Raw genomic sequence first — 71,707 nt, 5'->3', positions numbered from 1 at the left:
GGTTCTGTAACACAAATAAGAAATTAAAAAACAAAGGCTTCAATGTATTTGCCAAACAATAACATTTTCAGTTTTTGTCATGCACTTGTTATATTTACATATTTCCTGTATTACTCGAAATGACCTATTTAAAACCACTGTGGTGAGCGAAATGGTCTCGGATGGAAACAGACTAATCATATTATTGTTAATGCACCATTACAGTCAAAGATATGGACAAAGCAACAGTCTTATGATTTGTGTTTCGGGTTCAAGGAAATAAGCCTACATAGGAAAAGTTATTAAATTATGTATTAATATCAAATTTATTTCTAAAAAAGTTGTTTAAAAGTGGTTGTTTGTTTATAGGAGCTACCGAGAGCATCACGTGGTCATACCACATCTATTACGTAATGTGTCCCTACCTAAATACATAGTACTTAAAAACACGTTAAAACCAAATTTAACTTAGAAAACAGTAATAGGAAGCAAATAACATATGAAGCAAAAAGCCATAAGGAAAACTTCATAAAATTTTTTGTCAATAAGGCAAACGTAATGACTTGTGGCTTAAGCTAATTGCATGCTTACCTTATCTGTCGTTTTGCGTCGCTCATTATTGTCTGTTGCAGAACCACGGGAACTCGTAACTTTTCCAAGTTTACAAACGTAGTGTATTTCAGACTGTCAAGTAAAATTGTAATTCCGTAGTTCCTACAGTTGTTGAAGCATGTGCACGCATCACACCGCCACCGCAAGTACTTGACTCATTGGGCTATAGGCTACTATCACCTTCACCCTTAATCAGTGTCCCGGATCAATAGTCACCGGATATCCTCGGACGCATTTCAGAAAACTAAAATAATGCGCGATTTAGAAATGTTAATACTTGCCTGTTCAATTTTAATCATTTGGATAATTGATATTAGTTACACATAAATAGTGTTTACAGATGACCTTTGACTTTCGATGTTCAATTAAGCAACGCAAAAATGTATTACAGGCACATAAAAAACGAACCCATTGATGCATCAATTGTACTTAAACCAAAAAATACCCATGAAAGGTTTTTAAAATGGACATTTCAGTAGATAAACGGTTGAAACTTGTAAAAGTACTTAGTGTCACATTGAAAAAATATTTTTGAGGCTTAAAAAAATAATTAAATACATTGCATTTAAAGATATTTGAAATAAAATAATAAAAGGGTGGAGTGCCCACTCCTGGTCGGGGATGAGTTCCTGCCCCAAGTGGAGGAGTTCAAGTATCTCGGGGTCTTGTTCGCGAGTGATGGGAGAAGGGAGCCGGAGATCGACAGACGGATTGGGGCTGCGGCTGCAGTAATGCGGACGCTGCACCGGTCCGTCGTGGTGAAGAGGGAGCTGAGTGTAAAAGCGAAGCTCTCAATTTACCGGTCGATCTACGTCCCTACCCTCACCTATGGCCACGAGCTGTGGGTAGTGACCGAAAGAACGAGATCGCGGATACAAGCGGCAGAAATGAGCTTCCTCCGAAGGGTGGCTGGCCTCTCCCTTAGAGATAGGGTGAGAAGTTCGGCCATCCGGGAGGGGCTCAGAGTAGAGCCGCTGCTGCTCCACATCGAAAGGAGCCAGCTGAGGTGGTTCGGGCATCTGACAAGGCTGCCTCCTGGGCGCCTCCTGGGTGAGGTGTTCCAGGCATGTCCCACCGGGAGGAGGCCCCGGGGCAGACCCAGGACACGCTGGAGAGATTATATCTCTCGGCTGGCCTGGGAACGCCTTGGTATTCCCCCGGACAAGCTGGAGGAGGTGGCTGGGGAGAGGGAGGTCTGGGCCTCTTTGCTTAGGCTGCTGCCCCCGCGACCCGGCCTCGGATATTTTAAATGAATTAGACAAAATAATTAATGTCTTTTTTTGGTAAAGTTCCATTATGGTATAATAACCTTCATACTTCACTGATGGGTGAATAATCATGAGCAACTGTTTTGTGATTTTGTTAATTGGTGTTATGGAAAAATTATACAGGTTTGTTGAAGTATTATTGGAAGATGATAACACATTGGTTGAGTATAGGAAAGTGTGTGTAGGACTTTTGAAAAACATTGACAACTGGTCCTCACTATTATTGTGAAAATAAATTTTAAAAGAAAGTCTCCTAGAAAGCTAAATATTGAAAAATGTGAGTAAAACTAAAATAATTTGATACTCAGCAATGCTGTACATTTTAGTATTACAGTGTAAAATCAACCAACATTAAAAACAGAAAACAATGAGAAAAAAGAGATAAGATATGATAACCTTTATTATTCCAACACATGGGAAAATTGTTTTGTCACAGCAGTAAGTGGACAGTGCAAAACTTATATCCCAAAATTGGAATACAATAAGAATAAAATACTGTACAGAAATATACAAAGTAGAATAGAATAAAATACTACATATATTAGAAAAAATAGAATAAAATATACAATAGGATAAAAAATAGAATGCAAATGAGAAGACCAAGTCAAATTTTTAATCACTTCAGAATTTTAACGATTCTGATAATTGCCACTGTGATAATCAATTCTTAAGTAATTAAGTAAAGTGTATCATTTTTGTCATAATGTACCAACTACATTGAAACATCCATCTATTCACTTGCGTTTGTCCTCTAAAGGCTTGCGTGAGGTCGCTGTCATAGGGCGAGAGGCGAGGTACACTGTGGACAGGTCGCAAGTCTGGCGCAGGGCAAACACACAGGGACAGAAAACCATTAGCACTCACACCTATAACTTAGATTAATCAATTCCACACATATCTTTGGACAGTGGGAGGAAGCCAGAGTACCCAGAGAGAACACATGCAAACATGTGGAGAATATGCAAACTCCAGACAGAAAGAAAACAGCATGATGGTGGAATTGAACTGACAACATTCTTGCTATGGGGCAACAGTGCTAAACACCATGCCACTGTGCAACTCAGATTAAAGGATCTGACATTAAAATGAGTAATTAAAGACTATCAAAATTAGCTTTTGGAAAGCTATTCTGCACCTCAATGTAATTTTATTTATGCCCAAAATATACATATTCTACAGAAAAATCAGAACCAGAGAAGCTTTATTAATTTGACGGTGAAATTTAATACAAGTTTCCTTTAATATCAGAGGAATTCTACAGTAAATCTAGCTGAAACTTGGCACACAGGTACAGTAGGTGTCCCAGAGAAAGAATCTGTTGAAAGTTGTACATCAACTACGCAGGATGATTTTTAATGAATTTTTGAAATTTCCGTAATTGCAGTGTATTGGCTGTATTGAATTGCATATAAATGTCCTTTAATTTATGAGGAATTCTACAGTAAATCTGGCTGAAACTTGGCACACAGGTACAGTAGGTGTCCTAGAGGAGGGATGTGTTGAAAGTTGTACATCAACTACTCAGGATGATTTTTCATGAATTTTTGAAAATTGACATAATTCTATTGTATTGGCTGTATTGCATTGGATACAAGTTTCCTTTAATATCTGAGGAATTCTACAGTAAATCTGGCTGAAACTTGGCACACAGGTACAGTAGGTGTCCCAGAGAAAGAATCTGTTGAAACTTGTACATCAACTACTCAGGATGATTTTTCATGAATTTTTGAAAATTGACATAATTCTATTGTATTGGCTCTATTGCATTGGATACAAGTTTCCTTTAATATCTGAGGAATTCTACAGTAAATCTGGCTGAAACTTGGCACACAGGTACAGGAGGTGTCCCAGAGAAAGAATCTGTTGAAACTTGTACATCAACTACTCAGGATGATTTTTCATGAATTTTAGAAAATTGATATAATTCTATTGTACTGACTGTATTGAATTGAATATAAGTTTCCTTTAATTTCTGAGGAATTCTACAGTAAATCTGGATGAAACTTGGCACACAGGTACAGTAGGTGTCCCAGAGGGGGGTTGTGTTGAAAGTTGTACATCAACTACTCAGGATGATTTTTAATGAATTTCTGAAAATTGACATAATTCTATTGTATTGACTGTATTGCATTGAATACAAGTACCCTTTAATTTCTGAGGAATTCTACAGTAAATCTGGATGAAAATTGGCACACAGGTACAGTAGGTGTCCCGGAGGAGGGATGTGTTGAAAGTTGGACCTCAACTATTCAGGATGACTTTTAATGAATTTTTGAAATAAACATAATTGTAGTGCATTGACTGTATTGCACTGAATATGAGTTTACTGTGATTTCTGAGTAATATTACAGTAAATCTGGGTAAAAACTGGCCCAGAGGTAAAGTAGGTGTCCGAGAAGAGGATTGTGTTGAAAGCTTGGCATCAACTTTTAAGAATGATTTTTAATTAATCTTTGAATATGCAACCAGACTGTCACGATTGGGCTGTTCCATTGTAATTTGTGTGCGCGCGTGCGTGTGACTGTTCACGCGCGTGCGTGTGTGCGCGAGTCTAGGCTTTCAATCAGGATATAAAGCGAAAAGGCGCTACCGTAAAGACTGGTGTAAAAGCGCAAGGAAATTTATGCGGCGGATAGGAGGCGGCTGGCTTGACCGCGGCTCACAAATGACGGCTCACTGAGCACATCTGACCTTAGTGCGACTGCGCATACAGTTCCGACAACCCCCGCAGATGATTTATGGTACAGATCAGCGGTTCATTACAGTGTGGCTTTATAAACGGAGTTATTGTGAGTAACACGAATGTTAACAAGCTACTCAGCACCGCAATGGTGGGGCTCATCACACTTTTGATGTGGCAGCTGTGGCGATGGCGGCGACAAGAGGAGCCGGATTAACGGGAATTATGGCGGAGCAGACCATAAACCTAGAGACCAGCGACGGAGGGCAGCCCTCCGAAGCTCCCAACGAGCTCCAGGTCAGCGTCCCGGATGTTTTTTACTCTACAACGGACCGTTTATCATCCGGTTTATTCTGGTTTTAGTTCGGTTTCGGAAAAAGAAAATAAAGACGGTTGGGCTTTTGGCGCCTCTGAAAAACAAACTAATAAGAAGGGGCAACCCGTCCACGAGAGTACCCACGAGAGTACCCACGAGAGTACCGTGCTCCAGAAAGCTGTCGTCTGTCCTGCAGACAGCCGGGTTTGAGAGCTGCAGTCAGGCTTCTCTGAGGTTCAGGCTCATGTTAATAAACCATTGTTACTAAGAGCCAGACACTGTAAACTTGTGAGTGTGTGCAGTGCTACAGTTTAAATAACCATCCAAACTACTGTTACCCGATGTTCACATATGGCCATGAGTATTATAGCTACATGAACACTTTGTGCTTCTGTTTGTTTCTATCGTCTTTGTTAATCTGACTGTTAAGGTGGAGTTCTTCTGTTGTAGTACCTTAGTTTTCTGTGTTTTTAAATGCCGAAGTTGAATAATTCACAGAAAGAATTAAAGCCACGCATTAATTATAACATGTTAATAACCAGAAAATATCTTTAGACACCACGTACACCAATAAAAACATGTTATTCCTGACTTTTACAGTGCCAATAAAACAATAATAACCCACACATATATTATAATAGTTAGTATATAAAATGACTAAACTGTTCACCCTATCTGTAAGGGAGAGGCCAGCTAGCCTTCAAAGGATTTGCACCAGAGAGAAACTGTACAGCTGCGATGAATGTGGATCACTATCTACTCAATCAGATAACCTGAAGAAACACATCAAAATTCATACTGGAGAGAATCTGTTCACATACAGAAAATATGGGAATGCTTTTACTCTTTCAGGCTCCTTGAGTCGCCCTCAGCAAATCCATATGGAGGAAAGGTCTTCCAGCTGTGACCAGTGTGGGTCTGTGTTTACTCAGTCAGGTAGCCTAAAGATACATATGTGTATTCACAGTGGAGAAGAACCATACAGCTCTAACCAATGTGGGAAACGTTTAACTGTGCCAAAAACCTTTAGAGTAGAAATGCGAATAAAGAGCTGACTGGAGAGAAACTTGACATGTGTCGTGAATATAGAACCGCTTTGATGCTTTTATGTTCCCTTAGATGACCTCAGTCATCCTAGAAAACTTTTACTCAGAAAGGTACTCTGGTGTGCCACATGTTAGTTCAGGCTGGAAACAGACCACACTGGGGGAAAGAATGCAAAACACTTTCAGGAAAAGGTTGAATTTAGTGCTCTGTGAAAACCTTCATGGCAGGGAATAAACTGACAGATGGTGCTGCAGCTGACCGAGACACTGAAGTCCAGACTTTAGTGTAGACCTTTAGAGTTAAAAATGTATTGTGCAAGTAGTCTATACATGTTAGCAAGGCTGTTGGGAAGTAACCTTTGACATCTGTGGTATTGAAACTGAGCAGATGAAATCAATCAGACTTGTGGAGCAAATGTTTTGTTCTAAACCTCTGAGATGATATATTGAATTGACAGTTTTCTGTGACTCAGATGAACAGATCCGTTGTTTAACATTCAGTGCTTTTGTGTTTTTGAGAAGCAAAAAAAGGTAAAATATTACAGCTATTAACTTGTTCCTTATGCTGTCTTGTTCACTTAAAAAGAAATGATTGAACTACTCCCCTCTGTCTGCAGGGAGCGAGCAGGGTGGAAAACTACTGATGGTACATAGTGTACCATACCTTCATGAGTATTATTTAAACTGTACTGTACTGCAAAAATAGTGTGTTGTTGTAAAAACGATGCAAAAAATTTAGTTAACAATAGAAGAGATATCATAATAATTCTTAAAGAAAGTCAATGTGTCACTGAGTACAGTTTCCTTCACCATGAAAAGGCACTCAGGAACTGGTGCAAACTGAGAGGAAGAACTCTGGCAAACACAAAGCCACAGCTAAAGGGATTTTCCCCACGGGGACCAATAAAGTACACTTTCTTTCTTTCTAAAATCAGAAGACAAGTTTCTAAAAGTCAACAACTTGTGTGATAGGCACAAGGCACAAGCGATGAACTGGTAAAGACTGGAAGAAGGTGTTATGAACTGATAAATCGAAATCTGAAATATTTTGTACATCACACAGTGGTTTTTCAATATGTGGCATCAAATGTCAGACATGTAGAACACGTGATGGGACTGTTGCCGGGCCCATCAAGTTGTTTTGGGATGAACTGGACAGAAGGTTAAAAAGCACCCAAAAAGCGCTACCCATTTATGGAAACTTTTGCAGCAGAATTGGGAAGAACCTTTTGAAGAACATCCCCAAAGTGGGATAAACGTTTCGTCACTTATCCAAATGACTTCTTCAGTCTCAGCTGTCTACAGGTTTGACCAATCTTATAAACAGTACCGTATTTTCACGACCATAAGGCGCACTGTGCTAAAAGGCGCAGTCTCAGTTATGTGTGCCATTACTGTATTTAACACACACATAAGGCGCACTGGATCATAGGGCGCATACAAGTACCGTATGCGTATTTAAAAATAAAGCGGGAGCAAACCTGAATTCAGTACCTTACTCACATTTCTATTGCCGGTAATCGTCATCATCAACAACACACAAGCATACAAGTGTGCGTATTTAAAAATAAAGCAGGAGCAAAACAAAGTTTGGTACTCACATTTTTATCATCAATCAAACCCATCGAAGTCCTCATCCTCTGTGTCTGAATTGAACAGCTGCGCTAAATCTCCATCAAACATGCCAGGTTCACTTTCTTCACTGTCAGAGTCACTTTCCGTGCCGTGCGGCTCCTCGGAAATGATGCCGGCTTTTGCAAAACCTCGAACAACAGTGCCAGCAGACATGTTAGCCCAAGCATCTACAACCCATTGGCAAATTGTGGCGTAACTCGCCCGGCGCTGCCTTCCACTCTTGGTGAAACTGTGGTCTCCATCGGTCATCCATCGCTGGATGTGTTTGTCGCCGATGTGTTTGCTGCAGTAGGAGCGGAAGATGGCCAGCTTTTCCTTATAATCCGCTGGAAGTTGCTGCGCTACCGTAGTCCTGGTCCGGATGGAAAAATGGCACCGTTTCATAAAAAGTGAAAGTGAAACTGCTTTTAGCCAAATGGTGACGCCCACACTTCACCCTTTAACGTTCTCATGGTGTTCTCAACTACATCCTCCTTACAACACATAGGGCACACTGTGCTATAGGGCGCGCCGCACTTTTTGAAGAAAATCTAAGACTTTTAAGTGAGCCTTATGGTCGTGAAAATACGGTACATTTGCACAATGACTGAAGCTAGCTGAATGAACAATGAAATGTTTCTGCCACTGAAAATGCTTTTTCCAGAGGAAGAAATCAACCTTTTGGGATTTACCTACCCAGATGACTGACCATGCATCAAGACCTTTCGAAGAATATTTGGTTTCCACTGTAAAAAGAATAGTGTGTTCAGATGTCATAGGTGTCAAATAGGTTACTATTTTGAATCAAAAGTGTAGAATAAATTTTGATTACAAATGGATTCTGTGATTTTGTTTTTTAACCTCAGTTGTTTATTTGTTCTGTGCTTTCACTTCAAAATAAAAAAGAGACATTAAACTGCTTGGGTTTCAGTAAGACTCTGGAGGTGGTCTAAAGCTTTTGACCAGAGTGTGTATATATAGAGAAAATATATATACTTCTGAGTAATATGTAAACATCTGTTTTCAAAAGAAAGAAGCTGCTGATAAAAACCACAGTTTTCAAAAAAATTGTAATCAACAAACTGTAATAACAATAACTGGGGGCGAAGGCGGGTGGTTGGGGGGGTGCAGGGGCTCCACTCCAAACTCATTTATGGTGGTTCATTATTCTATTGTGAGAGTATAAATTCAGTTACAATATGACGGTAATAGAAAAAGAACTTCTAAATTTTAAAATTTCAAGATTATAATGAAATTTCAGCAGCAGTGTCAGTCCAGCAGACTGCAGAGTTTTCTCCAACTGATACCAGTCCAGCAGACTGCTGGCTGCAGTCCAGCAGAGTACAGGGTACAGTTCAGCAGGCTACGGTCCAGTATCTTATAAGCCCTGCTGTAAACAAACACATTTTTAAGATATTCTCATTTTTAAAAATGGAAGACATATTTTGAGAAATATGAAAGGAAGATGAGCCGATGAGGTGGTGTAACACCTGATCTTTCTCTAGTTTTAACACCTGATGCACTGGGTGCATTTTTAGGTAAATAGTTTGATATAACTTTGCTGTTTGTAGTTTTAACATTTTTTTTCAAGATTACAGTTTATATTTGCATTTCAAGTTATAAAAATGATTTTTTTTAAACATGTATGTGGTTTTTACAGTAAAAAAAATACACTTTTTCTACTCAGATTGTATTTTTTTTTAGATTGTTTGTGTTAATGCAGCATGTCAATGAACAAATAACTGTAAATTTAGACATTTGATGTTGTATGGAAAAGAAAGATACCAAACAAGGCAAGGCAAATAGTTTTTAAAGGTGAAATATAAAGGTAAAATCAAAAGTTGTCTGAAACAGCCAATTATAGCGTTATAGAGCAATGGACAAGCAACACGGCGAACATAAGAGAGCGACTTAAAATTTGCCTCTTCCATTCTAAGTTTCAAACCCCAAACCAATGAATTACAATCCAATTGGCTTTCCATACACAGCTGACATGTCAGACCTTCAGAGATGGTAGCAAAGTACAAATACTTCGTTCCTGTATGCTGAAGTACCATGAACACAACGTATTACATTTTTGAAATTGTAGGGATTAGAAAGTACAGAAATTTGTTTAAAGTTGTAGGGGGGAAAAGTAAAATATTAAGTGGCAGGTATATCAGCAAGTACACAAACTGTTTGTCACATTCTGCAAGCTGAAGGTAAACCTGCTATATTTCCCAGAATGAGAGGGAACATCACTCAGAGATGGAAAAAGCAGAGGTGATATTTAGCGGTAAGGACTGCTTAGTGGGAACTGAAAACATTTACATTTAAAACTTACATGCAATGTCTTCTTTTCTTAAAATCAGATTTTGTGTTTGTATATGATGATGATTCAGGGCATTGAAGATGATAACAGTGGGGATTATATTCTTAAACTTAGTTACAGCGCTTTCAGAAAGACATCTACTGTGATAAAGTCTACTCTCCACCGCTGTGTAATCAATTATTGTAAATGTCAATGTTATCAGGAAATTATCAGACAGGAGAGGGTTTTCAGGAAACACTGTTAAATGTTCAGTTTCTTTGCCATATGTTAAAACAAGATCTAGAGTGTGATTAAAGTGGTGGGTGGGTTCTTTTACATTTTAATCTACTGTGGATCTCCTTTTGTGGTGTTCCTGATGGACAGTGTTGGGAAGGTTACTTTTAAAATGTATTCCACTACAGATTACAGAATAAATGCCCCAAAATGTATTTTGTAACATATTTCGTTACGTTACTCAATGAAAGTAACGTACTCTGAATACTTTGGATCACTTAATATATTATCATGCTGTTTACAACTACATGAATGTACTATTGCTGTGTTATTTATTGCTATTACTGAAGGTTACTCGTCATACCAATACCAACTAGATTTTTAAATGTTAATATAAATGAGTAACAGTAGGTGGACATTAGGTAAGGCTGCACTTATTGCAGCGATCTCGTATAGAAAACTATTCAGCGCGTATATAAAACAGGTCTGCGACTAGTAAAGGGACCTCTGGCTAATACGTCAGGTTCGTGTCGGGCTCGTAGCCGAAAACTAGCTTTACTTTGTTGTCTGGGTCGACTTTGCTAGCGAGAGACAGAGAGAGGTGTTGAAAGGCTGCTCCAGCGGAACTTATTGTTTTCGGAGGAAAACACGAACACAGTGTACAGTCGAGTCTTAATAGCTTACTTACAGCTGGGCTCGTCAGGCACTCTTCTTGCCTGCAGTGGTTATTATTATATTTACATGCTTCCAGCTCGTTTCTGCTCGATGACAGCTCGTACACAGCAAATCCAGCATGTCCAAATTAACACTGTCGGATTTGATTTCAACACTATTAAAGTGTCTATATGGGTCCACACCAGAGAGTGTTAATTTAACTCTTTTTGGAGAGTTGGTACGTTAACTCTGATTTAGTGTTAAACACCAAATCTGTCTGGAGTTGATAATTTAACACTTGGTGTTAAGAGTTTATATATTAACTCTCAAAGAGTATTTTAGTTTAACTACGTAAGAGTTAACTTCTAATTCATTCTAAAAAGCGGGGATTTTATTGTTCTGAACTTCTAGAAATTTCTTTTGGAAATAAACATTTACTAAAAAGACACAATGGTTTTTGAAAAACATTTATTCTGAACTGTGCACCACAATTTCAAAACATTTTCTGAAAGATGTAACAGTGTACATGTTCTCACTTTCATTAGTGTAGTGGCTATCTTTGTTTCTTCTTGGAGTTCTCTATTTCTCTTATATCTAAAATAAGAGTCTGGATGGACAGAGGCTGTTTTACGCGTCGGTTTGTGCAACAACGACGGTAAAACCATCGTGTCGCTCCGCCATTCGCTTGCTTTATTTTTTACAACCTTTCACAACAAAAGCACCATATCCTTTTCAGGCCTTTCAAAATAAAACATCTAATAACTATAAATGGCGCTAACAATTAGAATTGTGTTTATCAAAAGGTCTGACATAGGTGAGCTGGTAAATGCAAATAACAGCATTCTCATCACTTATTTCTTCAATACAATATGCATGTCCTTCATTCATCCCTTTGTGGAACTTCAACGCACTTCTGCTGTCCCCCATATTCCATCTTCACAAGCATATCCTGTGCGGAGATTGAATAAAAATTAGTTGACACTAATTAATGGCACAAATAATCCAGTAAAAAATTGCAGCACAGTAAAAAAAAGGAATCCTCTTTGAGCCGTTACTTGTGTAAAGTATTTTCCCAAAAGACAAGGACACAGGCAACAGGTAATACTGAACTAAATGTAAAACCTCAACCTTTTTCATTTTTACCTAAACCGTGTGCACAAAACTCTGGAGGGATCTATGCTACCGTAGAACCCAGTCAGGACGTCTGCTACTGCTGTTTGCTCGTTTTTTTTATGGGAGATCGTTTTCAGGCTTCAAGTAGCACCATTATACCAACATTTCACATTCTACACATTGTTTTAGGTGTGTTTGACCAAAGGTTTGACTGAAAATTCACATGCAAGCTTTTTTCAAGGCTGTGGTATTTGCCCGAAAACAATACCTTTCAGCTAGCTAAAACAGAATGTTATGCTATCAGCGAGCAACATGGCTAATGCCTTTCACACAGCTTTGTCTCAACTCCAAAGAGCCACAGAAGTAAAAGCTAATAATAATTGAAACAATCTTTGAAAAAATGACTTACCAAGCATGGCAAACAACTCAAATATGTAGAGCAAAATGTTCTGAAACGGCTTCACTTCAGCTTCGATTGGAGCCGTGCTGGGGGCGGAGTCTGTGAATTTACTCTGTTGGTGTCATAGCTCCTGTAGGAGTTCAGAGTTAAGAGGTCAAGAGTTAATGTTTCCATTGTAACACCTCCAGATTTGACAGAGAAACACTCATTTTTAACACTCGATTTTAACTACTATCATTTTACACCTCAGAGTTACATTAAAAGAATGTGACTCTGCTTAGAGTAAAATTAACTCTACTTTTGCAAGAAGACTACTAACACCAAAACATTTAACACTTTTGAATTTGCTGTGTACTTTTCCTTTTTCTCCCTCCCTCGCTCACAGACATATAACGGGTATGGCAGTCCATTCTCCCTGTAACACAACAGTAACACTCAGTGTCATGCAGTGACTTTTACACAACCAGATCAGATGAACCAACTCACACTAAAACATGCATTTTGCTGCACTCTTTACACTTATTTCTTTTCTTTCTGCTCTTTTATATATTTTGTAAAAGAACAACAAAATATTTTATATCAGCAGCAATTTTGCTCAAACTGCTGCATCACAGCTTTCATGCTCTGACCTGCAGGTGAAATGAGATAAAAGCTCTTTATTAGTAACTTTTACAACTTCTGGCAGGTTAATGTCTGAACTTTGGAGTGAAACACACCCTTAGTTACAGGAAATAAGACCACTGTCTGTAACTAAGTGAATCCACCTTAACACCACCTGTGTGTGTGTGACTGCATTACACTCCCACTGCTGGGAACCTGAACAAGAACCAGAACAAAGTCTAAAATAGAAGCTGACAAACAGCTGCACCACCGAGTGACACTTTATTTTATAAACTTCACAACAGGTTTCATGTTGTGACCTGTGGAGGTGAAAAAACACAAAACCTGTTTTACAGCTTTTGAGCTGCAGGCAGGATTGAAACACACCTTAGTTAAAAGTCAAACAGCAACATTTGTCTCCTCCCCTCACGTCACTCAAATGCAACAAACCAGGAAACAGGAAGTTCTTCGTCCTCAGTAAAGAGAGACGCACAGACGATCAGACTGAGCTCAGACCAAACTAGCAGCTTCCTCTGAGTGAGTCCAGCTACAGGAGAGAAAAGTGGAAAACTCCAACACTGCTGCTTCAAGCTGCTGACGCTCCACACACTGAATGTGAGTTTGAGCAAAAACACGACTCAAAGGAAGTTTCAGTGAAGGTGGTAGAGGAGGGAGGGGAGCCAGGACTGACTGTACTTCCTGTCTGCTGTTTTCAGCTTCACTCACAGACTCAATGGCTTCCAGATCAGAGGAGGATCTCTGCTGTCCGGTCTGTCAGGAGGTCTTCAGAGATCCTGTTATTCTGTCATGTAGCCACAGCTTCTGTAAAGACTGTCTGAAGAGATGGTGGAGAGAGAGACCAACACACGAGTGTCCAGTTTGTAAGAGAAGATCTTCAAAGGATTATCCACCTTTAAATCTGGCTTTAAGGAACCTGTGTGAGTCGTTCTTACAGGAGAGAGATCAGAGAGCTTCAGAGGATCTCTGCAGTCTGCACTCTGAGAAACTCAAACTCTTCTGTCTGGACCATCAGCAGCCAGTGTGTGTCGTCTGCAGAGACTCAGAAAAACACACCAATCACAGATTCAGACCCATCGATGAAGCTGCACAACAACACAAGAAGGAACTTCAGGAAACTCTGGAGCCCTTAAAGAAGAAGTTAAAGGTTTGTGAAGAAGTTCAAGTGAAGTTTGATCAAACAGCAGAACACATTAAGGTCCAGGCCCGACACACAGAGAGGCAGATTAAGGAGCAGTTTAAGAAGCTTCAGCAGTTTCTAGCAGAGGAAGAGGAGGCCAGGCTGGCTGCACTGAGGGAGGAAGAGGAGCAGAAGAGTGGGATGATGAAGGAGAAGATGGAGGCTCTGAGCAGAGAGATAGCAGCTCTTTCAGACACAGTCAGAGCCACAGAGGAGGAGCTGAGAGCTGAAGACGTCTCATTCCTGCACAACTACAAGGCTGCAGTGGAAAGAGTCCAGCGCTGCCCCCTGCTGGATGATCCACAGCTGCCCTCAGGAGCTCTGATAGACCAGGCCAAACACCTGGGCAACCTGACCTTCAACATCTGGAACAACATGAAGGACATGGTCTCCTACACTCCTCTCATTCTGGACCCAAACACTGCTCATCCAAAACTCATCCTGTCTGAAGATCTGACCAGTGTGAGACGAGGAGGAGAGAAGCAGCAGCTTCCTGATAATCCAGAGAGGATTGATGATTACTGCTCTGTCCTGGGCTCTGAGGGCTTTAACTCAGGGACTCACAGCTGGGATGTTGAAGTTGGAGACAGTACATGGTGGGGACTGGGTGTGTCAGCAGAGTCTGTGCAGAGGAAGGGAATCATAGACTCTGGATTATGGAGAATATGGTTCAATAGAGGTAAATACTCAGCATGGTCACCATCAGCTGATTCTGCTCTCTCAGTAGAGAAGAAGCTCCAGAGGATCAGAGTGAATCTCGACTGGAACAGAGGAAAGCTGTCGTTCTCTGATCCTGATACTAACACACACATACACACCTTCACACACACTTTCACTCACAGGATGTTTCCATATATCAGCACTGTTGGTAAACTGAAGGTGTGTCCGTTGAAGGTGTCAGTGTCAGTGCAGCAGATGAGTTGAGGATGATGATGTTTCTAATGTTGTTTCCTGTCAGTGAGTTGAAGCTGTTAAACTGCAGCTGTCCTCCTGCTGCCTCGTTGTTCCAAAGCTCTTTGTTTCTCTTTTAGTTTCACTGTTTCTTTCTGTTTCTGCTGTCCACCTTTTCACATGGAAAATCATTTCACTGTTTCTCACTGAACGACTCCCCAAACTAGATTTGAAATTCTATCAAGTTTCTAATCATTACAAGTGATTCATGTTTCTATTTGATGTGTAAATGGAGATGATTTAGTTTGCTGGGATATGGACTGACATGTGTTGAATGGGAGGAGCACTTCGTTGTTGTCTTCTTGTCTGTTTATGACAACAATAAATATGTTGTTGAAACAATGATTCATGTTTAACTCCATATATGAAATGTTTCTGATCTTTGAATTCTGTTTGATTAAAGACTTTCTTCATGACACAAATGAGATTTCAGTGTATTAATAGAACTAAATAAGCTCAGAGTTGAAAGGCTGGAGTATTATGTACGTGCTTCACTGTCAGGATCTTCAGGGGGATTCAAAGGGAAACATCAAACTGCTGTAATGAGATAAACTAGTTGGGCTGAACACACTTATCTGTAGTTTGTCTCCATCCAGGATCATCAGAATATAATGAACATGTGTGAAGAGCCACAAAATGCTGCTGCCCTCTCAGCATGATGAGCTCCAGCCTTTGTTAGCAGGACAACAGGAAACATGAGACAACTTTCAGAGACAGTAACCAACTGTGGCCACAAGATGGCAGCAGCTGATCTGAGATCCTTTATTGGACAGAAGGACTCTGCTCTGTGACGTCATCAGAGACAGAGTACAGTTTTCCTGTACAGTAAAATTACAGCGGGATACAAAAAATATCAGGCTGATCCTGCCACGATTTGTTCCCTCGGTTCAAATCACGGACAAACAGGATCTCACAGTTTTTTATGTTTTTAAACCCATTTTGCACAGAGAGGCATTTTTTGAAAAATGTATTGATGGCAATGTTGAATATTATTACACAGGAAAAAAACCCAACTGCATGTAAAATAATCACATCGTGACGCCTCTGCCTGTGTAACTGTGTGTATGTAAGCGTGTAAAACCTGCAGATAGTCAGATTAACAGTATTTTGTCTCTATCTATCATTCTGCAATTCATCTCATGTAAACAATAACGTGGCGCACAGCATGACATGAAAATAGCCACATACCTTTGACGTTGTGTGACAAACTCTTTATTCCTGTCCACACGTAAACGCAAAAAAGGAGTTTTAAAAACATCTCAGTTTTCAGTGATTCGAAACGCCGTTTACGTGGACGAAACAGCTGCATTTGCAAAAATACCCGTGTGGACGTAGCGTAAAAGTAGTTTATTTTCTTACTACCTGTAACTGGGGAAAACACATAAGACTGCAGTGAAGCCATGTCAGATGAATCCCTGGCCAAAGGTATCGTACTTAAATCAGACTACTGATCCAGCCACATCAGCCTTTTGTGAGGTCTGTTTAAAGTAGACTAAAAGTCAACTGCAGGTTCCTGAGAGGTGGACTGTGAGCACAGAAACACATGTTCATACATCCAGCTGCAGCAAACTTACATTAATTTTAAATAGATTTGTTATTCTGATGTCTGTCTCTGTGTTAGTCCTCTGACAGACTGGTGACCTGTCCAGGTGTGCTCTACCTATGACTACTGGGACAGGCTCTAGCCTCTGTAATAGAAATGTTCTGTTATTATCATTTGAAGTATTTAAGTGCTTATGCATATGCTTAGTTGTGACACTGTTATAGACTGTTCAGTGAAAGTTTCTAAAACTAGATGAACTTACTTCAGCGTCAGCAGTTTGAGAAAACAACTCCCTTTACAGGTGCTGATAAGGCCAAGCGCACAAAACAGCACAACCATTGATCTGTTAGGTTTCATAGCGAGACACGTGAAGTGTGGTAGGATCAGTTTAACTTCCTCCCTCTTCCTTGGAATGCATAAAGGAGCAGGAGCACTACTTCTGTGGCAGCGCTGACATGACTGAACTGTGATGTTTGATGTGTGTTGGCGCAGTAATAAAAAGCTTGATCACAGCTCTTTCTGTGTTGCAGACTTTATTTACAAAATTCCACGACATGCCCCCACCCTCCCACTGTGAACCTGAATTGAATATTCAGAAGACATTTGTTTAAATATTTCTACAAACCTGAGCTGTTGGTGTGTCCTTGGATTGTGTGGTAATAATATTAGAGCCTGCAATCTTTCTTACTGAATCTCTACTATGAGTCATGTTACCTGAGATTAATTCTATGTTTACCTGTCAGCCTGGACGAATGTGCTGTGTGAAGGAAATTAAATTAAATCAGATCTGAACTGCGTACATTTGAGGAACCTGTTCATATTTAATTGAAATATGAACCAGTGATTTTTTGATTGCTGATTCCAAGAGAGTCTTTGTAGAAATCCTCTTTGGCTTTTTGTTATTTTAATTCTCTTCTCTGTTTTCCAGAACAGTTCTCCACAGTCGCTGTCCACATGGGTCAGTGGGACCAAGAAGCACTCTGCTAATGTGTGACTCTGACCAGCAACATCCAGCAAGACCCAGACAGCGTTTTCTATCTCCCAGCTGGAGGTTTTGTTTGTCTGTGACTGGAGAGTCAGATTTTTGTTGAGCTTCACACTTGCAGAGGTAAGTCAGTTTGCAGAGATCCCTCCCACCCTGGCTTTCTTATCTGAAACAGTAATATTTCAGTGACTGCTGCTTATACCACAGGTTAATACACGCTACTGATCCCTGATGGGAGAATCATCACCTCTGCCAACAAAGAAGCCTGGTGGATGTTTGTTTACAGTCTGATGATGGGACATCATGCTCTGCATCTTCAAAGTTTGTGTCAATGGAAAATTGTACTTAGTAGTCAGTATAAGCTTTTAATGATATAAGTTTACATGTGATAGATGACCTGCATGATGACCTTTTCCTTGCTTAGAGCTGATTGTTCTTTAAAAAACGTGTTCTGATGTTTTTATCTGAATCTTCCCGCAGCGATAGTAAGAAGTTGAACAAGCAGTTCTGACCTCGCACACACACACACACACACACACACACACACACACACACACACACACACACACACACACACACACAATCACATATGCACACACACACAGACACACATGCTCACGTATCAACATTCCACTGAACACATGTTTTCATTTTTCTTGTGTATAAATAAAGACAAGTGCAAGAACAGAGCGCACACTTCACAGGGCCCCACTCTGATGTGAGCTCTGTGAACGCCCTGCAAGTAAAGTCTGCAGCGTGTGTGTCTTCACTCTCTGACTCTCAGCTGAAGAAGTGTCTTTTAGAATAAATCTCTTGACAGTTTATGATGTGAAGTTATATTTTATCATATTGTGAATGCTCCTGCATAACAGTCGGGGTGTACTAACTTTGTCTTATTTAAAGGTTGCATAAAAATACTGTGCAGTTCAGGGCAGAGTTAGGCTAGCTTGCCTCTCTGTGGTGAACACACAGTAAAGAACACTGTGTTGGTGCACAGCGACTGAGGTGCTCATCGTCACAGTTGGGTTACATCAAGCGTTCCAGAGATTTAAGTTGATGCTGAAGGATGTTACACACTGTGTTATTTTACTAATCAGAATTCGCCATGTAGCCTATATACACACCAAATGTGTTACATTTTTGCAAAAAGTCCCCAAAAACTGCACAGTGAAGAAAAAAAGTGACGTTGGCATGGAGAACATTATAGTTTGATGCAGGAGTAGAAGCTGTATCACGCATTCATACATATGAAACGATGTCAGTGAGACAGTTTGAACTCTTGTTAGCAGCTGGCAGCAGATCTGAGGAAGCAGAGGAATCGCTTTAGAGAGCTGATTGAACCAGAGCAGCATCTGACTGTGTGTCTGAATAGGGAAGGTCAAATCAGGAAAGACATAAAATCTCTGCAAAATCAAACATGCGGATCATAAACGTACTGAATCAGTCAGGGCCCAGGTTCATGACGATGGCCTCTGGTGCTGTTGACCAACAGGGTGTTAATGCAAACAAAGGAAGAGACAAGGAAAGCTGTTCGGAGGCAGCAAGACAGAAGGAAGGACGGGACTGTGGAGGTGAGAGTAGGGACTTTAAACACAAGGACTAAGGCTGGTAAAGGGAGTGCACTCGCTGCAAAGTTAGAGAGACAAGACTGAGACGGTGTGGACATGTGCGTGGGAGGGACAGTGGATACAATGGACAAAGGATGTTGAAGATTGATCTTACAGGCAGCAGAAAAGAGAGACCACAGGGAAAACTAACCATGCCATTAATCTGGCCTCATGATTCTGAACCTGAGCTCCATTAAATCCTCCTCTCATTTAGTCCCATTCATTTCATTGGTGTGTAAAATCCTGTATTTCCATCCCAAAGTTTAGTCCTTTGTTTGGTTCAGAAATATCGTTTTCCTCTCAAGTCTAAAGTTGAACCATCTGAACTTCTGAATTCAGTCCCAGAGTTTGTTCTTTTTCAATCAAGAAAGAAAGTGTGTGAAGGTAGAGCCAAGGGTTACATGGTCGAAGAGATAAAGAAGGTAGACAGGAGTAACGGGATGTTGAAAGCCAGGCTTTCACACGACTGAGCTTCTTTTCAGTCTCTTGAAAGGAGAAGAAAATCCCAGGCCTCATGTCACCAAGTACTCACTCAGGGCGAGAGCTCCATTTACTCCTATCAGCAGAGAGAGAGAGAGAGAGGAGGCAACGCTGTGCTGTAAACGAATGTTATTGAGAATTTCAGTATCTCAATAAAAACCTGCTCTCTGCTTTCAGGAAGGAAATAAAACAGGAGTTCTATAATAAAACAGTGACGTCATCCTCTCTGTAACCCGACACTCACACACTGCACCGCCAGAAAGAAAATAATCTGTAAAAAGAAAGTTTAAAAAAACACATCCATTAAATACAGGTGATCGACTTCTTAACTGTTTTCATGGCAAATTAGTTTTTTCCTTTTTAATTCCCACCAATGCTTCTGCTGCAAATTTATCATAAACAACAGAAGTAATGAAGGTTCACAGACTCAGTAAAACATCATGCCAGTGTTACAGGATAAAACATCCACAGCAGCGTGATTTTTAATTCATTAAAAACAAAACCTGATGCTATGTCAGCCTCTAGCTTTGCTTGACAGTGTGTTAAACAAACCTGATAACATGAACTCCCAGAGAACCTAAAGTGACCCAAACACATGGTTATTACAGGAAACGCTGCAGTCATTCCTCTCTGTGTTTGGCTTTACAAACTGATTTATTGTGAGCAACACGGATGTTACTGTTTCACACAATATTATCATCAAGATGTGGTGATAGCCAAATTGTCCAGCAGGTGTCACTGTGGAGACGGTTTCAGGTCGTCTCGAAGCTTCGATACACTTCTACCAGCACTACTCCACAGCTGGCGCTCTCTCTCTCTCTGCGGGGAAACAACACCAGGGCTGCTGCACAGAGGAGATGACAAATGAGTAATCTTTGAGGCAACAACAGGAAAGCAGACTTACAGATGGGAGCTGGTTCACTAGCACGGTTAGAGGAGGAGGGTGAAGGTCCTGGATCCTGGACCCAGCAGGCCTGGTTAAAGAAGCAAACACAAAAACACTACATATTCATACTGAGAGAGAAATGGCAGCGACACACAGCAGGCCTGGAGGACCATGACACACACGTACAGGCGAAGGATTGTCTGCTGTTTCTTTGTATGTCACGTTGCGGGGAGGAAGAATAGGAAGAATACCTCACCTTTGCCCTAGAGGTCTTTGCTTTTGTGAGGACCCAAAGAACTGAACTGATGGGAGATGCACAAGGAAAGGGGCTCAGGTCCACTGTGAGGTAGCCTCACTCTGACAGCTGAACCTCAAATCACTGTCTCTGTTCTCAGCTGATCAAGTTCATTCCCGATTCTCTTCTGTGATTGGCTGAGCTTCAGGCCTGAAGCTCAGTGCATGTTTCCATGTCGGGGTGAAGGTGGAGCTTTGTGTGTGCCGCAGCTAGACTTGTAGTCAAGACCGCCTAATCCGAGACCAAGACAAGACCAAGACCAGAGGGTATCGAGACCAAGACAAGACCAAGACCAAGTTGAGACGAGACCAAGACCGAGACCGAGTCGAGACGAGACCAAGACCGAGACAAAAAAAGTCTTTAAACTGCAGCCAGATGCTATTCTATATACATATTCAGGACACCTTAAACTAGTTTTTTAATTAAGCAGCAAGGCAGAACAAAGTCGGGCCTGTATCAAGACACAGGGACTAAACCCCAATTCAACCAGACCCAAAACTGATCTGGAATTAAAACAGGACTACAACAGTAACCAAGACAGAACCAGAATCAGAACTAGATGATAGTAGCACTAAAAATCATCATAGACCTGCACTACACTTATTTTTTAATTCTACCAAAGTACAATATTTAGATTGAGAAAAGTTTATATAATTATTTAGCCTCGTTGTGCAAACAAGCCTGCATAACTTAATAAATATAGAATTTGAAAAGTAACAAATGGTATCTAAAAAGAAACACTAGGTACTAGATACATGTTCTGATGAGTTTTGGCAAACAACCATTTGACTAACATGTGTGTCTCACCTGCTCTTGTTCCATCTCTGTTCTGTCGTCATTCTCTCTCTCCCTCTCTGCTCCTCTCTCTCCCTCTTTGTGCTGACAATCAAGCCAAACACCAACATCATCAAATATACAGTTGAAACCAGATATTTATGTACTCTTCAGATAAAAACACAAACAGTTTTTAATTGTAACATCAAATCACATGGACTCTACTAACCTATCAGAAGCTTCTTTAGCTCAGAATGGAATCGTCTGGAGTTTTCTTATTAATTAACAATAAACTTAGTGTATATGTACTCCTAAATTTGATGAAAGTGATTAAAATAGACAGCTCCCTCTTTTTATTCTGACATTTAACTAATTCAAAAGATATTTCAACATTTATTTATCTAAAACAAAAGTTTACTCTAAATTGATGTTTAACAGTAAAAAAAGTTTTTATGTTTTCTCCATAAAGTGTATGTAAATATCTGGTTTTAACTGTGAATATACTGCTGTGTGTTGAAATTCCTCTTGTTTTGCATAGAAATATACTGAACAACATCCAAAGCATAATATATAAAATAACATCTACCTGAGTTTTTTCTTTGAAAGAAGCTCCTTATGTCCATTGTTGTGTTCATCAGTACACAACTGAAACCGATTTAGAGAGTTTGTTTAGCCGTGGAGGGTAACAACTGAAAATATGAAATGTAAGCTAAGACTAAAAAATCAGCATTGCTGTTCGGCTTTTTATTTATCCATTTGTTGATTCACTCGAAGAGCAAGTAACGCAACCAAGTGATCAGTTTGATATCACTCTTTCGTGACACACCGTCATATTTACATTATTAGTTCAGTACGAATGATTTGCTTTGGTACCTGGTCAAACTTAAGCTCTCCTCTGTCTGCAGCAAATTCGCAGGCAGCAGCTTCTCCCCCCTCGCTCACATGGGTGCTGAGCTCAGTCGCCTAGTGCCTGAGCTCGGATCATACCAAAATTAGGGGGAATTTACGACGGTGCGCTCTGTGCTTCATGTGTTGTTTTTGGGCTTAAGCCCAGTAAGCCACCCCCCCACTCCGCTGATGGTTGACTCCAAATCTCCCGAACACTATGTCGATTTGAGAACGCAAGACCGAAACAGCGAGACCAAGACCGAGACTAAGACAAAAGTCCGTCGAGACCAAGACAAGACCAAGACCACGTAAAAGTGGTCTCGAGACATCCAACTCTAGCCGCAGCAGCCGCCTCCAACCGTAGCGCTCAGGTGTGAAACTATGAGGAAACTGAACGTCTTCCTCTTTCCTCAGAAGTGATCTGTGCGCGTCTGGACTTATTTCCACTGATCTGGTTTAACAAGGTGTGAAGCTGAACTCTGAGCTGGCACCTTGTCTGAGACAATAATCCTAGATAAGCTAGCCGCATGTTGCCGGCTCTTTAGCACAGTTTGAAAACCCTGATATGATTTTCTCACCCTTTAGTTCATTAGGAGGGTGCAAGGTTTGTTTCATCTTAGTGCTCGATTTAGCATGCAAAAAAATTTAAAAAATGTCAAATTAGTGATTTTGTATTATTTTTTGCAGTGAATGAACATGTAAAAGTATCTGTGCACCACTCCACGAGCCCTTCCGAGATGTGGTCTGACTGTCTGCAGTCAGAGATCTTATTCTGAGTATTCACAGCAGCCGTAGCCTCTCCAAGATCTTATCTGTGCTGCACTCAATGAGCCCATTTTGAGAAACTCACGCCTCTCCCATCGTTTGAATCCCAGCGGGCAGCCTTGTGGGGGTTTGAACAGCTGGTTCCGCTTTCTTAATTCTTCGATAAGTCAGGGCCAAGCCAGCTCCGATCGGCAAGAACCCTTTTACCATGGTTCTGAATAGGTAGATATCTTAAGCATTCAGGCTCCTGTGTGACATTTTTTTGTCACACAGGATCATCAGGGGGTCCTTTTGTCCCTCTGTACTTTGTACTCCCACTAGGTTTATATCTGGGACTCTCCACCATTTGACCTTAGAACTGAAGAAGCTTCTCGGATGAGAGGTGAAACGTCTTCAAGTAACTTAAAGAAGTCCAGACGCTTTTCTTTGCAAGCTCCTTTGACGAGGAAGAGATAGTATTATCCATAGAGGGAGTATTAATTGAAAGAGTGACAGAATTACGTTTTCTGGGTGTAATAGTGGATGACAAATTAACATGGAAATCACATATTGAACATGTTAAAAAAAAGTTTATATCCTGGGTAATGTTAGATATATATTAGATCACAAGACAATGAGAATATTATATTTTTCATTGTTTCTACCCTATCTGAGTTATTGTGTTGAAGTATGGGGAATACATATGTGACTAATATGAAACCATTATATTTATTACAGAAGAGAGCGATTCGAATTATGCATAATGTTAAATATAGAGACCACACTAATATTTTGTTTATAAAATCGAAATTATTAAAACTAGAAGACATAGTGAAATTACAGACTTTAACTATTATGTTTATGGCAAAAAATAAAACACTACCTCTTAAGTTACAAAGTTCATTTGTATTGTGTTCAGAAAATGGGGACGGCAGAAGGAAGTTTTATTTTAAGCACCAGTTTGCTCGAACCACACAAAGGCAAATGTGTCCAACAGTCATAGGCATAAGAAACTGGAATTCTCTCAGTGATCATCTTAAGTGTTGTACAAATGTTTCTCAATTTAAAATCTGCTATAAGAATAAAATGATAAACCAATATGAAGAAGTTGAAAATAATAGAATTTAATAGTAGAAAAATGATCCTTTTAGTTTGATATTTAGTCGTATTGCTCATTGTTTGCTTTGTTTTTTTTTGTTATGTGCAGAATATTGTCGGAGTGTAACTTTGGTTGTAAGTGCCTAGTTGTATTATCACAGATAGGGGGCAGGTGTCAATAAGAATTTATTCTTCTTCCTGCTCCTTTTCATGCATGGAAACAGTGCACAGTGTTACTTTAATTGAAAGGAAGGTTGTGTATGGGAAATGAATTACTGCTGTACCATGTGTGAAACCAAAAATAAAATTAAAAAAAATAAAATAAAATATTGATTTTAGTGACCTCCGATTGGTGTAACCGGGTGTCATTACTGCCGACGTGAATTATGGTTTTACTGAATGTAGTTTATTGAATCTTTTGGACTGTGTTCAGCACAATATTCATTAGTGTTCGCCCAGGGCACCAAACAGCCTAGGACCGCCACTGGCTGTCTGTCATTAACATTTCACTGAGGCAGGTTGTGCCCCATCCTATTTTAAACATGCTGAGTTCACTCCTCTGTTGAAACACTGGAGTCTTGATGCCAGCTCTGCTGGTGATTATCAGCCTGTTTCAAAATTGCAATTTGTGAGAAAATTATTAGAAACAATGTTAGAAAATGAGTTCAGCTCTTTACTGTGCAAATGACAGATTTGTGACCCGTTTCACTCTGGCTTTAAAAGCAGCATCCATTGAGACTGCTCTCTTGAAGGTCTTGTTGGTCATGTTGTTCTCACCTCCAAGCAAGCTCACATTACTGCTATTTAATCTTCTTTATATTGCCTCCTAATAGATTTCAGGATTTGTTTGGCGGTGCTGGATTGTTTGGGTCTCTCCCCGGAGGATTACCACCGTCAATTCCGGGCCAGCAGGATGACGGGAGGGGAGCGTCCAATTGCATGGGCTCGGCAGCTGGAGGATGCGGCAGCGAGGTGGCTGCGACCGGGGCCCTCGGCTGGGGAGGCCCGGATGCTGAATCTGGTCGTCCTCGAGCAGTTCGTGGGGGGCCTGCCCGAGGCAACGGCTCGTTGGGTCCGCTGCCACCGCCGGCGGATTTGACGGCGGCGGTTACGCCGGCGGAGGACCAGCTGGCGGCCAACCCGGCACCCAGCCGTGAGGAGCCACGATGGAGCGCCCGTATTCCGCCGCCCAATCCACCGGCGGCAGCGTCACAGCGGAGGGACGGTGGCCTTGTGGGAACAGAGCAGGCAGCAGGGTGGAACCCCAGGAACCCGTTCCGGCCGCTGCTTCCAGCGGCCACCGAGGTTGCCCCGGAGCCACGGGGAGCCGCAAAGACACCGGGGCTGGACTGCTGGAAGTGTGGGTGGTCGCCGGGAAACGATTTTCCAGGCGGCTCATGGCAGGGCATTTGGGTGGTGAGAAAACTCTGGAGCGCATAATGGCCCGATTCTATTGGCCGACGTGCGCCGCTGGTGTGCGTCGTGCCCAGAATGCCAGCTGGTTAACTAGCCGGCCGTGCCAAAGGCGCCGTTGCGCCCATTACCACTGATGGAGATCCCGTTTGACCGTATTGGCATGGATCTCATCGGGCCATTTCACTGGAGTGCACGCGGCTATCGCTTTGTGCTGGTCCTGGTGGACTACGCAACGCCATACCCGGAAGTAGTGCCGCTGCGCACCATTTCAGCGAAGAGCGTAGCGCAGGCACTGTTTCAGGTCATCTCCCGTGTCGGTATTCCGAAAGAAAAACTGACTGACCAGGGCACGTCGTTCATGTCGCGCACATTGCGGGAACTGTACGAACTACTGGGTATTAAATCTATTCTGACCAGCGTCTACCACCCTCAGACTGACGGGCTGGTAGAGAGGCTGAATAAGACTTTAAAATCCATGATTTGTAAGTTCATTCACGAGGATGAACGCAATTGGGATCGCTGGTTAGACCCTCTGTTGTTTGCAGTGCGGGGGGTGCCCCAGGCCTCCACGGGATTTACTCCCTTTGAGCTGTTGTACAGGAGAAAGCCACGGGGAGTGCTCGACCTGATTAAAGAAAACTGGGAGGAAGGTCCGAGCCCTGCGAAAAGTGAAATTCAGTAGTGATGTGCGATACCACTGATTTCCTTTCCGATCCGATACCAAGTAATATTCAGGGTGGTATCGACGATACTGATCCGATACCGATACTTTGTACAAAAACTTATTTTATTTGATGTATCTCAAATTATAGCGTCATAATGATTACAGGGCATCTGATTACTTGTTCTTATCACTTAGTAATGCAGAGTTCATCATACAGAAATAAAAAAACTGATGTTGTGCACTATTTGAACAGCTTGCCTGCCTGCAGCACTAAAGGACTCTGTGAGAGACGTCTGTCTCGCCCTAGCAGCACCTGTCCCTATCCTCCTCTTCAGTTCGCCTCAACATACGCTCGTCATATTCTGTGATATGATTTACTCTGAGGTGTTTGACAAGGTTAGTGATGTTGCCACAACCATACATGCCAACCCTCCTGATTTTTCAGGGAGAATCCCGAATTTCAGTGCCCCTCCCAAAAATCTCCCGAAGCCACCATTCTCCTGAATTTCTCCCGATTTTCCACCCGGACAACAAAATTGAAAAACCATATCGCAGAATTCATAGCGCAGCCCAGCCAATTCCATTTTCCAACAATGACGGCAGCTACTTAGTTTTAATATTACTCTTATTTCTCTTTCTGGGTCGCAAAAAAGCTTTTTTCAGGTGAGAATGTAGCTGTGTAAACTTCAAATATCTGAGCCGACACATTGTCTTCAAACCCCCCGCGGTCTTTCACTAGTCGGGTTAAACATGATATATAAGTCACTTTGATAACTTAAAAATGTTATTGTTTGGCTTTTTCAGTGTTTCATTTGTTCGTAAGTAAATTGGTTTGGCTGAGAGTTATTAGATTAGATTAAGTTAAATTTAACTTTATTAATCCCTCGGGAGGGTTCCTCCGGGGTTTTCACACAGCTGAATAAACGTCAAACAGAAAACTAATTAAACAAAGTGTGAGATGGTTGAGAGTTTAAGTCAGCGCCCTGTTATATTTTAGATAGCAAGGAGCGAACGGCAGAGTTTCACTCCATAGAGGGAGCTCGTGATGTACTACCCGGCTTTCTTTAGACCGCGAAGGCCAGGTCCTCAGGTGGAAGCAGCCTCTGAATTCGGTCACCCCCGCTGTATTTTATCTGATAAATCAACACTGTAAAATGTATTTATCACCCCCACCCCAACAGCCCTTTTGAATGTCTCCCTAATTCTGAGGTCTCAAGGTTGGCAAGTATGGCCACCAGAGATGGGTAACGCGTTACTGTAATCCGATTACTTTTTTCGAGTAACGAGTAAAGTAAGGGATTACTATGGCAAAAACGGTAATTAGATTACCGTTACTTTCCCATAGGAACGCTGCATTACTGCGTTACTAAAACCGTGATTTTTTTTGCGAGAATGTCTCATGACAGTGACGTAAGCAAGTGCAACGTTTGTGACAACAGCTGTGTGCAGATCAACAATGGATAATATATCGAGTGCGGGAGAGAGTATGAGCGTGCAGCGTTTAAAGCGTGGAAATACTGACCTTACTTTAAGTTTGATTCCATAAAAAGTGACAAAAACATTAGCGTCCGTTGTGCGTGGGAAGAAAACTTCTTTTTACAGCGAAAAAACCCCCTAAACTTCCAAGCAAGCACTGAGTGTGCAACGATGTAATGGGAAATTCACAGAGCTACCATATCCTTCCACTGACCGCTGCGGCACACCTGCACCAGGGTAAACCTCCGCCTACCCTGCTCCTGCTTTACAGGTGAAAATAGAGCAAAAGGACCGCTAGTCTTTGACTTTATTTATTTTCTGCTGTGTTTTACTTGCATCTATTTGAAAGACTGAGTGTAAACACACACACAAAAAAAAAAAAAAAATTATGTGCTGGAATGTGCAGAAAATAGGTTTAAATGTTAAACTAATTTATTCAAGTCAGAGAATGGTGCATATAATTAAATTTTTGCTTGATGCATAAAGTTAAAAGATTAAAACTAATAAAACAAGTTTTAAAAAGAGACTTTTCCATTTGATTACATTTTGTATGATGGATTATGTAGAAAAAGCAGAATTGGGCTGAGAGATCTATCGCTTTATCACCTCTTCAGGTTGTAAATTGTGTTTTTAAAAAGTAACTAAGTAACTAAGTAATTAATTACTTTTGAAAATAAGTAATCAGTAAAGTAACGGGATTACTTTTTTGGGGAAGTAATCAGTAATTAGTTACTGATTACTTTTTTCAAGTAACTTGACCAACACTGATGGCCACAACATCTCACTTTTTTGCCACATGTATCGCAAACCACATCTCAGCTGTTTGTGGAGATAAAATACGTCCGCACAATTACGCTCAGCCATGTTGTGAGTGCGCACGCAAAGGGGCTGCGAGACATTAATACAGCCGTATTTCACACATGACTATGAAAGGCGGAAGAGTAAGTAGTTCCTTTGAATGTAGACAATCTGAATGTTATAGTTTCTTTCCACTGTGTTCCTGTTAATGATAAACTACAAATCTACCCTAAATTACTAAAATATCGATATTTTAATGTGAGAATCGATTCTAGAACATAAATGATTGGTATCGGAGGAATCGATATTTCAGGATCGATCCGCACATCACTTCTTAGCAGGTGGCTAACAAACTCATGTGACTCTCCGGGATTTTCCAACATAAATAACTCAACAGATGTTATTTTCTTTGTGGTCAGAGTTTGGGGCCTAAAACAAGAGTAGCTTAACAGCATTGATATGTTACACCCAAGTTGTTAAATCCTCCCAATTCTTTTGATCTTTGGGCTGAAGGAAGGACAATACTCAATCAACAATCATTTTATTCCATACAATTCAACACTTTATGAGCATACACCATCCGGATGGGGAGACATGCATGAAGAGGTCACAGCAAAATCTCAAAATGGTGGAGGGTTACTCAAACTCTTATAGCCTCTGATGGCCCCCACCTAGTCGTAAAAACCTAAACATCCACATACTTTCTAAATCTCAGTGTGTCAGGGTCCTGGGTCAGTGACCCAGTGTTTTGAGTTTCTTGTGCCTCTGAATTCTTTGTGTTCTCAGTTCTCTTTGTTGTCCCAGCTTATTCTTTAGTGTAGTGTCTTAGTTTGGTTTTCTTGTATTCTGTTTAGTTCTCTGAGTATTTAGTAGCTGCCCTCTGTGTCTCTTTGTTGTTGGTGTTGTCTGTATTTCTTAGTTACTCTGTCTCCCCTAGTCTAGTTTGCGTCTGTGCTAATTCCTGTTTTACTTTGAAGGTCTGTGTCTCATGTGAGTGTATCCTACTTTGCTCCCTTGTCTCGTCAGTTCTGATTTCTCCCAGCTGTGCTCTCCTTCTGTGTCTCATTCCCCTCGTTACTTCCCAGTGTATTTAAACCCTGTGTTTCTCTGAGTCAGTGTCATGTCGACCCTCATGCTGTGTGTGAGTCTCCCTGTGTTTCTTGGTGAGCTTTATATTTAGTTTTTCCCAGTTTAGTTTTGTATTGCTTGTGTTCAATTTTCCAGCAATAAAGCTGTGCTTTTGAGTTCAAGTTCTGTCCCCGTGAGTTTGCGTTTGGGTCCAATCCCTGCCTGCCACACAGCCGAAACATGACACAGTGAGCCTGAGTTATGACCTTGCCTCCCTGTTTGTCTGCTTCCAACAAAGGTGGGGGTGTAGTCTCCCGTGGAATTTGCTCTGTGTCCTCTACTATCAGAAAAAGCAAAGTCCTGCCTCTCAGAAAACAGTATTTCTTATGACTCAGCAGTATAATGCATCATAAACATTATCATTCATTCACACTGAATCAGCAGTCTAATGTAATACAAATCAGTTTAATAACTGTAATAGTTATCACCTTCTAAGTCAGGAGCATAATGCAGACTAAAACTACATAATAATTTCACAATCATTAATCAGGGGTATAACATGGTATAAAATAATATTATAATCCCACAATTCCCCCTTTTGATCTCTTTTTAAAGAGAGCACTTACATCTTGCAATCCAACATTACGAGGTCCATCTCTTGTTGCCCTTGAGGCCCTCTGTCCCCCTTTAACAGGTGGACCATATGTGGGATGACCTCTGTGTTTGCGCAGTTCAGATGCAAGAAAAACTAGATTTACATCAACAACAGTAGTTACAGATGACACTCCCATCACTCTCCAGTTCTCCCACAGCTTTATTTTGGTGCTCCCGTTTTCCCCAACCTCATCATGGTGCTGCCATGTACCTTTCAAATGTACTTAGACTAGAACCTCTGTCTAAGGAGCTTTTAACCTTTATTTTATTGCTGCAGCTACCAGTATCTTCCAGTCGGGTGATCCTCTGCTCTTCTTTCTTCGACCTCTGGGGTTAGACCACCCTTCAGTCGTTGCACAGATCAGGGGATTATTCTGCCCCAATTTCAAACAACGATCTGTGTATTCTGGGATCACAGCCGTGTCCCCCCTTTACCGAGAGCCTCCCGAACCTCATTGGTCTAGTGTTCCTGGATTTTCGCCAACCCCTTCATGGTTATTGCTGTGTTTATGGGATCCATCCTCTTCAGGTGACTAGTCAGAGCTCAAACGCCATGACCCTTGGCCCCAGTTGCTGTCTTGGCAGTCTCTGTGTCTATCTCTGCTGCGAAGGATCCTCATATCTCCGTGACCTCGTCTGGTGTCTGTTCCTTTCTCTGTAAGGCAGAAAACCAAAACACCTCTCTCCCTAGCCTTGATAATCTAATGTTGATATTCATTGTTCCTCTAGTGATGCAAATTTGGTTTAGAATATCATGTTCATGTTCTGACCCAGGGACTTATTCTAATCATGTGTGTAAGCATATTTGCATTCTCTGCACTCAAAGTCATTTCCTTCAATTTATCAGTCCAGACATCACGCCGAACAAAACTTATGACCTTCAAAAGACTGAGTGCCAACTCTTATGAGCACATTTGCACTGTGTGTATGAAATTAATTGTAAAACATTCTCATTCTCAACATTTCACTCCTTCCACAAAAATCATGTGTTTCATTCAGCCTGCCGTCCCACGGTTTCCTCTCCAGTGTGATACTCAGCTTCTCATGAACATTTTGTCTTCTAAAGGCTATTCAGTTTATTTCATTTTACATTAACACTTAAACATGAAAATGATGATTTATGCTTCTCACTCGTTCCCTAAAAAAGTCTGGGAACTTTTGGGTCATTACAAGCTTAGGTTTTACCATACCAAAATTATTAAACACACAAATAATGTCATAAAATGTTCATAAAACCATTGTTTGATGTTAAAACTCAACTTCCCCCTTTTTGACACACTCCCATGTGTCAATTCACCAGAGCTAGAAATTAAAAGAAAAGATTAGTGACATCATATCTCAGAAAGTATCAGAAATTCTCTTTTCCAGTATCGTTGCTCCAGCCCTGCCATCCTGTGTTGGGGAATGAAATCAGTTTAGTTATTATGTTAAATCTGTTAAACTCCTGGCTCAGCCCACAGCCTGCATCTGCAGAACTGCCTAGAAACAAAACCTGTGTGTTAATATGAACTTCACATTTGCAACTCCATTTTCCCCACTGTTTTTCCCTCATTGTCCACAGCAAGGGAACACATTTACAGGCAGTGTTAGACCTAGATTTACCTTCTAAATGCTCGGCTGTTTTTCAGCAGTTTGAGCCTGTGACTTTTTCTGTCTTAAAGGAAGTAATCGACCACTTAAGACCTTCTAATTCCCCTCAGGATATTCTTCCTTCTCGCCTTTTCAAGGAAGCTCTTCAGGTTATTGTGCCTAGTATTTTACTTTTATTAAATTCTTCCTTGTCATCACGTTGTGTACCAGCTGCTTTCAAACATGCTGTTGAGCAACCCATTATTAAAAAGAAAAATCTCGATCCAAATGTTCTCTCTAACTACAGGCCAGCTTCTAAACTCTCTTTTATGTCCAAAATTTTGGAAAAAGCTATTTTCAAGCAACTTAAGACCTTTTTAGACACTCATTTGTGAAGTGTTCCAGTCTGGTTTTAAATCTCATCACAGTATTGAGACGGCACTTTTAAGAGTTTTTACTGATCTTCTTTTAACTGTCAACTCAGGTTGTTCTGTTGTTTTAGTCCTTTTAGATTTGACTGCCGCCTTTGACACAGTTGATCATAACATTCTTTTATCCAGACTTGAACATGTTGTTAGTCTTAAAGGCTCAGTTTTATCACAGTTTAAATCATACCTGTCAGAGAGGTCTTTTTCTGTTACTACTGGGCAACACTCCTCTTCCTCTGCCCCTATTTATTGTGGTGTGCCTCAAGGGTCTGTTTTGGGTCCAACTCTGTTCTCCTTATACATCCTGCCTTTGGGATCTATTTTTAGGAAATACAACATCCCCTTTCACTGTTATGCTGATGACATCCAAATGTACTTCCCCTTAAACTGGATGTCTCTGTCCCACTGCAGCCTTTGCTTAACTGTCTAAATGATGTTAAAGACTGTTTAACACAAAATTGTCTCACCCTAAATAAAAAATAAGACTGAAGTTATTGTTTTTGGAAGTCATGTCCCCTTTGGATAAGTTAACTGATACCCTCGTTCCACTTGCTTGTTATTATTTTCACACTGTAAGAAATATCAGAGTGTTTTTAGATAGCTCTTTTAGATTAGAGAAGCAAGTGTCCACAGTTGTGAAAAACAATTATTATCAGTTACGTGAAATTGCCAGAGCAAAGCCTTATCTTCCTCCAAAAGACCCAGAAAAACTTATTCATGCCTTCATCACCTCTAGACTGGACTACTGCAATTCTCTCTATCTGGGTTTTCAACACCCATCTCTCCATTGATTGCAGTTAGTTCAAAAATGCTGCTGCACATGTTTTAACAGGTATTAGAATGTATGAACACATCACTCCAGTTTTAGCAAATTTACACTGGCTCCCTGTAAAATATCGTATTGATTTTAGGATTCTTTTACTTACTTTCAAAGTTTTAAATAATATGGCGCCTAGTTATTTACGCGATCTCCTCAACACGTATAGCCCCCCAATCATTAACTAATCATTTGATTCAGTTGTGATGACCCAGGGTGAGATCTAAAAAGGAGACCTGCAGGACACCGGCCCTCAAGGCCTGGAGTTGCCAACCCCTAGACCTAGACTCATGAATAATCTTCCCGATGATATTCGTACTTCACAGTCTATTCAGTCTTTCAAATTGCCTCTTAAAACTCACTTTTTTACGTTGGCTTTTAATTGAAGTTCAGTTTGAGTACTTTCAGGCTTGTTTTATGTTTGTTATGTTTGTTTTGTTTTTTATGGTAATGCATTGTCTTCTCATTTATCTGTATTTGTTTCTCTATTGTTTTCTCTTGTTCTTAACTAATTGTGAAGCACTTTGGCAAACTCTGTTGCTTTTAAATGTGTTGTAAAAATAAATTTTTGATTGATTTGATTGAATCAGTTTACTGGAAGGTTAAACTTGAAGTTAAAGTTGAACTTAAATTTGTGACTCTAGTTTCCTCCCGTAGCGCTGCTTCGCCTCTTTCACCGCCTTCCGCACGTTATATGACGCGGCTTTGTACTGGTCCATGTCCCCCATCGTGAGTCCCGTGTTGTAGGCAAGAACTTCGAATTGTGAGTACATTGTATACCAATAGAAACAAGAGTGTCTCTGTCATACCTAATGTACTCAATGGTGATGATTTTACCGATTTAAAAATGGTGAAAACTAACTTAAAAAACAAAAACAAAGAAAAGGTGGTCAGAGCAGTCGTGACGGCAGCCGACCTCCCCGGTGCCATCTTTAGTGCAAACAACAAACATGGGAAGACTGAGGATCTGCATCCCAAATCCTTTTTTATAAAATAATAAGTCAGAGAAGTTAACTCTTTTTCTGGAACAGAAAATCAGATTCTTAGCTAAACCTGTTTCCTGTGAGTGAGAGTAATTTGGAGCAAGTGTGGTTTCAGATGAGAGATCAATACGTATGAAATTTGAAATTGGCAAGTTGATAAGCAGCTTCTGTGACTGATTGTTCCTAATTGCAGAGGCTAAAAGAAATTGGATTATGGAACGATATCCTTGCTTTGTTGAAGTCACTTAGCACAGTGCAGGTTTACTTTTAAATAATGTTTTCAGTGTGGTCTGAGATTGTTGGACACAGTGAGCGCTGAGGAGGTGACTACTAATGAAATTCAACATAGCCACACTTTCTTTGTGTCAGCTGGCTCCACAGAACCTAAACAAATATAAAAATAAATTATTTTGAGAAAATGTTAATAGATGGAAAAATAAAAAAGATTCTGCTGCTGATTTTTGATCTTGTGTAGACCAAATGTTTGAAAAAGAATAACCCATGAAAATAATCCTTCCTGGGCAGCAGGGTGGCACGGTGATTAGCACCGTTGCCTCAAGAAGGTCCTGAGTTCAATTCCACCATTAGGCCGGGTTTTTCTGTGTGGAGTTTGCATGTTCTCCCTGTGTTTGCTTGGGTTCTCTCCAGCTTCTCTGGCTTCCTCCCACAGTCCAAAGACCTGCAATTAGTGGGGTTAGGTTAATCGGAAACTCAAAATTGCCCGTGAGTGTGAATTGTCTGTCTGTATATATTAGCCCTGCGACAGACTGGCGAGCTGTCCAGGGTGTACCCTGCCTCTCGCCCTAAGACAGCTGGGATAGGCTCCAGCGCCCCCTGCGACCCTGAAAAAAAATGTAGCTGGCCTCAAAGAACTCAAGACAGATCTGATGGCTCCAGTCTGTTCATTAAGCCATCTCCTGCATTTGTTCTTTTGAATGCATATTATTTCCCACCAATGACAATAATCCTTTGTGGAGGTTTTAAACCATCTTTATAACATGAATTTGTTTTGTAAAGTCTAAGTTGATTCATATGTTAAATGAGAAAGTAGTTTGAGTAGTGATGTTCTTGTGTGCGCGTGTCACATGAGCCAGCTTCAATCTTGTCAGTTTTGTGTGCATCCGGAAGAATGCAATGATACTGTGTCTGCAACTCATCGTCCACAGGATCCTGAATCAGAGAAATAGCCTTAAATTTTGTAAATTGTTGAACACAGAACCATAATTTATGTGGTTTTACTGATGGTTGATTATGTTCAGTTGGCTAATACTGATTAGAATACAATCAGGTGGAATAAATATAAATATGTTTAAGTTAACCAGTCTAATGAACAAGAAAATTAAAAGTCTCACACTGTCTGTGTGTGCGTGTGTGCGTGTTGTGACATACAAGAACCACTGGTACCTGAATGTCTGACTTTTAAAATATATGATTTAACAACAAGAAGGAGTGGAGGAGTTCAAGTATCTCGGGGTCTTGTTCGCGAGTGATGGGAGAAGGGAGCCGGAGATCGACAGACGGATTGGGGTTGCAGCTGCAGTAATGCGGACGCTGCACCGGTCCGTCGTGGTGAAGAGGGAGCTGAGTGTAAAAGCGAAGCTCTCAATTTACCGGTCGATCTACGTCCCTACCCTCACCTATGGCCACGAGCTGTGGGTAGTGACCGAAAGAATGAGATCGCGGATACAAGCGGCGGAAATGAGCTTCCTCCGAAGGGTGGCTGGCCTCTCCCTTAGAGATAGGGTGAGAAGTTCGGCCATCCGGGAGGGGCTCAGAGTAGAGCAGCTGCTGCTCCACATCGAAAGGAGCCAGCTGAGGTGGTTCGGGCATCTGACAAGGATGCCCCCTGGGCGCCTCCTGGGCGAGGTGTTCCAGGCATGTCCCACCGGGAGGAGGCCCCGGGGCAGACCCAGGACACGCTGGAGAGATTATATCTCTCGGCTGGCCTGGGAACGCCTTGGTGTTCCCCCGGATAAGCTGGAGGAGGTGGCTGGGGAGAGGGAGGTCTGGGCCTCTTTGCTTAGGCTGCTGCCCCCGCGACCCGGCCTCGGATAAAGTGGATGAAGATGGATGGATGGATAACAACAAGAAAATCGCATTAACTAAATTGTGATTGACAGAGTTTTAAAGAGAAAAAAATGAAGTATTTCCATATAACTGGGTTTAAATACTATACTAAAATGAATATTATCATGAAAATGTATTAATGAAATCCAACTGAAGGAAGATCACTGTTAGAGAACACTGTTAGAGAAAAAAAAGTAATTTAAAGTTATTTTTAAGTTTAAGGTTTAAATTCTGTTTTAAATCACAAGGAGTCAGGAAGGAGTCAGACAGAGATAAAGTGTGGGTAGATATTGTATGATTAGATGTAAACAACTCGATTGGGTGGCCAAAATGTGAAGATGCAACATCCAGTAGAAGAAGGGGGAGAAAGGATGAACAGGTATGAAAGTGAGGTGAAGAAGAGATTTAGGTTTCTTCCCTCTTGTCTTCTGTGAGATTAACAGTTCTAAAGATTGGATCTAAGAGGTTCACAGCTGACAATTCCAGAAGATGTGCTAGAGGGAATGACCGTTGTCCAACCTGTGAACCTGAAAATTGGTTTTGTTTTTTTGGTATTTCGTCTGCTCGTTTTTTGTCGTGTTAGAGTAAAGAATTGAGAAGACTTGGATTTCCTCTCAGCATGAGACACAGAGATGAAGACGTTTGTGGCCAGAGTGTGCCCTTTCTCTCCAACGATATGAACAAAATCTGCATTAGCTCAAAGTAGGTTAGTTAGATAAGTATAATTCAAGTAATTTAACTTATCATTTTACAAATATTGCTATTATTTTTTATTCTGCCTTTGTTTTGCTCCTGATAAACTGCTTCAATAAAATATCCTGCAATTGATGTCTAAATTGTGAACATTCAACTTTTGTGAAACAGTAAAGGGATAAATCTGAGTATTAGTTGTAGTGTAAGTAGCTGTTAGGTGTAACTCCAGCTTTTTAAAATATAAGAGTCTCTTGGGGCCTACTGTCCAGGCTGCTAAAATGAATTTTGTTATTAACAAGTACACAATCTAGAAGGGAGCTGTCATAACAAGTGTGGCTGCCATAAACTGAACCTGCTCTCAGGACTGTTTGATATGGACCGTTTCCATATCAGAGGAGGCAGGAAAAAACACCTGGATGACCTTGAAGCAGTTTGAGCTGGGCGAGTTCCCTCACCCACATCAGTGTCAATTTTGTTAAATTTGGGTTAGGGCCAAATTTGTAGGGGTGCTGGCCCTGCAGGTTGGCAAATTTCTAATGGTGAAAAATTACTTGAATCATTTTCTGAACAAGCTCTTAAAGTCGATCAGTTTAGTTTTCAGTTGTTATAGATTTGTTTTATTCACTTGCATTCTCACAAATTGAGAAATTGGTGTGGGGACGTCTGTTTTATTTTTAATCCAATCAGGTATTAAATGATGCATTCTGATGAAGCTCCATGTTTAGTTGCTCACCAGTGTTTCTAATATTTTATCCACTACACATATACAGAGAGTGGAATAACTCACCTGGTGTGTAATGTGTTGTTTAGTGCATTGGAATCTGTCATTAAAGCGGAAGTCGGAAATGATGCTAATGCTGAACTTTATTAATAACAGACAAGAATTATGGTGATAAACAGAGTTCATATTTGTATTATTATTATTATTGTTGTAGTTCCTCACTGTGACCACTGGAGAGCAGTGAACATAATTTACATTTAACACAAACACCACAGAGCAGTTTCTGTTCTACACACCTCTGCTTATCACATTAAATCATACATTCTGCATAACTTAGTATTTATTATGGTGGACGCTTCGATATGGTAATATAATACAGCAAAACCAGTTAGATTATTTGATCTGATTTGTACAAAATGTTGACATTAAAAATTAACCAAATAATTAGAAAAAGCATTACAGCATCAATTCAGTAGCTCGTTTCAGTTTATGAAAAATAAGATCACATGCTTTCCTGTATTAATGTGATACAGGAGGAAACTTTGAGTGTGTGAAGCTGGCAGAAGTTACTTTGTTGTTTCTGCTTTGATAAGAGGAAATGCGAGCTGCTGAGGCCTCTGATACACAAATCAGCTGTACAAGGATGCTTACTGTTCACTGAAATGGGTCAAATTGATATCGGTGAACAATTCTTTATTTGTTTAAAAAAAATCAAAGCTTGTTTGCACACAGATGACTACTTTACTTTATAGTATCAAACTGACATTTTCAAACCCAGAGCTCTGTTAAACACCCTCTGGGCATCATCAGCAAGCTGGTTGAGGAAATAATTCAGAGTGGCATAGGTTGTTCCAAAAGAGAAGGTCATTGATAATGCAGTTACAATTATGGAAATCCTTCTGGATACTTTCTCTGCTGCCATTAAAGCAGCTGTACCTGCAACTGAGATAAACATTTTCATTAAGAACTCTTTGGTTATTTTTACTTTAGCCAGTTCTGACTTGATGACAGCACATAGATCATCATATGACACACCTGAGCTGGCAGCAAGTTTCTCCAGAGACTGCTTATCAAGACCAAACCCAGCTACATAATCTGTGACAACTGAAGTCATTAAACTAAGATTAAAAGTAGCAGCAGAAAGCCCAGGAACTGGAACAGCTGCTACAGCTGCTGACAGAGTAGAGTAGTATTTTATTCTGGACTGAAAAACTTCTTTCCTCTTGTTGATGATCTCCAGGATGATGTTTGGTATGGCAAACAGCAGAGCATCTCTCTTGTGTGCAGGAAGTTCTCTCTCTAAAGTCTCATGTAAGAGAGAGAAATCGTACAGGTGGAGCTCAAAGCCGGAAACCAAGAAGACCTGTGGAGACTCGATGCCTAAATCTTTGAGTCCTGTTTTACAGAAAATACATGTTAACATGATATCAAAATATTTTTTTAAAAAGGAAAAAAATAAAGCTAAGTTCTGAATATTTTAAACAGTAAATCCACAAAGTGATGTTACTTGGGTAAGAGTGATTAGATAAGAATCTCACCTTGTACAGAGTCATCTCTGATTTTTCTAAGAATCCCCTCTTTGCTGAAGTCTTTCTTTCCTTCCTCATCACGTATGTTGTTGTCGATCTTTGAGCGAACAAAGTAGAACTTCTTCTTCATCCTCTGAATCTCCTGAGCGAGTTTCACATCGTTTTCTCTGAAGCGAGTGTCTGAGATGATGATGAAGAAGTCAAACTTCTCAAATTCAACAAGTTCCAGGTACTTATCAGCTGGGAACGTGGTGGTGCCGATCCCAGGAAGATCCCATAAAGTAACATTAGAATAGTCTGGATGGGGGTACGATGTAAACTCTAAGGTGTTTTGTGTCATACTAGTAGGGGCCGCTCCCTCATCTTTGCTCTTTTTGCCTCTTAAGGCATTAACAAAGGTGGATTTACCAGATTCAGATTGTCCTGTGATGGCGATATTTAGTGGAATATCATTTGGTTCTTCTGAATATTTTTGAATCTTTGCTGCTGCTGCAGCTACGTCATTGTTAATCAGATCATTTTTAACTGAAGCACATAAAGCATCCATGTGGACCCTTAAATAAAAAGAAAGGCTGTTAGAATCACTGAACTCTCATCTCTGAATGCAGACAATATCATAAATCCAGTATCATCATATAATCTTGAAAGTTTCTTCTTCTTTGTTTCCAGCTGCTCTGTCACATTTTAAGGCTCACAGATAAAGAAAGTATCAAACAAATCAAACCCTGAATTTAAGCAGCTGATCCCTGATTTTTTTTCCAGAAACTCATCAGTGGAGCAGAAACTCAGTCCTAACTCAGACTTTACATTCATATTTAAATTTAAATGGAGAACAGAGAGCATGAATCTGTGTGTTTGACCTCATACATGTGGTTAACCCAGAAAATGAATTAATTATATATGCTATGAAATAATTAGCTAAGTGTTAATTTTAATTTATTAAAATTTGAAAAAAAAAACCAATTAAAGAAATATTTCAATAATTAATTAAATGCTCGTCCATTTCATTTAAAACATTTATTTATTTATTTCCATTTTATTTAATTATTGACACATTTAATTAATTATTTAATGATATATTTGTTTAATTCGTTTTGTTACTCCTGGCCCATATATGTGAGCCTCCTGATGTGATGGAAAGATACTGTTAGCAAACGGTGACTCCCTCTGAGCGAGCTGACCAGAAATTTTCAGATTTTCACTTGATAAATAAATATTTACAAGCTATTTCAGAGGGATGAGAATATTTGATGTGACATTAGGGTTTCCAACTGTCCCGTTTTAGCCGGTATATCCTGTAAAATTAGCAAAATAGGTTCGTCCCTTATTCTACCTTAAATGTCACGTATACTGATCGTTACCTGCAATGTCACATACAGTGCATATTTACACTATGCCCAGCTGGTTGTGCATTGTGCTGCTGGTACGCCAGAGTGTTCCTTATTTGATAATTACAAAGTTGGCAACCGAATGTGTGGAGTCACTCCAATGACAATCAGTTTCTTTTTTGTCGACACATTTAGAAACATTACAACAAACGGGCGATTTTGCTACAGTAATAAGAGCCCCATGGTTCGAGTCACTCTCATTGTGAAAAGCTTCATATTTATCATTCAGGTACATTCAGGTTTCTTTTAGAACCCAAAAGAAAATCTGTAACAGGTGTGTGGGTGTTTTTCCGTCAGCGATCGCGGAAGTCGCCCGTGTAGAGCCGAGTATGACTCTAGAGACCCACAGCCCCCCTCCAGCCCCCCAAATAAATAAATAAACAAACAGTTGCACCGATGTGTTCAGATTAAGAAAAGGTGAAAAAACATCACAGGCTGTTCTGAGTGAATTTAACTTTGCAGACAGAACTTAGAATGTTGGAGGTTTACCTGCGCATAATGATGTTGGAGCCTTGTATTCCTGGTGGGCAGACTCATCCAAATAGCGGTGGTATCAGTGCCAACGCTCGTATTGGTATCGGATCGATAGTAGCGCGATAGGACTGTTTCCTATACGCTCAGTTCTTTGCTCCCGGAAGCATGCCTGTGGAAACTCCTCCTCTCACCCTGCCCTCAACCTCAGTGATTCACCATATATTTGTTATTACATACCCACTGTTATATTTTGTGTTGGAAATACCTCTGCAAATTGAGGAAACTAATATCCAACAATTGTTTTAAATGTTTCCACCAGTCCCTCAACTACAGAGAATAGCCCCCTACCCCGTTGTCACACAGCAAAAATGTCAGTGTTGATTTTGTTTTTCAGTGTTAGTTGAATTCAACAGAGTTCGGAGTTTAACACTTAATCGATTTAAAATAACACGTCGGGAGTTGATTCCTGAAAAGTGTTGGTGTGGATTTTAGTCGTTACAGCATTTTAAGACTGTAAGTGTTGAATTATACCACACAAACTATGGGGATTTAATTACTGGTTTCTGTGGCCAGTAGTTTGTGTCACATATCTGTGTCACATATGGACTAGAAGTACCCAAGTCCTGATCCGAGACACCGATGGGTGGTTGAGACAACAGGGCTATAACACCTGTAAAGCCCTGTCGTCCAGTTTCAACTCATTATATCAGAACAGTAAAGAAATCAAAACAGAAATTCAAACATAAAGAATCGTGCGGAGCTGTTTGAACCTGATCACCTGCTTCAAAGCATTCCAATAGTCTGACTGCCCCCAACTCCTCCTGACAAAGAAACTAAAAACAATCAGAGTAAGTGAATGAAGAGGACATGTCCCACCCTGTGGATCCTTGCTTTACTTTCTCTTTCTTTCTCCTTAAAATGGGGATGCTGTAATTAGAAAACCTGTTCCAGTAAGTGAAACTAATTGTGTGAGAAGTTGTCCTTTGGTTTATATCAGTGAGCCAAGCCATGGAAATATGAGCCTGATGCTCTCTTACCACTCAGACTTACAACTCTAATGTTAAAGGTTATTTAACTGCTGTTTCAGTTGAATAATTAGATTTTTCACATGATCTACTGGCTATGATCATTTCAAATCCAGTAAGGTGATAAAAGTTAAAAAAAGAATTCTGTGAAAAGAATTAAAGAACCAGTAGAATTCATATGGAAGGACCTTCATGGCTGTAGAATACTATTCTGTCAAATACTGATGTCATCAGAGAGTTTAATACATGTGAATTTATGAGAGCTAATGTCCTGAGTGGCATTAATATATGTGAGCAGATATGACACAGAGATTGGATCAGAGCACATATGCAGTAATAGATCCGTCCAAATATTTTTCCCTAATGAAATGTTGTTGTCATGGGATACAAACATTATACTATACGTACACTTATTTAAAATTCCTTTAGAGTTGTCTCCTGCAGAAGGAGCAGTATATAAGCTCTGCTGTGAATGTAGTGTGATGTATACTTCTAAATCAGCTGGTTTACAGTCAGTGCTGTGGCTCACACGGGTTGCTGTCATAATCTAAAATATGAAAAACATTAAAATTTCTTTACTCAGCAGGGTGTAGAGAAACAAAAAACAAATGAGGAGTCATTTGTTTGAGCAGGGATCAGCTGGTCCCTGCCACAGCTCTGTGGTCAAACCAGTTTCACTGCTGTGTACAGAGGGCGTGGTTAGAAATATTTAACCTCCACCAGCTCATCCATCATCAGACTGACTTCTTTGTGCAGTACTTTTCATCGCTCCAACAGCTCAGCACACAGGTAAACCTCTATCAATTTGATCAAACTATCTGTGTTCTGTCTGTGAAGTTAAATTCACCCAAATTCCAACCAGTGAACCTCTTCACTGATCTCTTCTTTACCTTTTGCATGCTGGTGTTAAGTGGTTGATGTTTCATAGTTTTGCCCTTTCTGTCTTTAGAGCAGCAGCTCTTCAGTCATACTTTACTCTGTAAGACTTGTACATGTTTGGTGAGTGAGCCAAGAGGAAATGTTTGTGTGTTTACAAGACTTTGTTCAAGTTTTTGTGAGCAGCAGGTGAATCAGAGCAGAGAGCCACAGCCTCAAAAAAGTGTTTGTTTTTTAGATAATTTTCCAAGCACAGTCATTATTGAATCCTTACTCCTAATTAAAACTGGTGAGCCCTTGTGTAGTTAATTAGCGTACAAATACTACTTTGTAACCTGAGAACCCACAGCTTTCATAGCAAATTTAAACACTTACTGATTCTCCGTAGACCGACTCTAATGCCTCACATCAAACTTTTTTTTTCATCTGAAATACCTTGAAAATATTAATTATGAGGTGAAAATCTGCAGATTTCTGATCATCTCCCTCAGAGGGAGTCACTGCAAGCTTAGTCTGTTTCCATCAGAGCAGGAGGCTCACACTGGGCTAACCACAGGTCTGGGGTCAAACACAATGGAGACCAGGAGGTCCCCATTTAAATTTAAATGTAAAGTCCGAATCGAGACTTTACATTTTCTGCTCCACTGATAAGTTTCTGGGAGAAATTAAAGATCGGATGTTTAAATTCAGAGTTTTATCTTTGATACTTTCTTTGTCTGTAAGTCTGAAAATGTGACAGAGCAGCTGGAAACAGAGAAGAAGAAACTTTCAACATTATATGACGATGCTGGTTTTATGATATTGTCTGCATTCAAAGATGAGAGTGCAGTGATTCTAACAGCTTTTCCTTCTATTTAAGGGTCCACATGGAGGCTTTATTTACTAAAGTTAAAAATGATCTGATGAACAACGACACTGCTGCAGCAGCAGCAAGGATTCAAAGATATTTAAGAGATTTAGAAGAACCACATGATATTCCACTGAATATTGCCATCATAGGAGAATCTGGTTCGGGTAAATCGACGTTTGTTAATGCCTTCAGAGGAATACGTAATGGAGATGAGGGAGCTGCTCCTACTGATGTTATAGAATCCTCAAAGGAACCTATAGCATACTTCCATCCAGACTATCCCAATGTCACTGTATGGGACCTTCCTGGAGGTGGCACCATAGGGTTTAGGGCTCGTAAGTACCTGGGATATGTTGGATTTGAGAAATATGACTTCTTCATCATCATCTCAGACACTGGTCACAGAGAAAATGATGGGAGACTCGCTCAGGAGATTCAGAAGATGAAGAAAAAGTTCTACTTTGTTCGCTCAAAGATTGACAACTTTATGATTGCTGAGAGAAGAAATCAAGACTTCAGTGCAGAGAGGAGTTTTACAAAAATGAGGCGAAAATGTGTTCAAGGTGAGTTTCTTTTTTGTTAAGTAAACACTTTATTATCCCAAAGTTGGGGATTATTTACTTTGATTGTGAAAACTGTGCTTGCTTTATGTTTCTTTATCACACAGGTCTTCGAGAACAAGGCATCGAGTCTCCAAAGGTCTTCCTGGTGTCCAGTTTTGAACCCCACCTGTATGACTTTTTTCTCTTACGGCAGACCTTAGAGGGAGAACTTCCTGAAGTCAGGAGGGACAGTCTGCTGTTTAAAATGGCCAACATCAGCCTGGAGATTATCAGGAAGAAGAAGGAAGCATTTCAGTCCAACATAAAATACTGGGCTGGTCTGTCTGGAGCTGCAGCAGCTGTTCCAATTCCTGGACTTTCTATTGCTGTTGATCTCAGCTTGATGGTTCCAGTTGTCAGAGATTATGTAGCTGATTTCAGTCTTGATAAGGCATCACTGGAAAAAATCGCAGAGAAAACAGATGTGCTGTATGCTGATCTGTGTGCTGTCATCAGGTCACCACTGGCTGGAGGAGAAATAACTGCTGATCTCCTCATGAAGGTGTTGTCCCAGCTAGCATGCACAGCTGCATTTATGACAATAGAAGAAGGTGTTAGATGGATTCCATTAATCGGAATTGTAGCATCAGCCGGTCTCTCATTTACTGTAACCTACAAAGCTCTGAGTTATTTGCTCAATACACTTGCTGATGATGCTCAGAGGGTCTTTAAAAAGGCTCTGGGTCTGAACTAGTAAGTAAATGATAATGTGATTCGGTGTTCAGTCTACAGCAGATCTCCTTTTCTCTCGTCAGAGCAACAAGAACAGAGTAACTTTTACAGAGTAACATGCTCTCAAACTTTCCTCCTGATCTGTGCCACATATGGACTAGAAGCACCCAAGTACCCGATGGGAGACACTGATGCGTGGTTGATGACAACAGAGCTATACAGGGCTATAACACCTGTAAAGCCCTGTTATCCAGTTTCACATCATTATATCAGAACAGTAAAGAAATCAAAACAGAAATGCAAACATAAAGAATCGTGCGGAGCTGTTTGAACCTGCTCACCTGCTTCAAAGCATTCCAATAGTCTGACTGTTCCCAACTCCTCCTGATAAAGAAACTAAAAACAATCAGAGTAAGTGAATGAAGAAGACATGTCCCACCCTGTGGATCCTTGCTTTACTTTCTCTTTCTTTCTCCTTGAAACGAGGATGCTGTAATTAGAAAACCTGTTCCAGTAAGTGAAACTAACTGTGTGACAAGTTTTCTTTTGGTTTCTGTTAGTGTCCAACCATACTGTAATATAGTGTCTGAGAAGATGTCCCTGGTACAGCAAACACTCTTATACACAACTATTATTCATTATATCAGGGAGATAAGCCATGGAAATATGAGCCTGAAACTATCTTACCACTCAGACTTACAACTCTAATGTTAAAGGTTATTTAGCTGCTGTTTCAGTTGAATAATTAAAGTTTTCATATGATCTGCTGGCAATGATCATTTCAAATCCAGTAAGGTGATGAACGTAATAAATCTGTGAAAAGAATTAAAGAACCAGTGGTGGTGGAGAGATTTTTCAAATCATCCCTTTTGGAAAGAAAGCAGTAAAACATGATGAAAAGACCTCCATACACACAAAACTGCATTACTGAAAAACTGGGCATAAAGTGTCAAAAATAAAAATAATTATTCTGTGAAAAAATGTTCCTCATCGATTTTTTACAGTTTAATATGACTTGCATATGTTTAAGGTTGTAAAAAAATTAAAATGCTTCTTAGCAGTATGTGACATGTTAACTGTCAACATCTAGACAGCAGACATGATCAACTTCTTCATTTCACTGTCTCATGATTGGAGCACTCTCTGGAATAGCTCCAACAGGGAGAGCAGCACACCTGAAAGGAAAGGTGGAGCAGATTAGGTTCCAGATTAGAGATCAACAGGTATGAAATCTGAACTTGGCCAGTTGATGAGCTGTTTTGGTGACCACTTATCCTGATAGTCGATGTTGAGTGAATCCAGATTATGGAAAGACATCCTGGCTTTATTCAACCTGCTGTGGTCTGAGATTGTTGGACACAAAGAGTCCTGAAGGATGTGACTACGGAGTTCAACACAGCCATGCTTTCTTTGTGTTAGCTGGCTCCCAACCAGGTATGCAACATCATTACTAAAGCCAGGTAAAAGAGAGACACTTTGGTGACACAGAAAACTTGGCTTGGATTCTTAATCTTAAAATTATTATGGAAAAATGTTAAATGGATGAAAAATATAAAAGATTCTGCTGCTGATTTTTCATCGGATGTCACGGTTCGGCATGGCAAACCGTGGGGGTGTGAGGAAAAGGAGGACCCAGGCGCGGAGCTCTGTGTGCTAAGCAGTGTGTTTATTTACAGTGGTAAGGAAAATAACAGTAAACCCTCTGTGCAATCCCGACTCCCGTGACGTGTCCTCTTCCCAGTGTCAGTATCAGTGTCCCTTCTCCCAGCTCCTTGGTGTCTGAGCATACCGTGCTCGCTGTCCTCTCGTCTCCCCGCTTCTCCTGGGGAGATAACAAACAGGGAGCCGTAAGACACACACAATGCGGAAGAACAATCGTACTGACTGGGCGAGAGACTGACGTGAAGTCACGCAATGATCCCGCGTCGAAGAGAGCTCCACCACACTCTCAAGTAGCTCCGACGAGGCCTGATCAGCTGCAGGTGTGACATGGTCTTCGGGTGTGGCCAATCACCTGCCAGGGCCACACCCACACACACACACAGACACATATGCAGGGAGAACGAGGGACAGCAATACAAAATACATATATTATAATACTAGTCCAAAACTGCTCAGGGTCCCTGGGTCGCTCAGACCCAGTACCCTGGACATCGGATGTAAATCAAATATTTGAAAAAGAATAACGCATGAAAATAATCCTTCCTGTCTTCATCGCAGCTGATGTAGCTGGCCTTGAACTCAAAACAGATCTGATGGCTCCAGTTTGTTCATCAAGCCCTCTCCTACATGTGTTTTGTTGAATGCTTATTATTCCCCACTAATGACAATAATATCTTGTGGAGGTTTTAAATCATCTTACAATAATAGATACAGAGAAAAACCCAACAATCATATGAGCACTTTGGCGACAGTGGGAAGGAAAAACGCCCTTTTGAAATTGAAACAATAACTATGTGACTGTCTGTTTAAGGTAAGGGTGTTGAACTCCGGGCCTCGGGGGCTGGTGTCCTGCAGGTTTTAAATGTGTCCTTGATCCAACACAGCTGATTTAAAACGGCTAAATGACTCCTCAACATGTCTTGAAGTTCTCCAGAGGCCTGGTAATGAGCTGATCATTTGATTCAGGTGGGTTGACACAGGGTGAGATCTAAAACCTGCAGGACACCGGCCCTCAAGGCCTCGAGTTCGCCACCCCTGGTTTAAGGCTACCCAGGCACACAAAGATCCACAACTCTTTCCATATTTCACAGTTAAAATCTTTCCATTCCGGTCCTCAGACCTTGTTGGGTCTGTCTTAACTACACAGCAAAAGCATTGAACACCAAGTTCTTCGTGTTACTCATGCATGAGGGAGACCTGCCTGGAGCCAAGTGTCGTTCCACCCACTTGACCTCCGTCAGACTCTCAGCCAGGTTCCCCATAGCACTCCTTTCATTGAGCTCACATGAATATACATAGGTTCATTAACATATGACGTCTACATACACACAAAGAGTACCTTGCCTGCGCGTTGTGTAAGTATGTGTGTGTGTGTGTGTGTGTGTGTGTGTGTGTGTGTGGGGGGGGGGGGGGGTCAAGATGTGGCCCTGTGAAGACTCCCCAAAGCTGGTGCCAGGAGTCTAGTGGTCCATCTAAACAAAAGGCTCTTAGCCTAAAACTGACATTGCTACGTTTATCCTACCATAAAACAATAAGACAAGGTACGACCTATTCCCATGCTCCCAGGATGTAGGTGTGAATGCCAGGACACTCTGGAATGCACACAAAGCCTTTGCAGACTATTAAGGATCACACATCCTATCACTACACAATCGATTATACACCTCTAAGCATATATGGTTAAATATTTTTAAGCATAAATGACAATAAACTATACAAATCTAACAGACCTCAGGTCTGAATCTAAACCCAGAGAGATATAAAACCAAAACCCAGCTAAACAAACAGAGCCTCAGAGATGTGGAACATGTTTTATCTCACTGATCTTATTTCCTTGTTGTGTTTCCTGGTCTTTGGGCTCTGTGTTGTTTGCGAGAGCACACAGTTCCTACATTGTTTGCATACCCACAGAAGATGTACTGAAGCACAGGTGCGTGTTTTCATAAAATAGTGAGTGTTGCTGCCTGAAAAAGCAAAAAAGATCATGTTGCATGAACTAACCACCTTTTTAAAATGTCAGTTGTTAACCGATGGCTTTGACAAAGACAAAAGAACAACTACCTGCAGTATAGTATTACAGTACATCTCACAGAATGATGGGAACAGGTTTTAAGTTCTCACAGGGAAGAAAGGTGATTAAAAATATGTGTCTGACCTTTACTCCTTTATTCCTCTGATCTTTGAGTTTGCTGGGTGTCAGGTTTATATAATGGATATTCGTTTATGCTTAGAAATATTTACTCATATATGCTTAGAGTTTTATAATTAGTTGTAGATTGATAGAGGTTTGATCCGTAGTAGTCTGTGGAGACTCTGTGTGCCTCCCAGAGCACTCTGGCATGCACACACAACTTAAGGTCAGGAGAGAGGTTATATCTGCTCTTACTGGTAATAGGAGGACACCTACTCTGTATCTGGTTAAGTATAAGAGCCTTTTGTTTAGATCAGGGGTGCTCACACTTTTTCCGCATGTGAGCTACTTATAAAATGACCAAGTCAAAATGATCTACCCACTACAAAAATCCAAAACATATACTTATTTATAAATATATTGAGGATTCTTTATATCTACAATGTATATACATGCATAACCGCAATATCCAATATTTCACAACACAATTAACAATGTAAATTTTTTGTCATTACCTGAGTTTACTCTGATGACTTGCACTGAATTGAATCAGCCAGGGATGCATAGTCCGGACAGTAGCTGCTGACGGCCAGCCTCAAACACACTTCCAAATGTTCATCAGTCATGGTGGAACGGTACTTGGACTTAATGATCTTCATGTGGGAAAATGATGACTCACATAAATAAGTGGAGCCGAATAATGCAGTCAAAGAGGCAGCACATTTCCTCATGTTGGGGTACTTTACTTCTGTGAGTAAGTTCCAGAACTGTCCATGATCTCTGGACTTCAGCTCAATGTCGGCTTGTAGTGTCAAAATCTCATCTTCCACTCCAGAAGAGTTCAGGTGAAATAGTTTTGCAATTTTTGATGCGAGTGAATCGACATCAGCATCTTCCCAAAAAGGATAGCACATGAAGGTAGCGATTGGCTCGAGCAAAGAAAAGTCTTGAAAGTGTTTGTCAAACTCTGACAGACAATTGTCAATCTGCTCTGTGTAGCGTGCACTGTCAAGTTGCAAACAGGCCATCCCCTGCATCTCCAGCTCTGACGCCAGGTTTTGAAAGTTTATCAAATCATGGCGCTGCAGCTTTAAAGAGAGATGCTGCATCTTTCGTTTGAAAGCATTAACTGAGCTGATCATGTTGATCACTGTTTTGTCTTTTCCTTGCAGCTGTAGATTAAGGTCATTCAACATGTTTGTCAGATCGGTTAAAAATGCCAAGTCTAACAGCCACTGACCGTCATTAAGTTGCATGTATTCTGCTTGTCCAGCTACACGGAAAAACTCCTTAATCTCCGGACAGAGCTCTCGAAATTTTTGCAGGAATTTCCCTCGACTAAGCCACCTCACGTCAATGTGTAGCAACAACTCAGAGTGGTCGCAGTCAGCCTTCTCCAGATGTGCACGAAATAACCGTCTTTGAAGAGATCTGGCGCGAATAGAACAGGAGATCTTCGTTGCAACATTCATGATCTCCTTCATGTTGAGCATTTTAGCGCATAACGCTTGTTGGTGGATTATGCAATGGTAATTTAGGAAGTCCGGGAAAGTATCGTCCTGCCTGCACTTGGCAATAAATCCATTCAAGCGGCCAACCATTGCGGGTGCTCCATCTGTGGTAATAGACACCAATTTGTACACTGGGAGCTGGGTTTTCTCGATAAAGTTTTTAAACGACTGAAATATGTCCTCTCCTCGCATCTGTTCTTTCATGGGCAGGACTGTTAATAGCTCTTCTTTTGCAGTGATATCAGTAAACACCATACGAATGAAAATGCACACCTGGGCTGTGTCACTCAAGTCCATAGATTCGTCCAACTGCAGTGAGAAACACTGGCAATCTCCGATGTCCTTCCAAAGTTGCTGGGTTAAATCCTCCGCCATGGCTAGACTGCGCCGTGTAACTGTACTTCTTGACAGCTGGAGAGCTTTGATCGAAGATGTTATTTCTGCCTTATTTTTAAAGTCTCGGAACAATGAGTCAGCTGCTTCAACGAATGCCTCTTTTACCATCTCTCCATCTTGAAAAGACTTCTTGTTTTTAACGATGATGTGACTCACCCGGAACGATGCTTCGGTGGCAGCTTCCCTTTTGAAGTTTGTTGTGTGAAAAATGACTGCTGTCCGGACAACTGGGATTTTAGTTTATTCACCTTTTTCTTTCTTAGCTCGCTTTTTGGCGGGAATGTAGTGTCGTATTTTCCGTGAACAGTTCGAAAATGCCGCTCCACATTTCCCTTCTTTGGCATTGCGATGGTAGCCTGGCAGATGAGGCAAACGCACTTCGAAAATGACATCGTGAAAAAAAAGTCCTCCTCCCATTCCGTATGAAAGTGATACGTTTTTGTCTTCTTACTTGGTCCAGCTCCCTCACTCATTTTTAACCCTTTCTTAGGTTTAAGAGAAAAAACCGAAAGCTAAAAATTGGAGTAAACTCGCTGACTAGCTTGTCAGTTTTACTACACTTTGCACCGCTGTTTGCGCATGCACAGCGACCTAAGCGTCAGAAAAAATCTGATGTCATCTGACTGGCTTCCCTGTATCAATCAAGTGACGGGATGGATGATAGGCTGGCATCTATTTTTTTTAATGCCATGCGATCTACCAATACTACCTTTGCGATCGACTGGTCGACAGAGACACATACTTACACAACGCACAGGCAAGGTACTCTTTGTGTGTATGTAGACGTCATATGTTAATGAACCTATGTATATTCATGTAACCACAATAAAAGGAGTGCTACAGAGAACCTGGCTGAGAGTCTGACGGAGTCAAGTGGGCGGAACGACATCTGGCTCCGGTCCGGTCTCCCTCATGCATGAGTAACACAAAGAAGTTTGCGTTACCTGCCTTTGCTGTGTAGTTAAATTGTCTCGTTCCAGCGGTGGGCCTGTGCTAGACAGACCCAAAACTAGGTTTGAGTTAGGATTACAAAAAGGCCTCTTAGAGGCTGTGAGGGTTATTAAGTTCACATCACTCCAGCATCTTTGACATTGTTCTTTATTTAAAGCCATGTTGATGCCTCCTGTTAACTCTCAATTAGTGTAGAACTTAATGTTGAGTTTTAATGAGTCTTTTTTTAATGATCTGAACACCCAAACGACCTGTGCACAGGTAACACATTGCACAAACCTCTGTGAGGACACTCAAATGCACCTGCTGGAGTTATTTAGAAGGTGCTGCAGGAGCTGCTTTAACTGGCTGCCTTGGATGGACAATAAGGGGGTGAACTGTCGTTTTAGCTCGAGGTCTATCTTCTGTTTATGGATGAATGATCTTCATTAGACCGTTTGCTGCACAAACACACCTGTATATGTGGAATGAATGACTAAATTAATATCTCCAAAAGCTGATTCTGTTCATCTGGACGAAGCGTTTTCTCCCTCAAAACGATACTATCAGATGAACAGAATCAGCTTTTGGAGATTTACTTTCCTGGATGATTGAGAATGCATCAAGACGACTAAATTAATAATTAATGATACATTATTGTCTCAGAATTAACAGGGTGATACCAGGATGTTTTGCATTGTTATACTGGACCCCCTGTAGCCACCAAGATTACGTGAAGTACCCTCAGAAGGTCTGCTAGATGATGTTGACAAAGAAGGTGCATAACATAACAAATACAGCAAGCTGTCCATACCTGAGGCCTTGAAAACTGCCAAGCAAAGACTCACAGCCTTGGCCAGCCGCTTGAGGAGGTACACCAGAGATATAGACGGCAGGAGAATAAACCAGCTGTTCTCCACAGAACCAGCCAAGGTGTACTCTCAGATGCAGGGGAACAATATGGGAACAGCACCACCAAGGAGCAACACTGGAAGAGCATATGGAAGAACGATGTAATCCATAATGGTAATGCCCTGTGGCTAGTAGATCTGAGGGCAGACCACAGTAACCTTCCTGAACAGGGTCCAGTAACCATCACAGTGGCAGATATCCAAGAAAGAGTCTCCAGTATGAAGAGTTGGACAGCACCAGGGCCCGACATGGTTCACGCCTACTGGCTAAAGAAGCTGACCCCAAGAAGAAGGGACCAGTCCCCTCCAACTACCGACCAATAACCTGCCTCAATATAACAAGGTCCGCCTCAGTACTACATGGAAGCTCCTGTTAGGCATCATATCGGCTAAGATGAACAGGCACATGAGTGGGGCACAGAAAGGGATGGGCAAGAATACCAGAGGCGCAAAACACCAGCTACTGGTAGACAGAACAGTCAGCCAAGACAGCAAGACCAGACTGACCAACCTGTGCACTGCCTGGATTGATTACAAGAAGGCCTATGGACAGCTGGATCCTGGGATGCCTAGAACTATATAAGATCAACAGGACCCTAAGAGCCTTCATCAGGAACTCAATGGGGATGTGGCGTACAACACTAGAGGCCAACTCCAAGCCCATAGCACAAGTCGCCATCAAGTGCGGGATCTATCAAGGAGATGCTCTGTCCCCACTGCTGTTCTGCATAGGCCTGAACCCCCTCAGTGAGATCATTAACAAGACAGGCTGCGGATACCGACTACGGAACGGAGCAGTTGTCAGCCACCTCCTGTACATGGATGACATCAAGCTGCATGCCAAGAGTGAACGAGACATCGATTCACTGATCCACACTACCAGGATATACAGCAATGACATCGGAATGTCGTTCGGACTGGAGAAATGTTGTCGGATAATGACAAAGAAAGTGAAGATAGTCAGAACTGAGGGGATTAAACTATCAGAAGGCAACATTGCAAACATAGAGGACAGTTACAAGTACCTGGGGATCCCACAGGCAAATAGGAACCATGAAGAGGCCGCTAGGAAAGATGCAACCACCAAGTACCTGCAGAGGGTCAGGCAAGTCCTGAGGAGTCAGCTGAATGGCAAGAATACGACACTGCTGGGATAATAAGCTGGCCAAAGGAAGAGATAGAAGCCACTGACATCAAGACAAGGTAGCTCCTTACCATGCATGGAGGCTTTCCCCCCAAGTGAAGCACCCTGAGGCTGTATGCTAAGCCGAAGGAAGGAGGGTGGGGACTGGTGAGTATCACCACGAGGGTCCAGGATGAGACAACGAAAATCCACGATTACATCAGGAAAATGGCCCCAATCAACCGCATGCTCAGTGAATATCTCAGGCAGCAGAAACCCAAGAAAGAGGAGGAACCATTATGGAAGGACAGGCCCCTGCACGGTATGTACCACCGGCAGATACAGGAGGTGGCTGATATCCAGAAATCCTACCAGTGGCTGGACAAAGCTGGACTGAAAGACAGCACAGAGGCACTAATCATGGGGCAATGGTGGCTCAAGAGTTGGGAGTTCGTCTTGTAATCGGAAGGTTGCCGGTTTGAGCCCCGGCTTGGACAGTCTCGGTTGTTGTGTCCTTGGGCAAGACACTTCACCCGTTGCCTACTGGTGGTGGTCAGAGGGCCCGGTGGCGCCAGTGTCCGGCAGCCTCGCCTCTGTCAGTGCGCCCCAGGGTGGCTGTGGCTACAATGTAGCTGCCATCACCGGTGTGTGAATGGGTGGATGACTGAATATGTAAAGCGCTTTGGGGTCCTTAGGGACTAGTAAAAGCGCTATATAAATACAGGCCATTTAATCATGGCAGCACAGGAACAATCTCTGAGCACAAGATCCATTGAGGCTGGGGTCTATCACACCAGGCAAGACCCCAGGTGCACATAACAGCAGGGTGCAAGATGTTAGCAGGCAGGGCATACATGGAACGCCATAACCAAGTGGCCAGCATAGTGTACAGAATCATTTGTGCCAAGTACAGCCTGGAAGTCCCAAGGCCAAAATGGGAGACGCCCCAATGGTGGTGGAGAATGACCGAGCTAAGGTCATGTGGGACTTCCAGATACAGAAGGACAAGCTGGTGATGGGTAACAAACTGGACATAGTGGTGGTAGACAAACTGTAGAAGACGGCCGTAGTGATTGATGTAGTGTAGCGGGCTGAGCAGAGCGGCCTCACCTCCACCAGAAGCTGGCGCGTGGTGTAGTCCGGCGCGTTGGACCCGGGTGACCCTGGACCCACCTCATCACCGGCACTGTTGGATGCGTGGGCGGCCGCCACCCGTGGGTGGGTGTGTGGCGGGGCATGGTTTGAGATGCTGCTCCAGGTGCGATGGACACACCTGTGGGGCATCTGCAATCACACCTCGCCAGCCTAAAAGTTCAGAGTTTTGGTTAACAATGTTGTTGTTGTTGTTATGTTGAGCTGGCAGCGGGAGAGGTGCAGTCTGTGTGTGCCCAGCAAATGTCATTAATGAAATAAAAATTATCAAAATGCCACTAGATCCGCCGTGTATGTTTACGGTCTTCCTTTCTTCCTCTGATGAAAACCCAGAAATCCTGAGTAGTCTTCTAGGCACAGTATTCATCAGCCCCAGGCTGAGGCTCAGTCTGTCTGTTCTTCTGCTCTTCATCCAACATGTCTGCAGCACTTTACAGGACGCTGCAGACTAGTTACCACAGAACGAGTCAGGAACACATCAGGAACAAACTGAGACACAATCTGACTGAGACTAGAAGACAAGGAGGGGACAGGGAGGTCATGTGACCATCACTGCTGCTGCTGATGTCTGTACAGTTAATGTCGTGCTTTGTTTCCCCCTCAGGTTACAAGGTGGTGGTGGATTTAGAAGTGGAGTCTGTCAAGCTGCCCTGCAAGATCAGAGTTCATGTGCCTAAAGACGCTAAAGCAGGGCTCTAGACTAACTTTTTGACATGGGCGCACCGGTACGCCTAACTTAAAAAATTGAGGCGTACCGGCACAATAGTTAGGCGCACTCAAATTTTTCAACTGCATCGCTTAATGAGCAGCCTTGGCCCGACAGAAGTGGATGTAGCTGTGGGTAATAAGAAAAGATGAAAAGAACGATTGATAACTTTTTTGTTAAGTTAAGGCCTGATCCGTCTGAAATTCATAGCCAGTGCTCTGACACAGTGCCATCAATCTTTCAACTCTGAAAAAGCAGCAGTGTATCCAGAAAACACATTATATGCTGCTATAAATGCACTGCCTAAGTGTCCCCTCTCCCCACTGCCTTTCAGCAACAGACAGCAGCAAACAGGTCGTCAGAGGAGGCCGAGATGATGATTAAGTTTAACATTTTCTACAATATTGACCAAGCACTTTAAGCACAAGTTTGTTAGTTAATAATTTAGAAATGAATACTGTCTGTATGGACTTCCCCCCCAAAGAAAGTGCACATGTAAAACTGCAGTGTTAATAGCACTTAGACTCCCAGAGATAAGCCATTTGGCTTTTCTACCTATAAAACCCGGAGAGCTGCCAAATGGCTGGTAGGCTTTTAGCTAAGCTTTAGCTTCAGCCAAGTGGAAGCTTAATTGGCTAGACATTCATATGTATATTAGGTTGTTACCTGGGAATTCTGGAGGGAGGGGAGTGGGTGTGTGTGATTGAGGGCGTGGGGGAGCTGCTAAAAGCTGTGCACTTCCTTTTGTGTTTGTGTTTCATCCAGGGAAATAAATCTCCAAAAGTCACCAACTTGGAGTGTTTCAGTTTGCCATCTTAGGGAGAAATCAACACACATGGGTGTATGTCCTTTGTTGCTGAGATTTATTGATAAAAACAGTACAAAAAACCAACCATTTGTACACATATTTACAAATAATAATAAAAAGTGAGTGAGTACATTTCAACATTTTCAGCAATCACTCACAATCCTGGCACTCACACACCCGAGCCTTTTCGATGTGGCCTCACAAAATTATCACGACCACAACAACCGTGAAAATAGTTGGATTTACATGCTGCTTAATCACAGCTGCCTGATCATGTTTTTCATTAGCAATTTAGCAAAGTTGATGGTGGTGTGTGCGTGTCTGTGTGAGTGAAAGACAGAGAGGGAGAGCGAGCGACAGAATTTCTGTTATAACCTTCATTTTATGTACGCACAGTGTGAGCACTCAGGTCGCATCAGAGCATCGGGTCATATAGTGTGAGACCCTGCATCATGACCTATGAACTTCTAACCCCTGCGAGTCAATTGTGCAGTTTGAGCAGGAGCTGAATAATGCTGGGCAGACACTGTGCGATTTTTTCAGTCGCGCGATTCAGCTCCTGCTCAAACTGCACGGCTGACTCGCAGGGGTTAGAAGTTCATAGGTCACGATTTGTCAGGACTCAAATACGACCCAGCTTTAGTTCAGCGTATGTGTTTGCACACCATACTCACAGGCTTCCAGAGTGACAGTGTCAGGATAGATATGCAGCCACTCCTGTTAGACTCTAAGACACCTGATGAACTCCTGTTAGAGAGGTTAAATATGGCTTGTGCCAATGAGGCAGAAAGGAAAAACAAGAAGAGATGTTTAGCATCACAGACTGCTACAAGTGTGAGTGCAGTGCAGTCAGATGATGTGTCACCAACTAAGAACCCTGTGAAAGAAGTTAAAGCTAAGATACCACCCGAGCTTTTAACTGAGTTAGCGGAGCTTAAGACAGGTGTAGCCTCCCTGAAAGGTCTCAGTGCAGAGATAGCTCAGATTAAAGAGACTCTACAGCAGCCGGTGGCTGGCCCTCAGTCATATGCCCCACCACCAGTTATGCAGTATGATAGGGACCAGCAGTATTATAGCTTCCAGGGCCCCCGTCAAAGGCCACCACCCCCTCAGTATCCTGTACAGCACTACACAGGTAGTCCAGCCCGCCTTGAGAGGAGGTGCCACATCTGCCAGCAGAATGGAGTCAACGAGCGCTGCACCCACTGCTACCTCTGTGGGAGTAGAGAACACTTTCAGGCTGGATGTAGAAGCAGAGGTATGAGACCATATAAAGAGAAACATTTAAACCAGCAATGGTTACCACCGAGGGACGAGTGTTAACCATGCCCATCATCCACAAGTCCCAACATTGCTCCAACTGTAAACAAGAAAAGTCAGGCATGAGATAGTGTTCAGCATGTAAAAACGCACTTTATTGTTCAAGAACATGCCAGAAACAACACTGGAGAAAACATAAGAGACAATGCACTGGCTTAAAGACTAAGAAAGAAAATGAGACTGTCCAGGTACCACTGTCGCCAGCTCATGTAAATTCCCCTCACAAAGTCACATCTCTGGTGGGCAGGAAATGTCTGGTTGAGTGTTTCCTGGACGGCCACAGGCTTCAAGCTCTATGGGACTCAGGCTCACAGGTATCAATCATCGATGAGAAGTGGAAAAAGGACTATCTGCCACACACAGAGCTGAGAGATGTAGCAGATATTATGGACACATCTGAACTCACCCTGACCGCAGCAAATGGGACCAACATGCCATATCTTGGGTGGGTTGAGACAACCTTCCAACTTGTTTCTGGAACGGAACAAACTGAGAAATTGACCATCCCCATGTTGGTAATGAAAGGTTTTCAGCTCACATGCCCTATTGTAGGCTACAATGTAATTGAATACATTGTGAATAAGACTGACCAAGCTAAACTGTACAGCACAGTGAGAAAAGCATTTCCCAGCCTCAAAAGACACATGGTGAAAGCTTTTATACAGGCTGTTAGTGCAGATGCAGTTGACGAGTACAAAGTGATGACAAAGAAAGACTGTATTACTGTACCTAAAAAAAGCCACATGCATGTTGAGGGTCGTATAGCAGCAGGGCCATTTAAACAAGACATGGTCATGATATTTGAGCCAGACTTAAACCCCCAGTGGCCAGACGATCTTGAGTTTTTTGACACCTTGGTTAAAGTTAAGAAGGGTACTTTACCCGTCATAACACTAGGTGTCTCTAACCCAACTGACCATGAAATTGTCATTCCAGGCCGTACATTAGTTGGCTCGGTTCAGACTATTACAGCTGTTTTACCTGCCCAGGTGTTTGAAAAAGCCACATCTGTAGCTACTGTTAACCAGACAAATACACAAGCCCAGTGTAGCGCTAGTGAAGAGTGGGACCCACCTGTAGATCTTAGCCACCTGGGTGAAGAGCAGAGAGTATTAGCGAAACAGATGCTCAGAGAGGAATGCCAGTCTTTCTCTAAAACAGACAATGATATAGGCTGTATTGAAAAACTGAAAATGACCATATCGCTCAAAGACTACGAACCAGTCAAACGCACATACCTGTCTGTGCCACGGCCGCTCTACCAAGAGATGAAAAGTTACCTGCATGATTTAATAGCACAAGGCTGGGTCAGAAAGTCCGACTCGTCATACTCCTCACCAGTTGTTTGTGTTAGAAAAAAAGATGGTACTTTAAGACTGTGCATAGACTACAGAGACCTGAATCGGAAAACCCATCCTGATCGCCAGCCCATCCCATGCGTCCAGGACATTATGGACAGTTTGGGTGGAAACTCCTGGTTTTCGCTTTTAGATCAGGGGAAAGCGTACCACCAGGGGTTCATGTCAGAAGGAAGTCGTCCACTCACTGCTTTTGTGACCCCCTGGGGATTATATGAGTGGATTCGCATCCCCTTTGGACTTATGAATGCCCCTGCAGCATTTCAGCGCTGTATGGAAGAGTGTCTGGATGGACTGCGCGACAACATCTGCATCCCCTATCTGGATGACACATTAGTTTACAGCAAAACGTACAAAGATCACTTGGAGGACGTGAGAAAAGTGCTCCAGAGATTGAGAGGCTTTGGTATAAAGCTTAAGCCAAGTAAGTGTGACATGTTTAAGTCTGAGGTGCGCTATTTGGGCAGAATAGTGTCTGCAGAAGGCAGTAAAGTGGATCCTGCAGATTTTGAAGCAGTCAAAGCACTCAAAGGTATAAAACCACAAAATGTTGGTCAGCTCAGAAAAATGTTAGGCCTTCTCTCCTACTACAGACAATACATAAAAGACTTCTCCAGAAAAGCAGGTTGTTTGTATGAACTGTTAAAAGCTGACAAAACCACAGAGAACTCAGACACCACAAAAGGGACAAGGGCAAGACCAAAGACAGCCATTCAAGTTGTGCCCTCCTCAAAACAAATCGTGTGGACTGACCAGCATCAACGTGCGCTTGAGGAACTAATAGACTGTTTGCTCCACCCACCAGTGCTGGGGTTCCCAGATTTCACACAGCCGTTCATCGTACACACAGACGCCTCACACAAAGGGCTAGGCGCAGTGTTGTACCAGAGACAAGATGGTAAGCTGCGAGTTATTGCTTTTTTTTTTTTGTTTTTTTTTTTTTTTCTTTAAATGACATCAGAAACAGCAGTATGCGACATTACGTGATGGCAGAGCTTCAATTCATCCTTTGTCATTTTTTTTTTTTTTTTAATAAATAGGACAGGGGGAATGAATGAGAGAAAGGGGGAGAGAAAGAAAGAAAACCAAAGGGGAGAAGAGACGGTGAGAAGGGGGGGGGGGGGAAGAGAGAGAAAAAAAAAGAAAAAAAACAAAAACAAAAAAAAAACTCCTGGGTCACCTGTATGGAGAAAAAAAAAACAAACAAAAAAGACAAACAGAGGAGACAGCAAACAACAAAGAGCAACATAATAATAGAGAAAACAAAGCACCATCACAATAAACTAGCTAGTCATAGATATCAATAGTTACTAAATAATAAACGATATTGTGCAGCACGCAAGATAGACAGCGCACAGTGTGCTTTGAGGCAGCAGCCAAGAAAGCTTTAGTCCGCGTCTGTGAATACCCATGTGTGCATACCTGTGTGGATCAGCATGCTTGCATTCCAAAGGTTTCTCCATGTAATGATCTGCTAGGGAGTGTGGGGGGGCCACAGCCCCGTCCTCCAGGGTGTGAAGCGGGTATGGAGGAGATCAAAACTCCAGACATCCAGAGGCCCCCAGAACACAAGAGACCAAGGAAGACCAACAGAGGGGCAGCCGCGCCACTGTTCCAGTAAGAGCTGAGGAGAGTCCCAGATGAGGGCTCACTCAGCAGCCGCGGAGCAGAAGCCAGGGGGAGTTGCAGTGACGCGCCCGTGAGCTCCGCCGGCCCCCAGCTGTGCCTGAGTGACCGAGCCCCAGGCCGAGAGGCCGGGGGCACCCCACCTCCAAAGGGGCCCGAGCGAGCCCCAGGCCCCAGGCCCCGACAAGCGGCCGCCAAGGAGTGAGCCGGTGTGTACCCGGACGCCCACCCCCAGACACAAAGAACCACCAACACACCGACACCTGAGGGAGTCCGCCACCGGCAGGGGAAGTGGTGGTGGGTGGAGATAGGCCTCCAAACCTTGGAGGGCCTGAGGTGTCCCCAGAGAGGTGGCGTCTGATACCCAACCTGACATATAGACACAGACATACAGGCACACACAGACACAAACATCCATTCCCACCCTCATGCTCTCATATGCACTCACTCCACACTCAACCAACGTGGAGACAGACATAAAGAGACGCTGTACACACAATCACACTCCTCAAGCGTACTCTACAAACCGGGTCTAGGTATCCTTGCCCCTGGAGGGGGGAATTGCACCCAGACCCAGGTGGTGTTACCCTTTTCCCTGCGGTGGGGAGAGGCAGACCACCCCGACTCCGCAGCAGCAGGGAGGCCCCACACCCCAGACCGCAGCCGGACGGCCAACTCCTCCTACTAGCCCTCCCGCTCCAGCAGGCCGCAGAGAATGGGGGTGGGAGAAGACTCCAAACCTCCCTCCACCTGCTCATTGTAGTGTTGATGCATATGTGTTTTAAGGTGCAATTAAAACCCAGGAGGGCATGGAGCTACCTGCCAAGGAGCAGCAGGTAAGCGCATAGTCCCTCCTGCTAGCCCTCAATGACTAAGTGTATTTAAAATTGAGAGGTGGGCAACGACGTCAGGGGTGAGGTATTCACCCTGATGGTAATTTGGACTCCGTGATTGTGCCCACCCCCAAGATCCTATATGTATGTGTAATGAGAGTGTGAATAATGTGAATGTCTAAGTTGTGGGATAAAATTGAGGCAGAGGCAGCCAGAAGGGGACAGAGGGGGGGGGGGGGTAGCCTCCTCTGCACCCTGGTGACATACCCCTACTCCAAGGCCCTGCATGTGTGGGTGGTTGTGGAGGAGCGGGAAGAGGGAGGCAGCTGGAGATGGGGAGGGAAGGAAGGGAGGGGCAGGTAACCCCTCCCTGGGGCCAGCTCCCCCGCTGACCCCAGTAGGCACTCCCACCCTCCGCAACCCGCCAGGGAAAGGGGGCCCAGGCCCATCAGACCGGGGCCCAGTGCAGTAGCGCCCCCCGGCTCCACAGAGCCCTGGACAGTCCACCCAACCCCACCACAGAGAAAACTGCACCCACCCCACCATCCACTCATCTTCCAGACTACATAAGACGGTAAACGCCCAGGCTGAGATCTTCCTCCACCTCTCCTGTATCTCCCCCTCCTGCAGAGAGTTCCTGAAGAGAAGAAAGCTCCTGCAAGATGTGACCATCCCCCCCACCAGTTGAAGAGCCCCCCAGGCGGCTCGACGCACCGGCGGCACCCTGCTCCAGGGCCGGGCCCCCATGCACCCACCGGCCCACAACCCCGGCAACACACCAACCAGGACCCAAGCCCCCAAGGCCCGGCCCGGGCCCCAGCCCAGAGATGGAGTTATTGCTTATTGCTCCCGTACTCTAACAGCGGCTGAAAAAAACTACCACTTCCATGCAGGAAAACTAGAATTTTTAGCATTGAAGTGGGCTATCACTGACAAATTCAGAGACTATTTGTACTATGCCCCAACATTTACTGTCTATAGCGATAACAACCCACTAACGTACATTCTGTCAACAGCCAAACTGAATGCCACCACATCAAGATGGGTCGCTGAGCTCGCTGATTTTCACTTCACCATTAAGTACAAACCAGGGAAGGAAAACAGTGATGCAGATGCTTTATCAAGAATGCCACTTGATGTTGAAATCTTGATGAGAGACTGCTCTGAGGAAGTGCCACCGGACACTATTGCAGCTGCTATCCAGGCCATTGAGGTACAGAAAGACACACCTGCTGCATGGACACTCTCAGCTGCAGCAATGTCAGTCACAGCAGAAGGTGAACCAGCAGAAGCAACATTCACACCCATACCAAAAGAACAGCTTAATGAAGCGCAAAAGTCTGATCCTGTTATAAGCCCTGTATTACAGTTTAAACAGACAGATTCAAAACCACTGCCCAAAGAGCTAAGAACATTTGACCCTAAGACAAAATGCTTGTTCAGAGAGTGTGGCAAGTTAAGACTAGATAACAATGGCATCTTGTACAGACTCACTTCTGCCCGGAAACAGCTAGTCCTGCCAGATCAGTTCAAAAAGACTGTACTTGAAGAGCTGCACAATAATATGGGCCATCAAGGTGTTGATCGCACAGTGTCTTTGATACGTGAACGCTTCTTTTGGCCACACATGCAGGCAGACATCGAGCATTATGTGACCAACGTTTGTTCCTGTGTAAAGCAGAAAAAGCCCAGCCATGAAACAAGAGCTCCTTTAACAAACATTGTAACTACGCAGCCCTTTGAGCTGGTGTGTATAGACTTTCTCCATCTTGAAAAATGCAAAGGCGGTTATGAATATATTCTAGTGATAACTGACCACTTCACACGTTTTGCCCAAGCCTATGCCACCACCTCAAAGTCAGGCAAAACTGCTGCAAACCTGATATTCAATGACTATGCCCTAAAGTTTGGCTTCCCCTGTCGCATTCACCATGACCAAGGAGGTGAATTTGAAAATCAGCTATTCAGTCAGCTCAAGAAACTGTGTGGCATGGCCGGTTCTAGGACAACACCCTATCACCCAATGGGGAACGGTCAAGTTGAACGTATGAACAGAACATTGTTGCAAATGCTTAGAACGCTAACTGAAACACAAAAGTCAAACTGGAAGGAATCTATCAACAAGTTAATGTATGCATATAATTGCACACGTTGTGAAGTCACTGGCTACTCCCCATTTTACCTACTGTTTGGACGGTCACCCAGGCTACCAGTAGATATGCTCTTTGGACTGTACTCAGAAACAGATTTTAGTGACCACAGAGACTATGTTGAAAAATGGAGAAAGGGCATGGAACAAGCCTACTCTATAGCAAATGAGAATGCAAAGAAAGCTGCTGACAAGGGCAAAAGACACTACGACACAAAAGTAAGGAGTTCTGTGTTACAACCTGGCGAGAGAGTTCTGGTCAAAAACCTGACACCTAGAGGAGGCCCAGGGAAACTGAGAGACTATTGGGAGGACACTGTTCACACAGTAGTCAGACAAATGGGGCCTGACCTCCCTATCTATGAGGTAAGACCGGAGAGAGGCAGAGGGTGCTCTAGAGTGCTTCACAGAAACTTGCTTATGTCATGTGACCACTTACCTTTTGAAAAAGTGCCTGAAAAAGATAATCGTACAAGACATGAACAGAAAAAGACTGATAAACCTGTCGCTGTTGTGCCAGACTCTGATGATGAGGGCAGTGTTGATGAATACCGCTGTCATTACGCACCACCTCAACCTGTGTCCCAGCCATCAGAACAAGAACTTCTCACAGCAACGTCTCAGCCCGCAGCTTCAGTCCCTGCTCTTGCACCAACACCAGAGCCTCTTGCTGGAGACCATCTGGAGGCGCCTGACCCAGTTGCCGTGGAGACAACTTGTGAGGAGGCAGAGCCCACTGCAGGTGACATACCTGCCCCTCCTCCACCTGTTGTACTCGAGAGACTTGAGGAGGAGACACCTCAGCGGCCACAGCGAGAGAGACACCCACCAAGACGGATGACGTATGACCAACTGGGCACCCCATCTTGCTACAGTGTTCAGCCAGCACCGCAACTGCTTCCTGTGTACCCGGGCCTGGTTCCATGGTTTCCAGCTGTGCAGTCATACTGCACCCAGCCCATTGGTTTGTATGGACTCCAGCAAATGTAAGTTGACACTTTTCCACTGATGACTTGAGAACTGTACTTAAAGACTGTCATCAAGAAAAAGACATGAACTTTTCCCCATCTGTGGATTATAACCATAGACAATAGACTTTGTGAAGACTCACATATGGACTGGTTATAGACTTTGTCTTCAGTCACCAGTGATGGACTGTGGTGAAACAGGTGTTAAACCCACAGAATTAAGGACATTGGTTCACTCTACTGTTGATGTCCTGACTACAAGAGAATGTAGACTGAAAAGCATCTTGTTGGTATAATGTCGGGATGACATTTTTTGAGTGGGGGAGAGTGTGACAGGTTGAATGACTATTGCATATAAAACTGTTCAGTTAATACTAATTCATATCAGTTGATATAAGGACGAAAATAATGTAAATATGGTAAGAAAATGGCTAAGAGTTTATTATTTTTCATGTTATATTAATGGCTTTCATGTTGCTTAAGAGAACTGCAATCTATACATCAGTGATCGGCTAGTAAGCCTTTTCTGGGATCGATTAGTAGTGTCTCTATTCTCCACTAGGGGGCTTTCGCGCGTTCTCCTCACTGCAATAAACTACTGCATGAGAGACGCAAGTCATAATCACTCTCGTGATTCTTTTCCCCCTGTTTTCAGGTAAAAGTGTTTAAAAGTTGATATATTTCCAATGTGTACACTGTTAAGATATTTAAGAGGTAATCCTTCTGTCATGGTCCTGCGACCATGACTCAGTGACTTTATGTTTATGCACTTATTGTTATTACTTTCATTATTATTCATGGCTGTTTTGGGATGGTTTGTGTTTGGGATTTTAGATACTGGGTTTTGGGTTTGTGCTCCCTCTATTGGTCCCTGGTGTTAGTGTTCCCCTGTCTCGTCAGGTTAATCAGGTCCAGCTGTGTCTCCCACCTGTGTGTGATTTCCCAGTGTCTCTCTGTGTATTTATAGTGTGTGTTTGCCTCTGCTCCTCGTCGCGTCGTCTGTGTACATACCCTGTGTTCTTACCTGGTGTAATCCCCTGCGTGCTCTCCCTGCTGTTCTCCCTCCATGCTCAGGTTTTCTATTTCTTTGTGTAGTTTATCCCAGTTTAGTTTCGTCCTTAGTTCTGTTGCCATCTCCACTTTGTGTTGGCTATTCTCAATAAATCACCTTCACATCCGAGTAAGTGCTGCGTTGAGTCCTCCTTTTCCACTCCTCCACACGGCCGCTGCCCCGGACCGTGACAGTACGACGCGACCACGAAATGGACCCAGCAGCGCTTAACCCGTCCAAGGAACTACGGGAGAATCTAATCGATGCCACACAGGAGCTCATCGACCTGTGGCTGGAAAACCCGGGTGGCACGTCCCAGCGCGCTATAGAGAGGCGGCTACAGCGTCTGGTGACCGGTCTCCCATGGCTTCTGGGCTCGCTCTGTTCGTGGGAGCAGGAGTTTCTCCTTTTGGACCTTGGTCTTCACCCTCCGTCTGCATTCCCTTTCGAGCAGCCCGATGCGGTGAGTGAGCGGGACGCTTTGGTTTCCCCAGTTTCCGGGACTTTGTTTTCTGGGGCTATTCAGAGCGGGATGGGAGACTGTATGGATCGCTTACCCACCTTCGTGGTGACTGATCCTTCCCAAGTGGGCGTGTACAGACCCTCTGCAAGACTAACAGACTGTGTCTCTGCCACCCCTTCTGAGCCAGGACTTTATCGCCATTCTCCGGCTCAGTTCAGTGCTCGGCCACAAGCTCCCCAGTCAGTAGCTCAGCCGTTAGCCTCCCTGGGGGCGCAATTGCCTGTTCTGCCGCCGCTCCAGTTAGCCACTCAGCCACCACCATCACCGCTAGCATCGCTACAACCCACGGTTCCGGTAATAGCTGAATCACAGTTTTCACACTGTTTTTCCACCGCTGTTTCTAGGCAGGGAGATGAACTGTTACGTTACGGACCTGTTCCTCAACAGCTGGCAACACTAGTGACTGTTACTCACTCCGGGGCTTCCCCAGAGGCGGGGTTACTACCCTCAGCTTACTCTGGACCCCTGGTGGCCATGATGCCAGCTGTGAACTGCACCGGGCTGTCACTGCCGGAGCAGGGTCAGTGCTCTGCGCAGCTGCAGTCCTCCTTATGTGTGCCAGAGGCCCACATGCCTACTGGTTTTGTTTCAAATGTGCCAGAGGCCCACATGCCTACTGGTTTTGTTTCGTGTGTGCCAGAGGCCCACGTGCCTACTGGTTTTGTTTCGTGTGTGCCAGAGCCCCACGTGCCTCCTAGTTTTGTTTTGTGTGTGCCAGAGGCCCACATGCCTCCTAGTTTTGTGTTGCGTGTGCCGGGGGCCCCGGTGCCCGCTGGTTCTGCAGCTGTTTTTGCTGGGGGGCCCGAGGAGCCCGTCCAGCCTCCTGTTTCGCCTGCTGGGGGGCCCGAGGAGCCCGTCCAGCCTCCTGCTTCGCCTGCTGGGGGGCCCGAGGAGCCCGTCCGGCCTCATGCCACACCGGCTGCCACGTCGGCTGGGGGGCCCGAGGAGCCCGTCCGGCCACCTGTGGCTGCTTCTCCACCTGTGGCTGCTTCTCCACCTGTGGTTGCAGCACCGCCTCCTGCAGTACCATCACCTGCAGCGCTACCACCTGCTACTGCCACGCCTCAGCCTGAAGCTTCAGCTACAGCTTCATCATCGCCTGGCCCGGCTTCATCCACGCCTGGCCCGGCTTCATCCTCGCCTGATTCTGGTCCAGCTTCATCCTCACCTGGTCCAGCTTCAGCTACAGCGTCAGCTTCGCCTGGCCCAGCTTCAGCTACAGCTTCTTCATCGTCTGGTCCAGCCTCCGTGTCTTCATCGTCTGGTCCAGCCTCCGTGTCTTCATCGTCTGGTCCAGCCTCCGTGTCTTCATCGTCTGGTCCAGCCTCCGTGTCTTCATCGTCTGGTCCAGCCTCCGTGTCTTCATCGTCTGGCCCAGCCTCCGTGTCTTCATTCACACCTGGTCCAGCTCCAGCTTCAGCTTCAGTATCCTCATCAGCACCTGGTCCAGCTCCAGCTTCAGCTTCAGTATCCTCATCAGCATCCTCGTCTGGTCCAGCCTTCGTGTCTGCATCCTCGTCTGGTCCAGCCTCCGTGTCTGCATCCTCGTCTGGTCCAGCCTCCGTGTCTGCATCCTCGTCTGGTCCAGCCTCCGTGTCTGCATCCTCGTCTGGTCCAGCCTCCGTGTCTGCATCCTCGTCTGGTCCAGCCTTCGTGTCTGCATCCTCGCCTGGTCCAGCCTTCGTGTCTGCATCCTCGCCTGGTCCAGCCTTCGTGTCTGCATCCTCGCCTGGTCCAGCCTTCGTGTCTGCATCCTCGCCTGGTCCAGCCTTCGTGTCTGCACCCTCGCCTGGTCCAGCATCAGCATCATCTGCATCCTCGTCTGGTCCAGCCTTTGTGTCTGCTGCGGCTTCATCATCTTCGCCTGCTGCAGCCCTGGTTTCCGGGCCTTCAGCCTCTCCTCGCCCGGCCTCGGTTGGGTCTGGAGCTAAACGGCCGTTTTCTAGGGCCCCGGACCGCCATCGCCTGAGTGGCCGCCGTTGCCTTCCGCACGGCCGGCCCCCGGACCGCCATCGCCTGTGTGGCCGCCGTTGCCTTCCGCACGGCCGGCCCCCGGACCGCCATCGCCTGTGTGGCCGCCGTTGCCTTCCGCACGGCCGGCCCCCGGACCGCCATCGCCTGTGTGGCCGCCGTTGCCTTCCGCACGGCCGGCCCCCGGACCGCCATCGCCTGTGTGGCCGCCGTTGCCTTCCGCACGGCCGGCCTCCTGAACTCTTTGCGCACCGCCGCTGCCTTCCGCACGGCCGGCCCCCGGACCGCCATCGCCTGTGTGGCCGCCGTTGCCTTCCGCACGGCCGGCCTCCTGAACTCTTTACGCGCCGCCGCTGCCTTCCGCACAGCCGGCCTCCTGAACTCTTTACGCGCCGCCGCTGCCTTCCGCACGGCCGGCCTCCTGAACTCTTTACGCGCCGCCGCTGCCTTCCGCACGGCCGGCCTCCTGAACTCTTTACGCGCCGCCGCTGCCTTCCGCACGGCTGGCCTCCTGAACTCTTTACGCACCGCCGCAGCCCCTTTCGTGGACGGCCTCCTGAACTTTTTACGTGCCACCTCGACCTTCTTCGTGGACGGCCTCCTGAACTGTGCTTCGGACTCTGCTCCCCTGTGAGTTTTGTGAACCCTTGTTTGGGACTCTGGGGCCTACGTCCATGGTCGTGGTCGGTCCCTCCGTCCTGGGCCCCCTGCCGCCCGCCCGGATCTGGTGGTGTGTTTCTGTGGCTGTCGGGGGCCAGCCCTTGAGGGGGGGGTACTGTCATGGTCCTGCGACCATGACTCAGTGACTTTATGTTTATGCACTTATTGTTATTACTTTCATTATTATTCATGGCTGTTTTGGGATGGTTTGTGTTTGGGATTTTAGATACTGGGTTTTGGGTTTGTGCTCCCTCTATTGGTCCCTGGTGTTAGTGTTCCCCTGTCTCGTCAGGTTAATCAGGTCCAGCTGTGTCTCCCACCTGTGTGTGATTTCCCAGTGTCTCTCTGTGTATTTATAGTGTGTGTTTGCCTCTGCTCCTCGTCGCGTCGTCTGTGTACATACCCTGTGTTCTTACCTGGTGTAATCCCCTGCGTGCTCTCCCTGCTGTTCTCCCTCCATGCTCAGGTTTTCTATTTCTTTGAGTAGTTTATCCCAGTTTAGTTTCGTCCTTAGTTCTGTTGCCATCTCCACTTTGTGTTGGCTATTCTCAATAAATCACCTTCACATCCGAGTAAGTGCTGCGTTGAGTCCTCCTTTTCCACTCCTCCACACGGCCGCTGCCCCGGACCGTGACACCTTCATTGTTTTGTAAGCGTTAAAAGCATTACATTGCAGTTTTGTGCACATATACGTGGCGGTTTTGAGCTGTGTTTTGTACTGTGTAATGGCCATTAAGATAACTGCAGGAGCCAAAAACGCCGCGATTGTCAGCCATTTTGTCAGGAAACCTGCTCAAGTATATGCATAGTAAGCACTTTAGTATTTCTGTTTATTGTTTAGTGTTTTTCTTCCACCATGTGACATTTAGCAGTACAGAATGTGAAACGTTTCTGCTCATTGACTGCAATAAACTACTGCATGAGAGACGCAAGTCATAATCACTCTCGTGATTCTTTTCCCCCTGTTTTCAGGGGTGTAACAATAGCAGCCAATATACAACAAACATCAAGCATCCATCCATTCGCTTCCGCTTATCCTTTTCAGGGTCGCGGGGGGCGCGACATCAAGCACTCATATAAAATTGTGCCACACCGTAAACAGTTCTGCAGCATCTGAAATTTCCCGTTGCTGACAAGACTGTTAGAGCTATTTCTGTGCTGTCCTCTTGAGGGTTCATCCCACACCATCCAGTGTACCCCTTCTGGGGCTCGCCGTTTCATGTCCCAGCAGTGAATACTAGTTTGAACAGTTCAGTAGAAACATAAAACAATTCCCTCTCTGTCTCTATTGAAAGCATCACTGCAAAAGTGGATTGTGAATGTGACCTCTGCATGTGATTGAGCACTGGTGACAAGTGCTGCCAGATTGCTGGTGGGCCCTTAAGTCTTGATGGGGACACTGTGCAGAAGGACATTGGATGTATGTATATAAAGCACATCTGTGTGCCGGTGTGATGTTCTGAAGTGGACTGCTTGTATTTCTGTGCTATATTTTCAGAGGTCAACATGAATCAAGTCTTCATGTGCTTTCAAGCCTCGTCTCTTTTTTGATTGTTATTTTGGATGTTTTGCCACTGGGGTCGTTCTTGTGCTCCTAATCCACTGTTGCCTGCTGGAGATAAGTCACTTGACTCTCTGCATTGTACTGGATGGAGACTGGGAAGAGAGATCCTTGCACTCAGAACATTCTTCGTACATGCAGTTTGTTTTCTGTGTGATGGCTTTCACAAGATCATCCAGATCGACTGTGATCACTTTCAAGTGGTGAAGCTTCTGCACAATATTCTCATGCATTTTGCACATACAGTATATGTGTCCCAATAAGTCTCGAGGGGTAACAAGGTGCAGTCCATCATTCTATTCATGTAGCCCCTTCCACCGGGGTTACATGCGTAGTAGCATTCCAACAACGCCCTGTTTTCGTCTCTTGCCCACCGATGCCTTCTTGTTCCAGTAGCCCACTTTTCGTCAGGGTGCTTATCTCAGGAAACTGAGATGGATGGAGTTTCTTCTGTGAAAAGTGTGCGGGAAGGATCACTTGGAAAAGAAACTGAGAAGGGGCTACATGAATAGGATGACGGACCTATGGATTCTTCGATACCCAACATCCACAATGACGGCGAAACAACTAGTAGCTCAGTGTTCCAACATTCGAAAGAAGGGACTGCTCTCACAGCTAGAGATTGACAAGGTACAACACAAATGCTACGGCAAGGAGGAGTCAGGACGCCAGGTCAGGGGGGAGATATCATCACCCCCACCCGAGATTGGGTACATAGCCCCAAGTGTGATAGGAGAAGGATCGTTGAGTGCGAGAGGAACTGACCTGAAAAATAGGATCATGGCTAAGCTTGAAACCTGGATCCCCCGTAGCCGGTTACCAAGATTACGTGAAGTACCCTCAGAAGGTCTGCTAGATGATGTTAATGCAGCACTACGGACAATACCTACAACCACGATTACTGACACTAACAAGCTGATCTACAATACGGCAGCAGTGATCAGTGAGATGCTTGGCTACAAGTTGAACAGCCACAAGGGGCAGTACCCTCCATGGAGAAGGAGGCTAGAGGGCAAGATCAAAGTAGCACGGAGGGAGGTTAGCCAACTAACAGAGTTGCAGAAAGGTGCGACAAAGAAGGTGTATAAGAAATACAGCAAGCTGTCCATACCTGAGGCCTTGGAAACTGCCAAGCAAAGACTCACAGCCTTGGCCAGCCGCTTGAGGAGGTACACCAGAGAGATAGAAGGCAGGAGAATAAACCAGCTGTTCTCCACAGAACCAGCAAAGGTGTACTCTCAGTGGCAAGGGAACAATAATAATAAGAGAACAGCACCACCAAGGCTGGAGACGGAGCAATACTGAAAGAGCGTATGGGAGAAGGATGCAACC

The 71,707-nt window shown here is 43.3% G+C and overlaps 4 protein-coding genes and 1 long non-coding RNA gene across 5 annotated transcripts; 3 read left to right on the top strand and 2 right to left on the bottom strand.

Moving 5' to 3' along the window:
• The first annotated feature begins 13,279 nt into the window (after positions 1–13,279).
• LOC113019678 (nuclear factor 7, ovary-like) lies at positions 13,280–15,377 on the top strand. The gene has a single exon (XM_026163474.2). The coding sequence runs from the start codon at positions 13,540–13,542 to the stop codon at positions 14,926–14,928; it is 1,389 nt and encodes a 462-aa protein (XP_026019259.2). The 5' UTR covers positions 13,280–13,539; the 3' UTR covers positions 14,929–15,377.
• A 1,754-nt stretch (positions 15,378–17,131) lies between these two features.
• LOC145426112 (uncharacterized) lies at positions 17,132–18,063 on the top strand. The gene is made up of 2 exons (XR_013906870.1): positions 17,132–17,606; positions 17,691–18,063. It is a non-coding gene; the product is annotated as an uncharacterized LOC145426112 (long non-coding RNA).
• A 19,671-nt stretch (positions 18,064–37,734) lies between these two features.
• LOC145419273 (interferon-inducible GTPase 5-like) lies at positions 37,735–39,685 on the bottom strand. The gene is made up of 2 exons (XM_080299645.1): positions 39,148–39,685; positions 37,735–39,004 (listed from the first exon to the last, which is right to left on the bottom strand). Exons 1-2 carry the CDS (start codon positions 39,683–39,685, stop codon positions 38,364–38,366), a joined length of 1,179 nt encoding a protein of 392 aa, XP_080155771.1. The 3' UTR covers positions 37,735–38,363.
• Positions 39,686–43,767: 4,082 nt separating this feature from the next.
• LOC145422714 (interferon-inducible GTPase 5-like) lies at positions 43,768–46,109 on the top strand. Its single transcript, XM_080294394.1, has 2 exons — positions 43,768–44,314; positions 44,419–46,109. Exons 1-2 carry the CDS (start codon positions 43,768–43,770, stop codon positions 45,045–45,047), a joined length of 1,176 nt encoding a protein of 391 aa, XP_080150520.1. The 3' UTR covers positions 45,048–46,109.
• Positions 46,110–49,339: 3,230 nt separating this feature from the next.
• Positions 49,340–50,704, bottom strand: LOC145423510 (general transcription factor II-I repeat domain-containing protein 2A-like). Its single transcript, XM_080296112.1, has one exon. It carries the CDS (start codon positions 50,702–50,704, stop codon positions 49,340–49,342), a length of 1,365 nt encoding a protein of 454 aa, XP_080152238.1.
• Between the last annotated feature and the right edge of the window lie 21,003 nt (positions 50,705–71,707).

Source organism: Astatotilapia calliptera, chromosome 3 (genome assembly GCF_964374335.1).
Source record: "Astatotilapia calliptera chromosome 3, fAstCal68.1, whole genome shotgun sequence".
NCBI lineage: Eukaryota > Metazoa > Chordata > Actinopteri > Cichliformes > Cichlidae > Astatotilapia > Astatotilapia calliptera.
Note: the sequence above shows the minus strand (reverse complement) of the source record. Positions and strands in the feature narration are given on the sequence as shown.

What these genes read in the sequence shown, in the direction of transcription:
- LOC145422714 (XM_080294394.1), top strand. Translation starts at nt 43,768, where the DNA reads ATGGAGGCTTTATTTACTAAAGTTAAAAATGATCTGATGAACAACGAC. An exon ending in GAGGCGAAAATGTGTTCAAG is followed by an intron (nt 44,315 to 44,418) that starts GTGAGTTTCTTT and finishes TTTATCACACAG; the next exon opens with GTCTTCGAGAACAAGGCATC.
- LOC113019678 (XM_026163474.2), top strand. Translation starts at nt 13,540, where the DNA reads ATGGCTTCCAGATCAGAGGAGGATCTCTGCTGTCCGGTCTGTCAGGAG.
- LOC145423510 (XM_080296112.1), bottom strand. Translation starts at nt 50,704, where the DNA reads ATGGCGGAGGATTTAACCCAGCAACTTTGGAAGGACATCGGAGATTGC.
- LOC145419273 (XM_080299645.1), bottom strand. Translation starts at nt 39,685, where the DNA reads ATGGATGCTTTATGTGCTTCAGTTAAAAATGATCTGATTAACAATGAC. An exon ending in CAGAGATGACTCTGTACAAG is followed by an intron (nt 39,005 to 39,147) that starts GTGAGATTCTTA and finishes TCTGTAAAACAG; the next exon opens with GACTCAAAGATTTAGGCATC.